Source organism: Phoenix dactylifera, chromosome 13 (assembly GCF_051530095.1).
Source record: "Phoenix dactylifera cultivar Ajwa chromosome 13, Ajwa_hap1_PhDact_Kaust_v1.1, whole genome shotgun sequence".
Classification (NCBI taxonomy): domain Eukaryota; kingdom Viridiplantae; phylum Streptophyta; class Magnoliopsida; order Arecales; family Arecaceae; genus Phoenix; species Phoenix dactylifera.
The window spans coordinates 26,672,302-26,727,529 of NC_143202.1; the positions used below are offsets into that span (position 1 = coordinate 26,672,302).

The 55,228-nt window shown below is 40.7% G+C and overlaps 6 protein-coding genes across 8 annotated transcripts; 3 read left to right on the forward strand and 3 right to left on the reverse strand.

Annotated features, from left to right (window-relative positions):
- The first annotated feature begins 5,085 nt into the window (after positions 1 to 5,085).
- On the forward strand, positions 5,086 to 9,733 carry LOC103703252 (uncharacterized). Its single transcript, XM_008786032.6, has 2 exons — positions 5,086 to 5,515; positions 6,262 to 9,733. The coding sequence occupies exons 1-2, from the start codon at positions 5,149 to 5,151 to the stop codon at positions 7,032 to 7,034; spliced, it is 1,140 nt and encodes a 379-aa protein (XP_008784254.3). The 5' UTR covers positions 5,086 to 5,148; the 3' UTR covers positions 7,035 to 9,733.
- Positions 9,734 to 13,285: 3,552 nt separating this feature from the next.
- Positions 13,286 to 21,811, forward strand: LOC103703188 (uncharacterized). The gene is made up of 13 exons (XM_008785960.6): positions 13,286 to 14,060; positions 14,283 to 14,361; positions 14,477 to 14,533; positions 15,006 to 15,073; positions 15,852 to 16,068; positions 18,238 to 18,324; positions 18,395 to 18,469; positions 18,569 to 18,652; positions 18,878 to 18,942; positions 19,028 to 19,217; positions 19,291 to 19,370; positions 20,803 to 20,917; positions 21,330 to 21,811. The coding sequence occupies exons 1-13, from the start codon at positions 13,480 to 13,482 to the stop codon at positions 21,384 to 21,386; spliced, it is 1,755 nt and encodes a 584-aa protein (XP_008784182.4). The 5' UTR covers positions 13,286 to 13,479; the 3' UTR covers positions 21,387 to 21,811.
- Positions 21,812 to 21,927: 116 nt separating this feature from the next.
- Positions 21,928 to 29,471, forward strand: LOC103703187 (COP9 signalosome complex subunit 8-like). Of its 2 annotated transcripts, XM_008785958.5 has the most exons (5): positions 21,961 to 22,520; positions 22,643 to 22,722; positions 22,824 to 23,005; positions 24,006 to 24,113; positions 28,622 to 29,471. In XM_008785958.5, the coding sequence occupies exons 1-5, from the start codon at positions 22,434 to 22,436 to the stop codon at positions 28,759 to 28,761; spliced, it is 597 nt and encodes a 198-aa protein (XP_008784180.3). In that variant the 5' UTR covers positions 21,961 to 22,433; the 3' UTR covers positions 28,762 to 29,471. The 2 variants fall into 2 exon arrangements, with proteins under 2 accessions (XP_088566020.2, XP_008784180.3); XM_088709894.2 differs by lacking the exon at positions 24,006 to 24,113 and having other exon boundaries at positions 21,928 to 22,520.
- Positions 29,472 to 29,983: 512 nt separating this feature from the next.
- On the reverse strand, positions 29,984 to 34,826 carry LOC103703186 (syntaxin-61-like). The gene is made up of 8 exons (XM_008785956.6): positions 34,675 to 34,826; positions 34,011 to 34,120; positions 32,479 to 32,592; positions 32,070 to 32,183; positions 31,773 to 31,957; positions 30,952 to 31,042; positions 30,445 to 30,510; positions 29,984 to 30,206 (listed from the first exon to the last, which is right to left on the reverse strand). The coding sequence occupies exons 2-8, from the start codon at positions 34,062 to 34,064 to the stop codon at positions 30,096 to 30,098; spliced, it is 735 nt and encodes a 244-aa protein (XP_008784178.4). The 5' UTR covers positions 34,065 to 34,120; positions 34,675 to 34,826; the 3' UTR covers positions 29,984 to 30,095.
- A 9,902-nt stretch (positions 34,827 to 44,728) lies between these two features.
- LOC103703250 (uncharacterized) lies at positions 44,729 to 46,045 on the reverse strand. 2 transcript variants are annotated; one of them, XR_005513591.3, is made up of 6 exons: positions 45,908 to 46,045; positions 45,677 to 45,780; positions 45,554 to 45,599; positions 45,227 to 45,358; positions 44,931 to 45,017; positions 44,729 to 44,834 (listed from the first exon to the last, which is right to left on the reverse strand). XR_005513591.3 is itself a non-coding variant. In XM_088709895.2 (5 exons), exons 2-5 carry the CDS (start codon positions 45,730 to 45,732, stop codon positions 44,985 to 44,987), a joined length of 267 nt encoding a protein of 88 aa, XP_088566021.2. In that variant the 5' UTR covers positions 45,733 to 45,780; positions 45,908 to 46,045; the 3' UTR covers positions 44,729 to 44,984. The 2 variants fall into 2 exon arrangements, 1 of the variants encoding a protein (XP_088566021.2); XM_088709895.2 differs by having other exon boundaries at positions 44,729 to 45,017.
- A 721-nt stretch (positions 46,046 to 46,766) lies between these two features.
- LOC148700304 (mechanosensitive ion channel protein 5-like) lies at positions 46,767 to 48,821 on the reverse strand. The gene is given in 7 exon segments (XM_088709893.2): positions 46,767 to 46,907; positions 47,491 to 47,693; positions 47,775 to 47,819; positions 47,821 to 48,022; positions 48,024 to 48,070; positions 48,170 to 48,293; positions 48,472 to 48,821. Coding segments are annotated over 7 exon segments (792 nt in total). The 5' UTR covers positions 48,597 to 48,821; the 3' UTR covers positions 46,767 to 46,861.
- Between the last annotated feature and the right edge of the window lie 6,407 nt (positions 48,822 to 55,228).

A 55,228-nucleotide genomic window follows, 5' to 3' on the forward strand; every position in this document is an offset into this window, starting at 1 on the left:
ATGTGTGGATGTAAACTGGATTGTATGAAAAGAGACTTTGGGTTTATCTTGTTATTATGGCAGGCCCCGTCACAGGCTGAAAAATGTGGTACTTTGGTAGGCCCCCTCACAGGCTAGAAATGTGGAACTATAATGTGCAGGCCCCGCCACAGGCTGAAAATGTGATACTTTGGTAGGCTCCCTCACAGGCTAGAAATGTGGAACTATAATGTGCAGGCCCCGCCACAGGCTGAAAATGTGATACTTTGGTAGGCCCCATCACAGGCTAGAAATGTGGAACTATAATGTGCAGGCCCTGCCACAGGCTGAAAATGTGATAATTTGGTTGCCCCACCACAGGCTGAGAAATGTGACTGAGATTTGACCCAAGGTCGGAAAGATAATTAATCCGGATCAAGTAAATATAGAATGAAAAGAAAAAGCATTGAAAACATTAATGAAGATTTATGAGCTATCGTATGCTATATCATTCTTGCGTGGTTGGACTTTCATTGATATTTGACGTACATACTTATATTGATTATTTGAGCCTTTTGATAGCCGGTTTATGATTTCATGAAATGTACATCGATTTGTCGTGGTTTTCGAATTCATATTATTATTGTGTTGGTATGGATGTGTAGGGATTCTTACTGGGCTGTAAAGCTCACCCCCTTTTTCTTCTTTTTCTTTATCAGAGTTGCAGGATGCATAGTTTTGGATGGGATGGGCGCAGAGTGCGAACACCAGAGTCATTAGTTAGTCAGTTTATTTGTCCTTCTTTGATGTCGATGAACATTTGAAGATCTTGTAATTGAACTAATTTGTTTATTTGGATATGTCGGACTTGTCTATTTGAATTATTAAATTAATCGTGGATTTATTGGAATTTTGTTAAACATAGGCCTTGCATGATCTTTAGGGCACTGCTCTAGGGCTCATGCGGCCGGTCGCGTGCCGGACCCGGGTGCTGGGTTCGGGGCGTGACACTCTCTCCAAGGGTTTTATTTGGGTTTTTTTTTTTTTTTTGGCTTTCTCCTATGTATTTTTTGACCCCCCCCCCCCCCCCCCCCCCCGAAATTTTCTGCTCATGTCCAATATCTTTGTCTTAAAAAGTATTGATGCCTCTTTGTTCCAGAAGCCTCAGCCACAAGCTCTGACCTCAAACCAAACTCTCAGCTCAAATCTGAACTCTGACTCTGACCTCATCCTTTCATGCTATCATTCAAATCTCTCTATCTCACTCTCCTCTGATTAAATCCATGTTGGAAGAATTTACGAAGTCTTCATTTGTTTGTTTGCTCTCCGAGTGTTTGCTTCTAGATTGAATGCCAAGAATACGTTTGACAGTATAAACTATGAAGTATAAACCAAATAAAGGCCCCCAAATTTTGTTTGTTTGCTTTGCCTCATTTCTTTATTTCTTCAGAGAAAACATCAATGGTTGCTCCTGCACGCAAGCCAATGATGCTTAGTCTCCTCAATCCCCATGCTTGAAATAATAGAAAATTAATGAACCTTGCCGACCGTCACCCAGCCTTGGTTGCTATTTTAATTTTGAGCCCTTACAGAAATGTAGTGGCAGCTTGGCACCGTGTTCATACGGAAAAAGAACTGAAAACAAAGTATCACTTCTTTTTTTTTGCCTGTTTTGTTGATAATAATTGTTTAGCATTTTAGGGGAGCTCATCAACTATAATTTATTGGTTTTTTTTTGTTCTCCATTTTTTTCGGAGTACAACCAACCATGTCTCCATACATTCTCACACCACTCCTCATAATTTATCCAGTAGGATATTGCATGTACCAGAAGCCAACGATAAGCACAGCAATTGAGCAGAAATACAAACAATAACAACAATACTAATAATAATAAAGCACCATCTTTAATTTTAAAATTAAGAACTTATTTAGTTTATGAGTAGAGAAGAAGAAAAATTGATCAACGAAAACATGAAGAAAAACCTCATATTTGATTGAAGTTTTATAATGAGAGAGATGGAAAAGTAATATTTTTATGAGAATAAGATTTTCACATGAGAAAGAAAAACTCATGTGAAATATAAAAAAATTCAATTTCTACTAACTGAAAATTAGGATAATTTTTTTCTAAATATAATCTTAAGCTTTTATAGAAAATGGGATAAGGACTTTTTTTTTTATTAAGAACATAACAGGTTTTTTATTAAAAAAATAGATACTCAACGTATATAAGCGACTTTAGAATATGTCGTTAATTAAACATACAAAATTATTTTTTTGACATTATATGTATAGATAAAATATTTTAGTAAAAAAATTCTGCGAACCAAATAAGCCCAGCTCTTAGAAGGTGACCACGTGCATTAGGTTGACCGAGGACCCTATTTATTGCCTAGTCGTGTGGGCCTCCACTAGGGGCCCGAGAAGGGCCATCTCATTTGGGTATCGTCCACAGGCTGCCTCTGTGACTCATAATGTGACGGAGGCAGGAATGATACATTCTAATGACCGTATCTCGCAATGTGATTCAGTGGTCTTTCAAAAACAAATAAATTAAGGTGTGAACTAAAATCATCTTATTAAATATATAGAATAGTATTGACTAGTGATTGAAGAGATTATGGTGAGACAAGCAAGCTTTCGACTCCATTAAACAATCCAGTCTACGTAAACTCTATTGCTTCATGTTGGACAGATGCCACGTCTATCCTACATGGAATTATTTCCGAACAATGATGGATGGATATATTGCTCGAATCTTAAAAAAAAATTATAGTGTTCACTCTCTCTACTTCTCTCTAGAACAATGCTCTATCATAGTTGAAAAATACAAAATTTAATTATGAAACAAGAAGATGCTCGACATATTACACGACAAATTGGAAAGAAAAGATGTTTCAAGAGCTGTTAACTTTAGTACTAACTGAAGTAAGCAAGCAGTATGGTTGACACAAGCCAATTTAACCTTAGATGACAAGAAAAAGGTAGGCCAAACCAAAATGAAATTGAGATCCGGGCAACGAAGCTTCTTCTAGACCTTTGAAGGTTATGATTTAATTGGACCACAATGAAGGAGGCGCCACTGTTGTCATTGTTAGTAGGGTTGCTTGCAATCAAGCCCCATATGTCCTTGTAGTTACAGTGAGCTTCCCACATCTAGGAGGTAATCACGTACAGCGGAGCCACCTCAACTGCTTCCACCGTCTCCTAATTATTCCTAAAAGTGGCCTTGCATCAAAGAATAAGACATGCTTAACATGACTACTCTGTCTTATGATGTTGTATTTGGGTAGAGCAATCCATATGTTTGTGCTTTAGGCATTCCAAAAAAAAAAAAAAAAAAACACATGGTGGGGATTAGTTGTTGAAGGTTTGTTCTTTCAACTAGAATCTTCTATAGTATGTATGGCCCGCATACCGCAGAATGTTGTATATCTCTAGATGGCCATCATCAGGAGATGGACAGTCATTAAACAACGTGCGCTATGTATGACACAGCATGTGCTCGTAGATTGTTTTATTCGATAGCTGTTTATCTCTTGATGGTGGCCATCCATGGCTGTATGACACGAGCGACACAAAGGAAGAGAATCTCGATAAGCGGGGAGTAGTTTTGTTAGGTTGAAATGCACTTCGAAAGGCCTCATGTTCCAGGTGGTTCAAATTGCGGATGATCTAAGTATGAAAAGACTGACAACTAGGGTTTCAGCATTATTGTGAGATCAGAAGAGGTCATGGTAGGTGAGGAGACCACATGTGGGCCAACTCAACGTAACTTTGTTTGATAACATGTGCTAAATTTCTTGAAGAGAGCTATGTGACCCACAAAATCATGCCAAATGTTGATTTTGGTGGGGAAGCAATTTGAGCATAAAAGCTAAGAAAAAAAGTTCGAGCCAAAATAGAGCTACTTTGATAACACAAATCCCAAGTGAACGAACTTGTGAGCCAAGTTGGCATGTTCCTCATCCACTGTATCACCACCATACAAACACATCAATTCCTCCATACGTAACAATCATGCCCATAATTCGGATCATGGCCGGTTCCTTTCTTACATCTCCATGCCCATCACCAAAGACTGGCCTTCCCCCCAACTTGCACCTGCCTCAGACTGGTAAAATTATACCACCAATTACCTCCAACGTCCGAGAGTAAGACTTCTAGAGCCCGATCTCATTCAGCTTATGCTGTCACAACCCTACGGATATGTCAACTTTTCGATGCTTGGAAGAGAACATGTCCACGACAGTATCATGTCTGACCTTGCACCACGTCTTGGACTAGAAAAGTCGTCGCACGGCCATCTTCAACTTTCAAAAATACATGTCTCGAGTGCAAAAATAGTTGAATTGGATTATAAGTCAACGATTAATCGGACCAATAACTTTTACAGTTTCAAGCACGACTCACCGATAGATCTGCATTGAACAAGTTGGCAGAATTGACAGCGAACCTTTCTCAAGCAATAGCGAATGAATCATATTGAATATGGAAAACAAGGGTCTATAAAGTTCTTATTGCTTTGAGCCTAATCCTTTGACATAATTGTTAACAAAGCAAATTTTTTACTAAAGCTCCAACGGTGGTTCAAGAACCGAACCTGAACCATTGACAATCCTAACTACAAACCTTTGAAGCTTGAAGAGTGGTCAAGCTAAGACTCTACATGAATAAATTGAGCACAAACCCTTCCACCGCCATTTTAAGATGATATCAATAGAATTCATGGTCAACTTCATGTCGGAGGCCCCCTATTAATTTCTACGTCGGCATCTAAAGCATGAAAAACCTAAGGAGCTCAAGTCCAACGAATCCTCTACTCCCCCACTCATCCTTGTCTCGGTCCATCACCGACGTGGAATCCTACCCCGACCTCTCCTCATCCACCAGCCAAAGTTGAAGGTCAAACTATGTGTCGTGTGTGAAAGCTCACACCTCTAGGTCAGCACCTTATTTTTTGAGGGAAAAGGAGTTCTCATTTGCACCCTCCAAAAAATTCTTCTTCTTATTATGTTCATTAATGATTAAAAGCAGAAAAAGCCCATGAAAGCGCCCGACGACAGCGTAGGAGGCGCGTTTCACGTTTGAATTAAGCTCTCTACTTATATAATGTATACCCCCCCTCTTCTCCATCAATCGAACGGTCGAACAGTTTTACCTGGGAGGAGCCATTCCAAGGCTTACATGTGCTTCAAGGTGGCGAGCCCGCACGAGTTCGAGGAGTCCGCGCCGGCAGAAGAAGGGCCGGCGCCGGAGATGGCGGCCAGGATGCTCTCACCTTATAGCCAAGAGAAGGAGATGTCGTTGATGGTGGCGGCCTTGACGCAAGTCGTCGCTGGGGATGGAGCAGCCGTAGTCGGTTCGCCTTCGTACACCTCCTCGTCTTCGCCTTCGCCGCCGTTGTTGGGTGCTCACGGCGGCGGCGTTGCCGGTGGGACGAAGAGGGGGGGGGAGGAGATGATACCGGAACCGGTGCTGAGGTACTACCGGGGTTCCGCTGCGGAGTTCGGGAGCTCCCCGGCCTCCGGGGAGTCATCAACGATTAGGACAGGTGATTAGTTCTGGAAAGAGATCATAGCAGTTGCACTCCTGTCATCTCCTTCAACTTTTTCATCCTATCTTATGAGTTTATCTCCGTTTCCTTTTTTTTATGTAAAAAAAATGGCCTATGATTTTCTTCTTTTGATTTTTCAGCAACCGTACTATATACGATCATAGGAATATTTTTCATCTTTATTCAAATCGGGTCTGCAGTATTTTTGTGGGAGAAAATTTAAGACCATGTGCTCTTTTTTTGGTCCTCTAAGATGTTCTTTTTATTTATTTCCTATAGGAGCAGCACAGCTCAGAATTTTAAATGTAAATTTTCTAATATTTCTTTTTGTAAAAAAAACAAAAGTTAAGATAAATAGGCATTCTTATTTGCATTACTTTTCTAAAACAAATATCAAACTGTTTTGAGTCTTTAAGTAAACAAATATCTTCTTGAACTTTTCTCATCATGCAAGCTTATACAGATGTCTATCTCAAGATTTTTCCTCTCCAACTTATCTCCAAAAGAATCGAAGTTTTGATCACAATAACCATCCAAAAGAGTTGTCTTTTCTGCTCTATTGTTCCATTTCCTGCTCTTCCTCTGTCGCATTTACTAGCCCCCACCCTTATCCCCTGATCCAGCAGCCATGGCCAACTAGCAACTCAGAATAATTTACCACTCCATGTATTACTGCTTACCCCTCTCTCTCCCACTCTCTACTTCTAACCTCTTCTATTTTCTCCTCTTTTTTATTTTTACAGCAACAGAGCATAGCCCTCACAGCCTCCCAACCACCACCCGGTCCCCTGCTCCCCCAACCCTTGCTTCGACAACAGAGGAGCCCTTCCCTTCCACCTACGCCGGGCCAGAGCGAGGGCAGAGGCGGCGGTACCGCGGAGTCCGGCAGCGCCCATGGGGCAAATGGGCAGCAGAAATCAGAGACCCACACAAGGCGGCCCGTGTATGGCTCGGCACCTTCGATACCGCAGAGGACGCTGCCCGGGCCTATGACGAAGCGGCCCTCCGTTTCAGAGGAAACAGAGCCAAGCTGAACTTCCCCGAGGATGTCCACCTTCGACCAGCGGCACCCATCTCTCCGGCAACTCAATTGCCGGTTCCCGGCCCTCAGCCAGCGACTCTCTTGGAGTCGCAGCCATTTTCTGGGCTTTCTGGGCTTCAAGCTTCCAGTGCCTCGAGCGACTACTTGGAGTACTCAAGGCTCCTACAGGGGACAGGGGAGTATCAGCGGATTCCTCCCACGGCCCTTTGGCATCAAATGATGTACTCCGGATCTTCTACGGCTCATCTTTCTTCTCTGGCTTCTCATTATTTGGCGACTTCCTCTGTTTCTCCCTCCTCGGCTTCTTCTTCCTCCTCCTCTTCTGGTTTCCCCCTGCTTTATCCTTCAGGAGAAACAGAGCAGCAGATGGGCTATCTCCCGCAGCCGGGAAGTAGGACTGGGGGGAGTGGACCGGTCTTTCCAGCGCCATATTGGACGAGTTCTAGCCGTTATCCGCCGTCTTCTTCGGGATAGCGGTGGATCGTTGGAACTGGAGCTCACCGCCCCATTGATCTTGTCTCGTTGATACCATTCCGATACTCCAGTTTTTGTTTTCTTTTTTGTTACTTGTCCACTTTATTTTGCATGCTGTCGTATTACTTTTCGAGAGATTAGGAAGAGCAGAGGAAATTAATTTCGTCCAATTCTTGCATTCCCAAGCTTGCTTTAGATTAGCTGAGAATTCAAATAAACACGCTCCTTGTTTGCACTGCATATCAGCAGGTGCGTATAAGAAGAATTTTATGGATGACCATGCATTCTGTCAAGTAATATTATTCATTGCAGAATTATTAAACTACGAGTACACTTTCTACTATAGCAATTCTCAAAATGGTTTAATATTTATATATAAGTTTCTACCTTTTCTGTATTTATATTTTAATTCTAAAATCTTATTATTTATATCTCTCTGATTAAATTAACAAGATATGAACAGAATATTTTTATATAGCAATGTTTGTTTCTTGTATTTCCTTTTGTTGTCTCTCCCCCCTTCCCGACAGGTCCAGGACTCAGACCTGCATGCCCTCCATGGACCCGGGTACGTGGAGGCAGCATGGCTCGAGGATATTTGGAAAAGAAGATATACAAGTCTTTTATATTGGAAGAGGGTAAGGTGGCGTGACCTGGAGTTGGTGGAGATACAAGGTGTTGGGGTAGATCTTCTTAAAGAAATTAGTTACATTCCATTTGGCATTTCTTGTACAACCTTCAATATGGCTGCATGTCTAGAGAGATGAAAGAAAGCTGTGGTGGAGAAACTTTGGGGTCATAGATGTAGACTGAGCGTACTTGGTCCAGAGTCCGTCACTGTCAGAGTGCATGAGGATGGATAAAAGCTCACTCACAACTCGAATCAGCCTACCGTGGATGATACGCCTCCATACAAAGGATCCAACGACCTTGAAAGGTTGATGGTGGGCATTAAATCCTCGAGAGATCGAAGAAGTCTATGGAAAGAAGAGGAAACGATGACCAAGTATATGATTGGTGGATGAGACGATTCTGCTCTGGCCCTAGAGAGCACGTCGTTACCTATAGGCTACGAACTTGCCGACGGTGGGGGTCGGAGAGGAAGGAGTCGATTTCAGGGGGAAAGAACACTGCGGTGGAGAGCGGGCGACGCCACGCGTCGGCAAAAATGGCGGGATAGGAGAAATAATTGGATCCACCGCTGGTCCAACCAAAAAGAACGTGGACAAAAAATTCAACCCCATCCTTTTTGCTTTTTCTTTTTCTTATTTTTTTTTTATTTATGTCGCTTTTTTGAATGGAGTGATCCATCACCTCAGCAGCAGACCTAGTCCAACTCATAATTTATTATAGGATAGAGATTAGAGGCAGGCAATGTGGAAGATGATGAGGGGTTCAGATTATATGTTTCAAGCACAAAAATGATTATTAACCATTAGATTGCATCTATTGATATGGGATCGTTGTCAAAGCAGCTATTGCATAATCTAATGATATGTTCCAAGGTGATAGGCAAACACTAGGTGGAATGGATACCTGATTAAGTCGAACATAGACCACTTCAATCCTTCTTTTTTTTCTTCCAATTTTTAGATTTAATGATATTAAATTATGTAAAATTGGATTGGCTTGTCAATGTTTGAGTGGGTATCCCGTTCTCTTCCGGTTAACTCTAAGCAACCCGTAAAGGATCGGTATGAATGGGCAAACATTAGGTGGATCGGACGCCTGATTTAGTCGAACATAGACCACTTCAATCCTTTTTTTTCAATTTTTAGATTTAATGATATTAAATTATGTAAAATTGGATTGGCTTGTCAATGTTTGAGCGGGTATCCCGTCTTCTTCCGGTTAACCCTAAGCAGCCAGTAAAGAATCGGTATGAATGGGCAAACATCAGGCATGGATCGGATACCTGATTAAGTCAAACATAGACCACTTCAATCCTTTTTTTTCAAATTTAGATTTAATGATATTAAATTATGTAAAATTGGATGGGCGCGTCAACGTTTGAACGGGGTATCCCGCCCTCTTCCGGTTAACCCTAAGCAGCCAGTAAAGGATCAATATGAATGGGCAGAAAAGTCTACATGAATTTGTATAAAATATAAAAAAACGTGACGACTAATAATACAAATATGATACTCTTTTTAAAAATAATTTATTAAAAAAATGAATGTAATGGGAGTGCATTTATTTACCAAAACACCTGGAAGAGGATTCAAATAACTTTACTTGAAAAAGAATTTATTTGCAATAAAAAATTATGGAACGTCAGCGCAGGACATAGGATTTATGCGTGATAGATGAAGGATGGAAGTAGTAGTTTGCATGATAATCTTGGAGATAAAGTGTCGAGGTGTACCAAAAATTTAACTATCTTCCCATGTTTGAATCAAACTCTTTTCCAAAAAGCTGGAAAAGTATTATAAAATCAGTCAATATGGACTAAAAATTATAGTCCGGTCCAAGGATGGACCGGCCGTTAATTTCTCCTTAATAATATCTTTCAATACAATGACCACTTCGACTCGTTAGAAAGAAACCTCCGCACCCATTTAGCAAAGAGAGGATTATTAAATTGCACGTTGCCAATTTTATAACTAATTGTACATATTTTATCTTATCCTGCCTCTTCTATAGACTTGCATGCATCTACTGGTCTCAAAAGATAAACCACACTTCATGCGTAAGACCATTTGTGATGAGAATTCAAGAACGTTTAGAAGGTGCTTAGGAGACACGTTGATACCACCTGGGATCACATCATGCGATTATTAATAGTTGTCCAAATTGGCACCTTGTCAAGGCCTGATGATGACCCTCTTGTCGGCTGTTGGGCCTAACAAGCAAAGAAAATATCATAAAGAATTGCACCTTTATGAACAATAAGAAGGGAGATTAACGTGGCAGATGCCTCATAGTTAACATCATTAGCAAGCTATTGCTCAACAACCAAATGCTGCATAGATCTTTAATTAGAAAAAAAGAAGCATATATGGCTTGCCTTCCTCCTTGGAGTTGGCCATGCCAAAAATGACGGCAATTCAACCAAGTGACGCCGGGTCTTATCATCATCTGATGATGACCTACCGTGAACGGGATTTTGCAATTTAAAATAGGCAAAGAATAGAGAAAATCCAAGAGATCGTGGCATCACGTTTCCATGTTCTTGTTTTAAAAAATTGGGATTTTAGAGATCGATTGGTGCGTGTAGCTAGCTTTTAGTCTAGATGTTTCACAGACAAATTTTAGCACTTAAATATGATCTTGCATGTTAGCTTTTAGGTTAGAGAATAATTAACATTAGACTTTGAATAAGTCTGGTATTTGTCAAATAACTTTTACGAATATGTATAAGTAAAGAATAACAATATCGGTCAAACATGCTCATACGAGAAATAACTATTTCAAGCAAAAAAGTTAAACATTTTTCTCGTATGGAGTTGTTGTTGAGAGGTGCCTCTTTTTTTTTCGAGTTCTTACAAGTAATACATGCATATTCACGCATGTCTCTTTATGGTTGGACTGGTTCACCGCTAAGCTGGTGGACTTGATCCAACTAATCCGTCAATTGAATATATTCCGAAATTTTTGCCAAAAAATAATTTTCAAAATTTGTAAAAAGCTCGAAGCAACTTTATTTGTTCATGGTATCTGAAAATATAGCTATTCAGATTCTTCTTTCTTGTCCCCGAGCCACACGTAGACGAGCGGTTGTCTTCATGAAAGATATGGTGAAAAGGCTGTTTTCGATCAGTCTTCCTAATAACATATTTCATTTTATAACATTTTCTTCTAGTTACTTGAGATGGTGGTTTACGTCTCTTAAGATGCATTTGGTTATTAAATTTTGCTGCTAGCACTTCTTATCAAGTATATTATGAAATAAGTACATCATAAAATGGTCGATTGAAACTTTGATTAGTTGAAACATGTCATTCTCGTTGGCTAGTGGAGCCCATCTAGTTCTCTCATTCAGAACGTAGATCTCATGCTAGCTCAGAAACATTTCCTCACCTATATTGAGTAGATAGACCATGTAGCTTCTTGTAAAATAGATACTTTGGGGTAGAAAAATACTAGATTATTGGGCTCCTTTGTCACTTCTCCAAGGCCGAAGAGGATTTGGGCCTTCGGTTGTTGATCTATGTGGGCCTTCGGTTACTTTGGACTTCACGCTTGTCGAAGCATCACTTGCCATTGCCATGACTACAAAAATGCATGTCTCTCAAATCAAGTCCTTTGCATGTACGAGTCAAAGAAATTTATTGAAGGGAATGCAATAGAAATTGGACCCAAATCTATCACCAAATCCAGCCACCAATCTTGCAGGATAACAGATCCTTGAGCATGTACTCCAGTGCTTGGCTCCAACCAAACACAGCAGGCCTGCATGAGGAGGTGTGCAGAAATCTTATGGAGCAAACATAATGACTACATAGAGTTAAATCTTGTCTTCAGATTTTTTCTCCCAATCATCCTATCAAAGGAATACTTCTCTCAACCACAACAAGGAAGAGAAGAGCTGATGAGGTGAATTTTTTTGTTGTGGAAGATCTATTTACTTTGGAGAAGCTCAGAAAGTCAAATTTGAGATAGCTCAGATGTGACACTGTATCTGATGTTCTTGCTGTTTAGTGTTTGATTGACTGGTTTCAAGGCATTTATTTTTTTATAGGGATTGTATTCATGTTATGTAGGGAAGGCAATTGTATATCTTTTCTTTGTAAGAAATTTTTGTTTCTATTTGTTTAGTGGGGAGGTATAATTATTCCAATGTTTTTTGATATGTTTTGCTTTGTGGTGTGTTGCAATAATCAGGAGAAATATAATAAATCTGTGTATTATTTTGTACATCCAGCCTAACGATTCTTCTTTCTATAAGCCTCCTTTATGTCTTGGAAGTTGTCATCCATATTTGCTATTGTGCTTAAGGAGTGCTTGCTCTGGGTACTATTCATAGTTCGGAGAATCTATTACAAAGCACACTCCTTCAACAACAGAAGAATCAGCTTCAAACAGAGAAACAAATGATCTATGACCAAATGTCTCCTGCTTGGGTTTCATTTTTCGGCCCAATCGAATCCCTTCCTAATCAGAATTGGGTCAAAAATTGAAATCCAACTCCATCAAATTGTCATTCATGTCACGTTAAGTCAGGTTTATCGATCCATCGGATATATTAAGTTGAACCAGATCATGAATAATTCGGAAAAAAAAAAAAACATATGAACCGTGCATAATTTGGTTATTCAATGACACATACAAGAAACAACAGGGTTAATTCAGTTTAGATGGAATTGCCAAACCTTCCAATAAAACCCAAGTCGGCATGGAATTGCCGACATCTGCCAATCCAAAGATGATGAACAACCTGTCTGATTATTCAAGTGTGGATTGACCAAAACCGAGTCTTGCTGTATAGAAAGAACTCTCATTGCTCATCACTTAATGATCTTTAAATATGAAAAAAATCCACACGTAGAGTTCAAACATAGAGACCTATGCATGTTATTGTTAAATTATTATAAAAATTCTGATGTTTTAGCAATCCATATCTTTAATGAAATAGAGAATCATGTCATCATCTTTAACAAGGGAAAATCATGCATGGACCCTTATTTCGAGTCCCGATGCTTCTAATATGAACTATTTCTACTGCGCTACTGGATAATCACGTCCTCTACGCATATGCATCTCTTCATGCACATCGCACATGATAAATACCAGCTCAAGTCAATTGCAAATTTGATGGTCATGGCTGAATAAACATGCTTGTTTTATTATGTAGGCCTAGTATGTCATTTGAACAATGTTGAACCTTATGTTCGTAGCTTTCATCTCGGTCGATTTTAGTTTTATCTCATATATCAAAGCAAATATAAGTTCGAAGACATCTTGTAGTAGCATATTTTGAAGACAGGCTAATATAAACTAATATACTCCAAAACAATAATCAATATGGCATCAAAGTTTTCAATCTCTTTTTTAATATCTTATTACAAGAGTTATTTTAATGATTAACCATTAAAATTATAAATGATAAAATTATTTTAAATTTTGGAATTTGGACCTCTCCGGCCGGTTTATCTCGACCAAAGTAAACATGTAACGGTTCATTTTTGGTACAAAACCTAGAACGGTTCATCTCGGTATGGGTCGCCCTTCTAGAATATTGGCTGTGATCCTAACCGTGGAAACGTTATCCATCAACTTATCATCAGACGGCAAAGCTTTTCGGATCACACGCAATCCATTTTCGAGGATTTCTCCTACATTGGTAGCATCGCGTTCTGACGGCTTCCGTCGTCCATCACCCCTGCTAATTTCCGAGCCCTCAACCCCGAACCCGAAGCCTAAGCGCTCGATTTTCCTCTCCCTTCTAGAGATCGAAGGTTCTTGGGTTTTCAAGATTCCTGGATTCGATCTTCTCCGAGGGAGAATGGAGTTTGACGAGTACGATTACCTGGAGAAATCGGTGGAGGAATCCGCTGAGATCCGGAAGGAGAAGGAGCGCCGGAGCTCCCGGCACGGCGGCGACCACGAGAAGGACGGAGGCAGCGGGGAGAGGGCGTCGAGGCGGTCGAGGGCGGAGGAGCAGCAGAACGGTGAGAAGGTGCATCGCGAGGATCGGGATCGCTCGCCGCGGCGCGAAAAGTTTCGCCACCAGAGCAGCAGGGAGGCCGGGAGGGAGCGTGACAAGGATAGAGACCACCCGAGCCGAGAGAGGGATCGGCGGGAAAGAGATAAGGGGAAGGAGAAGGAGAGGGATAGAGATAAAAAGAGGGAAAGGGAGAAGGAGAGGGACAGAGAGAAAGATAGGGAGAGGAGGGAGAGAGAAAGGGAACAGGAGAGGGAAAGGGAGAGGGAGAGAGAAGGGGAACGGGAGACGGAGAGGAGAAGCAGCAGCAGGTCGAGAAGGCATGATAGAGAGGTTGAAAGAGAGATGGAGAGGGCGAGGAGTAGAGAGAGGGCATTGAGAGAAAGAGAACTCGAGAAAGAGATGATGGAAAAAGAGAGCAGGTATTTTTTATATTTATTTTCTCACACCTTCTCTTAAGCTTATCTGTTCTTGCGCTAATTTTCTGTCTAAGTTGAGCATTATTTACTTTTCATTCGTAAATTATTTATAGTGTTTCTCCAATTATCTTGCTTTATTGTAGGATTAGGGTATTAGCTAAGCATTTATTTAAAAATTGATATGGAGCTGTCTGCTTTAATGGTGAAATCTCTTTTGTCATGTAGGAGGTTCAAGGAGAAAAAAGAAGCGGTGGAACCTGAAGTTGATCCAGAAAGGGACCAGAGGACTGTTTTTGCTTATCAGGTATATAGGTTAACTAGTATTTTGACTTTATATTTAATATGGTGCACATAATTTTGACAATTGCTGTGTTTCACACATGTAGTCTAATTTGGCTTTTATTTCATTCGTATGTTAGATGCCTTTGAAGGCGACCGAAAGAGATGCTTACGAGTTCTTCTCAAAAGCTGGAAAGGTTAGTGAAACATATTATTAGTTCTTAAATAATGTTACATCAGCAAAATGCCAGTGTTTATATCCTGCATGTTTTAACATGTCATTGCACCTGCAAGGTAAAATTTATCCTGGAACCTATATATGTTATGCAATTAAAGGTATATTAGTATATATTATATCTTTGAACATATGGTATTTAATTAACCATTCAAATCTGTTTGGTGCATACTATTTGAGAGATATTGCTTATTGCAGTAAATATGCATCTCCTTTATTGGGGTGAAATACAATACCTATTTTTTGGTGGCTCAATGCACTTGCTATTTGGTTACTGATGATGAATGGAGAAGCTAAATTAGTGATCATACTCTGTGCTTTAACGGGTGGTGTCATATGTATAAGACATATCATTGCATCTCATATATGGCAGCTTCACTGCATGTTCTTTGCTTCTCGTAAAGATTACAACTTTGAATATTCATAATTTCCAGGTGAGGGATGTCCGCTTGATTATGGATCGGAATTCGGATCGGAATTCAAGGCGTTCAAAGGGAGTAGGGTATGTGATTCCCCTGTACCTTAAGCTTCCCATTTATGACCTCTAATACTGCTATGTTTCCTTTTACTTGTACAAATCTCTTGCCTAATTTTATCATGTTTATTAACTGCATCGGGATTAATAAAAGAAAAAAAGAAGATACTTATAACAACCAATTGTGGGAATTTTATGTATATCATTTTAATTCTTATAGAGTGTCTATGGCATTAGATGAACATTCAATATTTGCCTTATATGTGAAAATATTTGTGGGTGTACATATCTTCAAAAGCAATTCTGAAGCATTTAAACAATCTCTTTCTTTGTCTGCTTTTATTGATGGTAGTACGTTATGTTCTCATATTTCTGAAACTCAAGCATAAGCTTGTGTTTATAACGAGCCTTAGAGATTGTAGAAAAATTCTAGATTGTCTACTAATTCTCTATTTGATTTTAAATCTCTACGAGACCTTTGTTTTTTTACCAGCTGCCGAAAGTGCTTCTGTCCTTGAGCCTTCATAAGACTATCTTCCCTTTCATGATGTTAAAATGTGTAACTTGTATTTCTGACTAATGTTAGTGTGATATATTGACATGAAGATTATTAATACATCATGTAAATCTTTTTCATTTTTATACACTTCAAGTTGCGTATATCTTTTCTCTTGATGACTTCTATTGAATACCATTTCTCCTTGCTTGATTGCAAGAGAACCCTTTGTCTATTTGCATTTTTTTGGTGAAATGTCTATTTGCATGGCCAAACATCTTATTGTTGTTTATATTGGGGTTGTTACAGTTACATCGAGTTTTATGATGCAATGTCAGTGCCGATGGCAATAGCTCTTTCTGGTCAACTCCTTCTTGGGCAACCAGTGATGGTCAAACCTTCAGAAGCAGAAAAGAATCTTGTTCAGTCAAATTCTACTGGGACGGGTGTTACAGGAGCAGCTGCTGCAAGAAAAATTTATGTTGGAAACCTTCCCTTAAACATTACAGAAGATCAGCTTCGTCAGGTGAATACAGCTGATGGGTAAACTGAAATATGGCTAATTTAAACATTTTTTTTATATCATAATGTGTTATTATGTGTTCTTTTGCTCATGTATGTGCAAATTTGTGGCAACTTGATTTTTCAAAGGGATAGTTTTAGGGATTTTTTTTTCTCGATGTTTTTTTAAGCTCTTGAGCACATTTTTAAACTTCAATGTTCCACGTGCTTGTTTACAGAAATTCAGGTTTTAGAAGCTGTTCCGGTGAACGGACAACCCGAGTATGGCTTTTAAGAAAAAAAAGATTCTAAATGAAAATAAAAAATATGAGGCTTGATTTTTTTTTTCTAGTTATTGGATTCGTATGTTTTATGATTTGACCAGAGAGTATGCTTCTTAGGTCACTTAAATTATATGCCTAAACCAGATAGAGAAGACCCCATCTTTGTCATACTAGGATTAAATTAATTGTAAAATACCACCCTTCCTAAACGAAAATAACTTTGTTTTCACTTTGCAATCCATGGTATAAATGGTATTCTATTTTCTCAGTTGTCAGAGGGGGAAGGATAAAGAATTAGTTTGGAAGTTTTATACACTCGGTGCTCCTAGGCTTTATGGGTTATTGACAAATTTTTATTTCTTGTAAAACCCTGTCTATTCATGATATAATCTATCTAGAAAATCAGTTTAGTTTATGTACTTTCAATAAATTAAATTGACAAAGAGCTCTGGGATGTCAGTCCCACCAGGCTCCTGGTAACTCTGACAATGTTGCAAGAAACATGTTCAGCTGAGGAATGATTAGATCCATTTTTTTAATGAGATATTTGGCTGATAAAATCAGGCTTGGCTTATGGTTTGATTCACAGGTTAAACATTATACTTGTAGTGTTGTGCTCTTGCAAGCATATTGTTGAGATTGTGAGTCTACTTGAATGACAATTGGTTGAGACTTTGGAGAATGAGCTGGCAGTTGGTGAGGTTGACATGCCATCATTTTCTTGTCTGGTTATAAAACAAGCTAGAGGAGAGGTGCATTGTGGAAATTAAGTTGACAAGGATGCAATTTAGTCTTTAGCTCATTCTGAAAATGTAGATTTTAGGACAAGTTTGTAAGATAGAAAATTGGATGATAAAGCTTTCATAATTAGAATAGAGTGTACATTTACTTCTCTTTCCTAAACTTGATTTTTATCCTACATTTTTTTTTTGCATTTCTGTATCTAGATTTTTACCTAAAGAGCTGCAAGGTTCTTTTATTTTTTGTTGACTTCCTCCTTTTCAATTTTATATCATTGGCTAATATTGTATTTGTTGCTGGGTTTGAGTTGTTGTGTCATTCGCTTTTTATGAAATATTTATATTTATTAAAGAAAAAATAATCCAGGATCAGTACTTATGTTTTAGTCAAAATTTTCTTTCGTATAACATGCATGAATTTCAATTACCATTTCATGTTTGTGGATATTAATATTTTCTATTTACATCAGTCTGGGCTCTGGAACATAAATTCGCAAGAATCATCTCAATGGATGCTGGTTGTGTTAAATTGCAGATTTTTCTTGGCCATTCATTATTTTGGTAATTCTCAATAACTTTCACTCCGCTGGCATCGATTTGCATGTTGCAGAATACTAAGCTAGTGTATGGCTATACGATAAGACTCATGTTTTTGTGGTATAGGTGCTGATCACTAAGAGTAATTTGTACTCTTCTGGTTATAGGTTATGTCCACTCAGATTCCTCATGATCATGGGGCTTAGTCATAATTGCTGAAGATATTTTGTGCTCTTTCATGTATAGGTGATATCCATTACTTCTATCCTCCATAAAAGTATATCTGAGAAGTCCAGTGGAATTTCTTAGTTCTGTTAAAATGGATCCCACAACTTGGATTATGCATCAGGTGTGCTTGTTGTTAAATAATATTTCCTCTTCAGGTAACTTTAATAGGTGAAATCTGTCATCCATTTATGAAGTTTTCATGTTCTGCTATCTTTTCTTGATTTGAATGTAGTTATAGTAGCGTGACATCTTCTTCTTCTTCTTCTTCTTCTTCTTCTTCTTCTTCTTCTTCTTCGCCTTGTTAATTTTTTTTTCAGAGTTGTGCCTATCGCCTCTTGATCATTTTATTACATTTCATGTCAGCTTCCAACATGTTTATTAGAATTGTTAAATGCATTTTTTTAGGTCTTTGAGCCTTTTGGTCCAGTGGAGCTTGTCCAACTACCGGTGGATCTAGAAACGGGGCACTGCAGAGGTTATGGATTCATCCAAGTAAGTATATATTTTCGGTAGTGACTGTTATTTCAGTTAATATTTGCTGACATACTATTTGGTCCTTCAGTTTGCTCAAGTTGAACATGCAAAGGCAGCTCAGAGTTTGAATGGAAAGGTGGAAATTGCAGGACGGGTCATCAAGGTAGGCGCTCATTTAATTGATGCTGCATGATGTTTTTCAGATATTTCCTCTTTGATTGCTTTTGTTCTGAATTAGCAGACATGCATATGGTTGAAACAGGTATCATCTGTCACAGATCATGTTGGTGGGCAGGATGCTGGAGCGAATGCTGCTGACTTTGAGGATGATGATGGTGGTTGTTTGGTGAGTAAATGTGCTTAACATTGGTCTGTGAAAGTCGTGATTAGTACTCTGACTTTTTTATGCTAATTGCTTTATGTGACATTTGGATCTTAAGACTACTGCATATTCTTCTGTTTGTTTTGATTTTAAACTTGTGAAATTATTTTCACATATTGCATCAAAATATAAATTCAATTTACATGCTTTTAATGAGTAGACAGCTGATGTCTTGTTTCTTTGATGCAGTCTTTGAATGCTCAATCTAGAGCTTTACTCATGCAGAGATTGGATAGAACTGGAACTGCCTCAAGGTTGATTTCTATGTCTAGTTTTTTTTTTTTTTTTGGGTTCCTGATATCATTTCATGTAAGCTGATTGTGTAGCCTTTTTCTGCAGTATTGCAGGGTCACTTGGAGTGCCTGTGCTTAATGGAGCTGCTCCAAATCAGCAGGCCTCAAGCTTGCCAATGAATGGGCAGGTCAGGGTGTCTGCAGTCCTTCCAACACTAGCTTCCCCTCTCACCGAGGCTATAGGGGAGCCCAGTGAGTGTGTTATATTGAAGAATATGTTTGATCCAGGCACTGAGGTTTGTAACAAACTACTGCATACATGGCAATTGTATTCTAGCTGAAATACTAAACTATGAAATTGTCCTACAGATGGATCCAGATTTTGATTTAGATGAAGTCGAAGAAGAATGTTCCAAGTTTGGCCCGGTTAAACATATATATGTGGACAAGTACGTTTTTTTAACCCATTTTTTTGATTAATGAAGCATAAAAACCATCTTACTTTATCTCAGTGGAATTTAGTTTACAAACATCACTTTGCTAGGCAATTAGACAAACAGAGGTTTATAGATGACTATGACATAGGGACTTATGGATGGCTGATTTCCTTGTCCAAGTGAGATTGTAACTGGGTGTGAAATGTGATGACAAATATAAAGGACGGGAAAAAGAAGTGCAAGACTGAGGGTTGCTGTAGTTACACAATCCTGAGTTCTTAGGGATGCCTGGTTCTTTGTGAATGTGACTGCCAGTTTCCGTGAAGGTTGAGGATAATGCATCGAATGCTTCTCTCAATCTGGTGGCTTTTATTTCTTTACAGTTCTACACTTCATCTCTACTTATCCATGCGGGAGATATCTCATGGACATGTAATGGGGGTTCCAACAGTGCCATAAACTTGTTTAGTATTGACAAATGTGATAAATGCAATTGCAATTAAAGAAAGGGAGGTCTGTGATGATATGTGAGATGAAGAAGAAACAAATGAAACATGTGATATTTATTAATTGTGAGAGAATAAGGAGTTTGGTGCGGGAATACAATATAGTTGAGAAGACTATCTTAAATATTCTCAGTTCAGAAGAGGATGGTGGCAGTTATAAGAATAACGGAGGATGCTTGTGAACACCCCCCCCCCCCCTCCCCTCCTCTCTCTCTCTCCCTTCTCTCTCAAACACACACACAAAAAGATGTTTTTGATAGTTTAGATTAGATATATGGTGTGTGCACATATAATTGGTGTCTGATTCTAGTCATTTTAGATTAGATACTTGTGTTTTTAATGCATGTTATGCATCTTTCGTTGTGGTATGTGTATGCGTGTGCGTGTTTATATCAACAAATGTTGCGGTCCAAAGATTCTGAGCCTATTTTTGCTCTAACATGGGTAACTATGACATTCTTTACATTTTAAAATTGGAGATAACAAATTTTGATGTATCAGAGGAAAGACATTTCCTAGATGTTTACTGTTCTATCGAGTCAGATTTTTGTCTGAATTTCTGAACAGAAATGAGAGATGCAAACATCCAATAATGAAAACAGTCATAGTTTTAGGTGTTATACTGAGCATTTAGATCATTAAATGTTTATGGAAATCTGATGCCAATATTATCTAAACTTGTGTCATCTAGAGCACATGACCTTTTTAGGGAAAACATTGGGCTAATTTGTGGATCGTTTTTGGGCGAACCATTTGGGGATCGCACAAATTTTTAGGTGAATTCTGTATCCAAGTCGAGTAATGGTCTTCGCTTAGACATAGCATCCCTTGTTACCAGTATCCTTTTATCGTGTTGAGCAATTACAAATCCTTCAACATGCTTTATTTTGCTTGTCATTGGCTACTAAATATTTTCTTGTTGGTTCTTATGTTTACAGGAACAGCCTTGGTCATGTGTATTTGAGGTTTGATTCTGTGGCAGCAGCTGCTAGTTGTGTGCGAGCAATGCACATGAGATGGTATGCACGGCGATCTATATCTGCGGCGTTCATGGTATGAGTCTGGCTTGTTACACAATGTTATTAAAAGAAACGTTACCATCACACAATGAAGTAATTAATATGTGGAAAGAGATCTGGAGAAACCAGAATCATATCAACAGTTCTAAGGAATTAAATTCCATCAATTTCTCTGTCAATCTGATATTCCATGCCAATGTTGAATGGCACCGGAGGTAGTATTATGTAGGTGAACTTAAGTTCAGATTGCCAGCTGGCTCTTGGTGGAGGGCCAGAATGGTTGTATGCGAGCAAAACCATATACCACAAACAGTTCACTCAAATTGCTGATATGTAGAATCTTGCCAGTGTGTGTGTGTGTGTGTTCTCCTCTTTCTATCCCAAGTTGCTTTGTTGTATCTGTGCAATTATATGCTGTCAAGCTTACGTGATTGCATTCTTTGCAGCGGCCCGAAGAGTATGAAGCCATATTCAGGAGTGTTTCTCGAACTTCTGAAGGTTAGGCAACGTCAATCTTGTGCTTGCGGTGTGCTTGATGACTCCAGTAATCTGGTGATTTTGTGGTTGGTCATGCAAAAGCACAGTACCTGATGAATTTAGAAATCGAAGCTCTTAATGGCTCCACCTTTGTTGACGAATGAGGTTGTATTTGCCATTGAGTCAATGGACCTCAGATTATTAGATTCTCTCCGGAAATATTGGGAGCAAGAAGGATCCTAGTCAAAGGTATCTCAAAAAAAAGAAAAGAAAAAAAAGGCAGTCCGGAGTTCTATTACAAGCAGCTTGTTCAAGAAATTCTATTAGATCGTCAATGAATTTGTGCTATCCGACATGTCCTTGGTGAATTATTATAGACCTTCCTTAGAATAGTGGCTTTTGGTCGCATTGTGGATATATTTGCATGGTAATGAATAAATTAATTTTCAAACGATGGAAAATCGCATTATGCCTTTTGAATGATGGTATCTCATGCATCGCTAAGAGAGTGGGGTCGTCAAGGAGGCTAGTGGTGCTAAGGTGATGCCCGCATCTTGCTTGCCTACACCGTCAAAATGCCCACGCGCTGCCTTCTCCACTCTCGGCTCCGACGAGGTTCCTGATGCCATCAAAGCCTACGTACGTCTCCTTCATCGCCAACCCTATGGCCACTATTGCTTTGACGAGGATGGTGGTCATTGTCAAGCCTCGGCCTCCTCCTCCGCTCGCACGCCCAATGGATCCTGAAGCCGGATGCTAATGCATTCGCTTCATCGTCTAATGGTGGAGATGGATGGAAGAACAGATAAAAGAGAGGAGAGTGAGAAAAATTAGAGCATTTAAGTTATTTTCTACACCTACATTAACGCTATCATTATTAGCGAGCTGGACGGGAGGGAGCGTGTACTCAAAGGGTGCAGTATTGAGGTGTAGCTGCCTCTTAACTTAAGCAAAGCCCAGCCTATTAAAAAGTCGGCAGTTTTATGAGTCGCCGCGTGCTCTGTTCTTATTATTAGCCCAAGAGGAGCGATCGCAGAAAGCGAGTTACCTCAAAAAAAAAGGGTGGGTGAGAGATGATGGATCTCTCGCAGCTCCAAAGCACCCTTGCTTCCAAATCGTACGAGAAGATTGCAGACATCTGCGACGAGGTCATGCTCCAGGTAGAAGCCCATCGATTCCCCAGGGTTTTGCTAGGGTTTTCGCTCTCTTTTTGGGTAAATATTTCGAATAGTTCTTGGCCTAGTCCTTAAATTAATGATGTTTAATGGAATTGTTGGATCAGGTTGCCTCGAGAGGAATCGCCTTCCAAGAGGAGTGGCCTTACGCGATCCATCTCCTAGGGCACATCTATGTGAACGATCTGTGAGCTGGCCCCTTTTTATTTGAATTTTCGTCTTTTTTGCCTCTTTTTTTTTTGATTCTAAGTATTGATATACTTATGATTGTATGATTGGTTTGTTCAGCAACAGCGCGAGGTTCTTGTGGAAATCGATACCCCAGAGGATCAAAGAGAGCCGGCCGGAGCTCGTGGCTGCTTGGAAGATTGGGCAATGCCTCTGGAATCGGGACTATGCCGGGGTTTATGGCGCTATCCGTGGCTTCGGGTGGAGCCCTGAAGTGATTGGTCTCGTCACCATCTTCTCAGGTGAGCATGTAGCGTATATCATTCACCAAGGTTCTAGTTCTTTTGATATCTTTATGTTAAGATGTTGATTGGTTTGCTGTTCATCGATTAAGGTTCTTTGTAGATTTTTAGATTTTTGTGTTTCTTGAGAAAAAAAGCCGTATTTTTCTTGCAAAACTGCTATCCTCTCTCTTAGAGCTATTCAACACCAATACCAACAGTAGCTCTTTTTCAAACCTGCCAATCTTTCATCTCAAGGTTGTGAGGGACTACAGCGGACTGACTATTTTGTTTCCCAATTGGAGATGCTTCCAATAAAGTTGCAGTATGATGGTTACTGCAATAGTTAGGAGATAATAGATGCTTTCTTATATTGATTACCTCTTCAAAGTAACCCAAGCTGACATTATCACCTGTTCACCTATTCATGAATTCACTTCATTGGTTTGATTTTCCTCACGAGAGATTGATCGGATGTTGGTGGACAGGTAGTTTTTGGAGGCAGGTGTAATTGGTGAAAATCTGTTTTGCTTCTCTGGATCATGTGATTATAACCTTGCAGTTGTTTACTTGTTTTCTTCCTCAGTAACTCTCTCCAGTCATGTTTTAGGAAGAGATAGAAAGAAAAGAGTTTGTCTTACTAAACAAAATGCATATATCATTTTCTGCTCCCAATCAGATTGGATTTGTCACAACAATAACGAGAACACGCCCCTGCACTACCTACAGTTGCTGGTTCTCTGCATATTTCATAGTGCTGGTCTCTCTGGCCACTTGTATCAACATGTGCATCATAAATATAATTACCTGCATGAGTGGGTTATGGGAGTACATTAGTGCACATGGTTAGTGACAGTATGAGATTCCGACATACACATATGCTCATGCTATGTTATAGGTATTTTTTTTTGAAATAATTCCTTGATTCGCTTGATGATTAATTGAACTATGTCTTGAGATATAAGTTTTAAGTTTTTTACAGAATTTTTTTTGAATGATTTCACAATATCTGATGGTGCAGAGAACTATACAAAAAAGATGTTTCAGCTTTTAACTTCTGCATATTCAACAATTACTGTTGCTGATGTAGCTCACTTTGTGGGAATGAGCGAGGATGATGCCACAAACTGTATGTTTCTAAATCCTTTTGGCCATATGAATTGACTGCATGTGTTTGATTAACATTTGGAACTTTTCTTCCTAGAAATGTAAATGAAGCAACATTGCAATCTGAGTATGGAGTGTTTTACAGCTCATTCCTATGTGCTGCTGGTCTGATTGTGTTGTGATCTTAATTGCTGCTTAATTTATCGGCCTTTCTTCCATCACTAATTGGATACTTTGTCTGATTGATTAGTGCACAGGAAAATCTTTTTGATCCATTTTTATTGAAAAATCTGGATCAAGCTTTTTTCACTAATTGCATGATTGTTATAAAGTTTTTCTTATCATTGTAACTGTTTGGTTTTGAGTTGTTTTTTCCTTTCTTTTTTTGTGTGTGTGTGAGGATAGGGGGCAAAGGAGGGGGAGGTCAAACTTTCTCAATTAATGCTGCTGAGACAAACTCTTATCCGACCTGATGTTTTGTATAACATCATTTATACTAGAACTCACATCTGCCATTTTTCCAAAATAAATGTAACCCATTCTTGAGAGCATGTTATTGTAGGTTTGGCAATTCCTTCTCTCTCATATCTTCTCTGCACAGATTTTTCCATATCAAAATTCACTCATCCATTAATTCCAAGATCCCATATAAATATCAATCACATTATTTACTTTACTAGTGGATCATGACTAATCTCATGAGAGAGTGAGCAGTTTACCAAGCATGCATGCATCACAGAGAGAGAGAGAGAGTGAGAGAACCAAACTCTATTTTTCTTCTTGTTAGTTTCGTGTGATGCTATGTTTCATAATGCTGGAATATGTACAGATAGATAGTTTGTTCTGCAATGTAATCAATATTTTATTATTGTCACTTAATGCTAACATATTTTTGTTGGGATGGAGTGGCATGCCTTTCTTTTGCTCTTTTCATTGAGATGGTTTAAGAAACTAGTAGCTATAACATTTGTTTTCTTTTTACAAGCAAGCAAGTTTATTGGAAATAATTGAGCGCTTTGAAAATCATCTTTTGTCAACCAGCCATTTGATTTCAACTTCTATTTAGCAATCAATTTTGAAATTATGAAGACAAATCATAGATATGGTGATTGCATTTTCAAGAAATGCCTTTTTAAATAAAATTTGTGCCATATTAGCTTATGAGTTAATAACCTCGAAGTTGCTAATCCATAGTTAGAACTCAACAAAGTTAAGTTCTCGGGGATACAGTTTGCTTAATATTGATGGCAGTATCTAATCAGCCAATCTCCTACTGAAGAAAAGCTACGGTGCAGTTGTTATCCTGACTTAAGATTTCTCAGCTCTACCTGCGATGTGAAGTTTAAGACTGGCTTATAAGCACCTGAATTATAAAGATAAGGCAGGTGTTTCTTCTGTTTGTGCCATCCATTTTCTATTCTTTCTCACTCCCCTTCATGATTCCACCTTGAATGCTGCCACCAGCCACTTTTCACTTCCAGATTGGATGCCTGATGCTCTGATTTGCTTTTCTTGTATAGCAAATTTTAGCAGCCGGGCATCACAAATCCTACGATATGTCATGCCAGGATCAAATAGCAAAGCATTTGATATGTAACTAGAAATGGCTGTCAGCCAGTTGAGTCAAGGTAGAATAAGTGTGGGAAGGGTCGAATGAGTAGGGGTGGCAATGGGTGGGTCAGATTCATGATGACTTGAGACATAGGTATTGTCCTAAAAAATATATGTGCGCCAATGTCCCATGTGAAAACTTTCCTATTCACAAAATATACCCTTTCCTATTCTAAAAGTACCCCTCTCCCATAATACCCTTATTAATACTTTTAAGTATTTTTAAATTTTTAAACTTTTTATCCTCAAAATACCCTTATCCCAAAGCACTAATAAATTTCTTTTGGAGATGATTGTGTGGCCATTAGATTTAATTTGTAGAAAATCAACCATCCAAACAACTTTGTCCCATGAAGACACTCATATGTTTAGTGATACCATCTAATTCTTTAACTCTAAAGTTCCCATTAACATATACCATCCTGCTATTTGCCATTGGATCTGTTGATGGATCACCATCTTCAAGCCTGGCAAGTCTAGTCTTGTTATTGGGTTTACCTCACCAAATCCTTCTTTCTCTGAGCTCTCCCATCACAATTCCAATCTGAAAGACATCCTATTTCTTTTATCTACTCCAAATCCTAATCTTGACCTATGTTCCTTCCCAACTCGTGTGACCATGTCTCTGACCATCTTTCTCTTCAATAATAAAGGAAGAGTGGGCTTCCATGCTTTTAGTCCAGAACCAGGGAACCTGGAAAAGAAATTCCAAGTTCTCATGCCTAGCTAACCTTGTCCCGGAGGTTTTGAGTATATATTTTAAGCTGCAACTTGAAAGTTAATTAAAAACAGATCATTGTTCCTATATTTTTTTGGTCTTTGTTTATGTAAATACGACCAAGCAGAAATTGATAATAAAAATTCTAAAAGAAAACAGTTTTACATAAGGCTTCTTTAATCTTGTTGAAATGCATTATAATTGCTGAGCACTAGCCATGTGCATCACAGTAAACCAGGAATAAAAATGTAGCTGCTTGATGGATCTTCTTAAACATGAAAATTAGAAGTGAAATTAGAATTTGAGAGAGAAAGCATGCAAAAGATAAGGCCATAACAAGAACATGCCTGATTAAACTAAAAGTAGATGTTCGCTGAATCTAAATGTCATTGTGAAAAAAAATGGAGTTTGGATGTTTTGGAATACTCCCAAAGAGAAGCAGGGAGAGACCTTAAAAGAGGGATTAAAGAAAGATCACCACAAACTTCATAGGCCAACCATGTGAACAGGTAGATTACCAGGCAGCTTGGAGATCACAATCACCAGCAGATACAGCAGCGACTTATAGGGAAGCATATATATCCAAACTATGACTGACACGGGGGTAGAAAATCCTGACTGCTTTTTTGTTTTTTCGAGAGTACTCTCCAACTTCTTTTATTTTTCTGTTGACTTTCCTTGAATTAGATATGAACTTTTTTGAGGTCCTACAATAGAATAGTGGTATATAAATTGTAAAACATATTTTCTTCTTCCCACAACCAAAGCTCAGTCTAGACCCCCTTCAATGTCAAAGATGTCCCACAAGCGATATATATGATATTTATGGGGTTAGTGATTCGTTTGATTTAAAGGTGTCTATGACTCATGCAGATTAGCTATCCATTATTTATGCAAGATTATTCCCACTTCTCCATAAATCTTTCTTTCTTTCTTTTTTAATTATGAGCCAATCTTTGGGTCATGTTTGTGCTTCTCTTGTTCATATTATGTCAGATTAGATTCAGCTATTCTCTGTTGGTTAGAAAATCTTAAATCTAATGTTAAATTGCGCAGCTTTTTTAGTCTTGACCCACTAAGCTAATCCAAAAATTTCTAATAGGTCTTAGATTGGATGCAATATAGCCTAAACAAGGTCCAATTTGAAAGTTGGACTTGCAATTGAAGATTTGGATATAAAATGTTCCAAAGCTTGTTGGGATTGAAAATAGCAGAGTCAAGTTCAATGTGGATGGTCATTTACAATAATGTTATGTCAAGTTACAGCTAGGTATTTTGTTAGTTGGATATAGACTTTGATTAACATTAACATAAAGGATAAGAATTTCTCTTGTATTAATATAATAATGTTGCAACTTGGCTAACTGAATATGTCATAAAATTATGCTTTTGGTTAGTTATTTATGACGTATTTATACTATTAGTTAAAAAATGTTAAATACTATTCATTTAAATAAAAATGATTAGATTATGAATTTTCAACCTTTGTGAAATTTTAGAGTTTAGTTGCAATGTTTGAAGTCCAACGTCGTCTTTAATGACAACTTGCATTATAACTTAGCTAGTTTTAAGAGAACTGTCAATTCAAACCTGAGCTGTTCAATAAATGAGTCAAATATCGATACCTAAACAAGAAACATGATCCAACCAATGTAACTTGTTTAATATAAGCAGGCCAAGTTGGGTTGGGTCTATGATGGCACAGTTAAACAGTTAAACTGACACAGATAACCTGATTTGATAGTGTAACCTCTTAAAACATAGACTCTAACAGGTTAGCTTTGGGTTAAATGGGTCTGGGTTAGGTCATAAATAATCATGTTGACCCAACCCTGTTTATGGCAAAGCCAAGCCTGGTAATTCCCAAACGGGTTTGCATTGGGTTTGCAGGTCCCAGGCAAGGACTGTCACCCCTGCCCCCTGCTAATGAGTGTTAGAGACACGACACCTCCAATCTGACAAATCTGGATACTTTGTGTATCATGCCTTATGTTTGGATCTTGGAAAGCCTTGTCTACGCAATGTAATATGAACTTCTATAGAAGACAGTTTCATGCCATCTTGATTTGCCATCCTTGTATGGCATCTCAAATCACCTCAGAACGCCTTTCTTTAAATAGCTAATTGATTCAAGTGCCCTAAGAGTTAAGGTTTTGTATTATTTCTCCTGATACCTTACTTTCTGTGGCTGGTACGTGCAGATGCGCTGCAGCAAGGTTGGACTTTGGATTCATCTTCGCAGATGCTGACTGTTAGGAAGCCAAAGATCACTATAGAGCAGAAGTTAGACCCTAGCAAACTCCAGCGTTTGACAGAATTTGTTTTCCACCTGGAGCACTGATCTCCTTTGCATTTTAAAGAGTTTTTTCCTTCACTGCTGTTAGTCAAATTGTGGATATCCATTGGATTTTTTGGGAGCAATTTAAGGAAGCATGCTCTGATTCTGCTCAGATGATGAGGGTTCGGTAATGGTTGTTGCTGCCATGTGCTACTGGGCTGCCTTATAATGGTCAAATTAAAAGCTTGTCTTAATGGCTCCGTTAGAAACTAGATATATTGCACCAACATTGCAATGCGAGCATGATGCATGTCGGACCGAAGTTATTTTGGACTTGGAAGTTGAATCTAAGATAGGCATACCCAAAATGAATGAAGGTGGATGACTGTAATCTTCCTCACATTGCAAAGTACTCCCAAAATGCTTTCTGTTTTTAGCTTGCGTGGAAACTTATTATCGGAGCATTGTTTACCGTACCCCATGAGCAAAAGGGACCGTGCAGATAAAAGAAATGCAGGGGACAATAGGAACGACAACAGAGGCAGTTCTGGCAGTCGAATATAATTTGAGACATGCATCATGATCATTTTCTCATAAATTCTTTAGATTTTGAAAGATGGAGCAGGGGAAAGGGGAGGGGTGATTCTCTGATCAGAGGGATGCTACTCGCCATCTCGAGCACGGGCTTCACCTCATTATAATACAATGTTGTAGTATGATAAATATAAATATAAGATCATACAATGTTATAATAATAAATATCATTATTAATACATCATACACAGATGTACACGTTCTACCCAAGTTCAGATCAAAGAAGGAACTGGTAATGTGAAAAAAAGAAGAAGAAAGCATTAGAATGTCGTCGAGTTATAAAACAGGGTCAAATACAAATCTAGCAAACCTTGTTGAGCCAGAACGGTTATTTTTCTTGATAAAATGATTTGTACAGACCTGGAATAGTTTGACAATGCAATTTTGAGCTGCCCGTTGACGTTTTGCAAGAATTTAGAATTTTGCGTATTATCATAAGCAAGTTATTCAAAGTTTCAAAATGATTTTGATGTGCGACCATAAAAAATCTTTGCCACATCTATAAAAATCAACCACTGACCTGAGTCAGTGATAAATAGGCTCCCTTTAAGTAAAATGAAATAAAAATTCTTAGGTGAAGAATTATAAGAGCTCGCTGATGTTTGAGCAGATGCTCCGCTTTAGGATATACAGTTGATGCTTCAGAATTCAAAAACTAAGATGCATGGGTGACCCTTCATGATTCGAGTGATATATGAATATCTATCCACTAGTGATATATTTGAAGATTTCAAATCTTTTTAAACCTTTGCTTACATCTTCCATTCGACAAAATACTCAGTCAAACAATGTTATTCTGTTTTCTATGTAAAGAAGACTAAAACAAAAAGAATAATAAAAAGAACTGTCAAGAATGCTATCATCATAAGTTGTCCCTTTGCGCCAGCCTTCTTCATAACCCTGGCCACTTTTTTCTGCACACAATAAGTGTTTTCTCAATTTAATAATGCTTTTTGGCACTTTGGAGGTGAAGAAGAAGAACAAAAGGAGAGGAAAGGAAAGGAGAAGACTAGAAAATATGATATTTGACTGGATTTACAGTTGAATCATAATTTGCTATATTAAAAGGATCAAAAGAATATAGGAATCAGAACTATATAAAGAAGGAAAGAAAATGCAGCCATCTTTTAAACAAAGAATGCAAAAACACACCTGAACAAAATCAAGCCTATTCGAAGTAGTTTCCATTTCCATGCTTAGTTCATCCAAAATTCTTTCCTGTGTCACCATGAAAAGTTATGCACACCGATAATGAATTAAAATTGCCACTACCGAGATATTGTAAAGCAGGAATTAAAACAGTCTCCTGCACTACTGCACTTGTAAATGAGCAAATATCAATCCTGCTGCATCGTAACTAAGAAACTAAACACAACCAACATATGATCTATGAATCACTGCAGGAAGCAAGGTTCATGTAACATACAAAGTGAGACAATCAAAACACCTAGCCGACCCAGCCAAGAAGCATATTTACATGTCGATGAAATAATAATGACATGCTGGATAATTCTCTGAAGAGAGATCCTATCATTGTATTATTTTATAGAAGAAAGTGAAAAACATCTTATCTGAACTATATCTACACCAATTGAACCATATCGTCAAAGCAATTTAATCTAGACATAAAATAAAAAGTTGGCACAAACACGAAAATACCTGCCCAACAAGTTCTTCATGTATGGTGAGTCCTACACCACCTATTCTCTGAATACTGTCACTTAGCTCATCCAGCTCCTCATCTTGTCGCCTGTATTATCACTGGGCATGTATAAGCGGCCAGTGAAATAAAATTGCTCATCAAGAGCCTTAACTCAAAGACTTGGCCATGCAATGAAACAAGTTAAACCAGTGCAATCAGAAGGCAATTAAAATAGTGAGTTTTCTTTTGTTAATTTGATGCATTCTTCTCCACGACGTGGATCCCCATGGATGCAGACAAGTTTCTCTAAATCAACACAGAACAAAACTATATTACATGGTCCTTTCAGTTAGTATAATGTACCTGTACATAGTACCCAGGCATGGGACTTGATATGAGGCCTATGTACAAGTCTATAAAGAAAAAAATATTAGATTCTAGAAGGGCCTGCCACATGCACCAATACCCAACACAAGTGCCTATATCCATGCCCCCATCGGAAGAAAATGACAGCAGGGCACCAACATTCTTCAATGCCTTGGAGGAATTATAGTTAAAGCCTTGGCCAGCCTGATTCTGCCTCTCCCCATGGATTGAAACCCTGACCTCACATAGATAGTGCAACACATCCTATTTTGTTCAATAAATCTAGTCAAACTATTTTTTCAAAAGAATCACTTGATGGCTGGTCCTTAACTGAATAAGTAATTTCATTTAGTTAGTGATTTCCAAAATTTGATAGCAGAAAGTGTTCAATTAATAAGATTTTAGACCATGTCCACTATATATATGGAAGGACAGGTTCAAGTAAATAATGAAGAGATAAAATCATCATTACTTTATTAGGAGCAGCTGACGATCTGATTCTGAAGAGATAAAATCATCATTGTTGGCAATGAAGTGGTTTGATCTGCCTGCCTGAGAAGCATGACCACTTGGAAGTCTTATCAGCTCTTGTTGCATACCATTGATTGAACTGCTCTTCCCCTTTCCAGCTTCTACAGCTCTCCTCACAGTACCAACCTAGAAATTTCATCAGAACATCTGATATACTTCCCTAGTTTAGGGATGATGAAACAACAAAACCCAAAAGGGTTAATGGAAAACCTAAATCTGACGATTATATGAAGTCTACCTGATTATGAGCAGTGCTAGTCCATTTTCGACGTCTTTCAAGTTCAACATCTTCAAGGCCATACCACGCTGGATCTCTTGCAGCAACTGCAATTGCCTTCTTCATTTCATCCACCTTTCAAGGAAGATAAGATTATAAATTCAACCAAAGAATTGTAGCACAACAAAAGAACATGAACAGACAAAAAGCTTAGCTAAATATCAGCTATACAGTGCCAGTAGTGGCGGAATGTCATCCAAATCAAAGGGGCAAAAACAATCTTCCATTTCATGTCCGATTTTGCTTGTTCACTACCTCACAATGTAATATGTCAGGAACTCAGTATATTGACATGTTGATAAGTAAGACACTGCTTAGAAGTAGAAGAAGTGGAAATAGACAACATGAATATTATCCATGGTCCCAATACCTGCCACTCAATGCTTTCACAGCTGGCAAGGAGCTCTTTTGTTAGATGAACATGCTCTCCAGTGTCTGAAGGGGTCTGCTTCCATTGGTGAAAAGTAGCTTGAAGTTTATCAATCTGCCACCATTTATACAAAAGATAAAGAGGAGATGGTTTGTATCTAAAACAAGCAGAAACCATTAAGTCACATATAGAAAAGGATGCCTGATATCTATCAAGATAGCTGGAATGCACAATTAACATATTTATCGAAAGATGCATTTTTCATCAATGAATGTAGAAAGAGATGCATGCTATCTAACCTTAAAGAACTCTGGTCCTCTCCTATAGAGTCTCAAACACTTATAGAATGTTTAAACTGAGAAATGGAGCCTCTATATATAACAACTGTCACTCACAATTATATATTTGCAAGTTAAAGAAAAACAGCGGAATATATGTCTATATATTACAACTATCATTCGCAATTACTTATCACGTAAACCTACCTAAAACAGGAAAAAAATAAATCACTGTTCACTATGTCTATCAACGCCTTTTTCGGCCTCATTCTCCTAATCCACTGACCCCTTAGCACGAAGATACAGCCACTCACTGTGGCATTGTTAGACCAAGTTTCTCCTGCGCATGATGAAAAGATATCTGATATTTTTTTATGACCTCCAGAACCTTAAGCTTCTCTGAAACACATACTCAGATTCAGACCTTATGGCCACCTCCCTCTTCTCTCCAGTCGTTGTTTTTTACCATTCTACTTCCATCTTCATTAACACTACTTAGGTGCCTTCTTCCTCACTCCAGTTCATGTATCCTTTCTAGATTGATAAAAAAAAAGAGGACTTGTCGTTTTCTTTTCACATTAATATATCCATCAACTGAGGGCATGGTTATATATGAATGTGAAAGAGTATTTTCTTAGGAGTATAAAAGCATGCACAATCTCATAATAAGTGTCATCGACAATGTAAAGGACCCACTTCAAGTAAGATTTTCATTTTTCAACAGCTAAACATGTGGCTCCTTTAAAGAGAATAGGTCAACGGAAGACCTTCTACCATAACTGGTTTTAGCTGTGAAAAATGGAAATAGATATGTAAAACACTCAAAAAGATTTGGAAACACAATTATGTCCCATAATTCTTCAAAGAACACGACATAAAGAAATATTATTCATTTGGGTCATCCTAGTTTGTCACCTTCTCGGATGGAAAGCAGCTTCAAAAATTTTCTCATGGTTTCCATTCACATCTTCCAAAGTTCAACCCTCCTTTCTCTGGAACCACTATGTGCATCACATGAACACTACCTCTGGCCTATGCTACACATCAGAATCATCTCAAATGGTTTTACCTCACTTTGTTCTCAACATGTTCTCTTAAGCACCCTCTAGTGCCATCATCTCCAAATCAATCCTTCATAGTCTTACTGCTACCTCTACTCGCATCATCTAATCTAGTCTCCTTATACTGTCTTCTTGTTGCCTGATATTAAAATCGAATCGTGCATATACAAAGTAGATGAACAAACTGACTCACAGAATCCTGAATTTCCTCTTTAACGATGTAAAATGGATCTTGAGGTGGCATCATTTTGTCGCATTGACCAACAAAAATTGTGAAATCTCAGTGCTTCAAGGTACAATATTCTGCAATCATGAGACAACACATATATAAATCAGCATATGAACTAAAAGTATCCATAATTAATTTAGATCCAAGACAAGAGAAGTACATCCAGTATAAGACCAATCATACTTTGTAGCAACGTTCAAATAAACCCCACCAATGTAATTGGAAATAGGAGTGGCACCGGACTTATTCATATAAAGAAACCATAAAGACCGGATCCAGGCCGTTTTGAGTGCAGTGAAAGAGAATGATAGAATTTTTAAGGAAAAATATGGCAAAAAATGTAATTGGGAATAATGTGCGTGGGATTTGGATTTGGAGAACGGAGAGGCATGGGTGGATAAGGGATCTTGAATTGGGAATGCGGTAGCGGCGCGATTGGGGTGTGGCGGCGGACTTGGGGCGGTGCGGCGAGAATGGGAGCGGCGGCGAAGGGGATGCGCGACCGGCGGCTGGAGCGAGGAAGAGGGTGGCGAAGGAATGAAGGGAGAGAGGGAAGGAGAGAGAGAGCGGCGAAGGAATGAAGGGAGAGAGGGAAGAAGAGAGAGAAAGAGGGGGATAAGGGCGGTACCTGGAGCGAATCGCCGGAGCTCGCCCTCGGTTCGGCGCCGGCGGCCGGACGCGAGGAAGAGGGTGGGGAGGGAGAGACGGAGCACAGGGTGGGTGGGCGCGGGATAATACTAATCGGGATGCACTAGAGGAGGAAAAAAGCGGGCCCGGACCGTGATGGAGTAGGTCCAGTAGGAGTTCTAAAGAGAAACTATTACTGGCACGTGTGTGAATCAAATGAATCACGAGCAACTCCAAGCACATCCAATCTATTATTTATCAAAAAATACTCAACTTAGTAATGAAGATGAAAATTCTAATTCTAAAATCAAACCAAATGAACTAACAAATTAACTTACCATAATAATGCAAAAGGAGATGTAATACGAAAACAAAACTTAAAAAATATATTTTCATATACTACATCCATCACATAGATCTTAGAGTTGTTTAATCTATTTTGACCTATTTAATAATTATATCGGATCAAAACCTAACCCATTTAATCTGTTTAAGCCATATTTAACCTATTTAAAATCTATTTAACATGTTCTGTTGTGTTTAACTCAATCTGCTTAATCTATTTAACCTATTTAAATCTATTTGATCTGTTAAAAACTTACTTAACTTGTTTAACCCGTTTAACCTGATTAGACTTATTTCATAAATGAGTTAGGTTGGACTAGCAGTTTAATAAATAGATCGGAATCAGATTTGAAGTTTTGACCTATTTAATAAATATGTAGGTCTGGGTTGATAAATTTTTGACCAATGTGAATCCAACTTAACTGGATTGCCATCCCTACTTGGAGATGCTTGTTTGCGTATTTTGTAAAGCAAACCATAGTCTTATAGTGCCAAAATCTATTTATTTGATTATTTTTATTTAAGAGAAGAGGGTGAGTGTGGAAAACAAAATGAAAGGCCAGCTAACTTTGAAATTTTTCCAGAAAAAGTGAACAAAAATCATATGGGACCGGCACCAAAGAAAAAAAATAGGCGGGCTTCCTGTTTTGTACCCATCTTAAAGAGAAAATCCAAAAGTCATAGATTCCTACTAATAGAGTCGTCAGTCTCGTGATTAAAAAAAATTAAAAAAAATGAAATTGCAGTACATACTATATGGCCAAGTAATATACACCAAGCAAATTAGTCATTTAGCAAGCCAATACACACATATAGACAAATTAATACATAGTTTCTAGAATATAGCATTCACTAGTATATAGTACACGGTCAGAAGATATACACTTAGCAAATTAGTCATCTAACAACATAATACTAGGAGTACAAATAGGTCGGGTCGGATCATAAGTGATCCCAATCCAATCTGGTTTCTTGTTCAGGTCCTAATTTTGGACCCAGACCCAACCCAATAGAAGATCGGGTCAGGTCCACCGCTACAATTTTTGACCCAACGGATTTTTGACCCACCGCTCCAGCGTCACTTATAAAGACCGGGATGCATCTAAGTGTTGCCCATTCTATTAGGGATCCAAACTCTGGATTTTTTCTGGAAGAGTATTTGAGACTGAAGTTCTTGGAAGATATCACCTCTTAAGAGAATAAACAAGCATAGGGATAAGTCTGAGCTACCCCTCAATTCTGCATGCTCCATCATTTATTTAGATAGGAAAAATGCAAGGATTCGTAGTTATAGAATATCCATTGCTAAGCCATTGATTTTTTACGAGTCCCAGACTGGGCGTCGAGTATGAGCCTCGCACTGATTTGGTGTCATGTTCCGGTTCCCGCGGCCACCGAGGGATCAATTCGAGAGAGCGAACGTACTGAAGGGGCATAGGGGAGCGGTGCTGGCCATCCAATTCGACAGGTGCATCCACTGCTGCCTGAGCTCCGGCAAGTACTGCACCACAACCCCATCCACCACAATCCTTATCAAGCCCTGCAAATCCCACAGCCGCGAAGCCTGCGACGTCCGTAAGCATATCATATTATTCCTCTTCCATTATGACCTTTCCTATGTTTAACCATGACCTGGTAAATTTCTCTTTTATAACTACCAAAATATAGATAAATTTGTATTATATATCCTAACACAGGTTAAGGCGAAGCTATGCTCGTACAGCAGAGATCGGCAGGTATTCTTTTGTGCTATCACGACTGGCCGCATCATCAAAAAATTCCATAGTCATGAAAGCGAGATTAGGTTTCTACTTTTTCTTCTTATTTTGTGAATTATACTATTTTTTCTTTCCAAAACTCGACTTAGGATATGTGAGAGATAAATACGTCATCCTAATTGATCTCATTTCATATATATTCTCCTTCGACATGGCATGGCAAAAGATTTTGTATATCTGATTAGTGCACACACAAACAGCTCGAACGATTTTGCGTTATTATAACATATGTCTAGGATATTAGAAATCTGGTCTACAAATATTAGACATATCGTACTAGATTTTCTATATTCGTGGTCTCTAGAAGTTCTTGCATTTAGATCTAGTTAAGAGCTATTTAATCTAAGTTTCATATAATCATTTTCCAATATGAGTTATTATACAATCATAGCATATATAAAATTATGAAAGATAGAAAATATAAAGATAAAGGAGAAAGAATTAAATTTAACATGGGATATATTTAATAGAGCTGAAAATATCACATCACTAACAAAAAGACAACACTAACACTATATATAACCTTGGAATCGATCAAAGATATGGCAAAGAGTAAAGAATGTGGCACAGAACATACTAAGATTTGTACAAAATGTGCGCTAGCAATTGAAGGAGAAGAGGATTAAAATTCAATTTGTTTTTCTTTTTATTATTTTAGTAAGCTATAGCTTACCCAAGAATGTCACCAATTTATGAAAAAATAGTTAAATTACATTGTAGAACATCTTATCTAAATTAAATGCTTCATAATAACCTCCATTTTGGGTCAAAATACCTTGATTTGTGGTCACAATGTAAATAAAGTCTACTAGAAAAATATTATTGTCAAATTTTTAATTTGGCCACCCCCGACTGAATTAAAGTCAACAATAGCATAATAATATTAAAGCATAAAGAATTCAAATTCAAGAAAACGTCACAATATTGAGTTGTGAAAATAAAATCAGATTTATCACTTCAATGGAAAAATGGAAGCAAGTTCCAATAGTGACATAGGCAAAGCAGCAAATTAAATAATTCGGAGACATAAAAAGTCTTATAGAAAATGAAAACAATCATAAAACCCCCAAAGAAAATTAACACGACTAGACAACCATGCTATGTTCCAAAAAAATATCAAGTATTTTAAGTAATATCAAGTGAGCTAAGCAAGATGCATGCAATAGATCTCACCAATCAAGTGCCAAATTTCCATGCATATACGTTAGACAATTCAAACTCGCTCTAAGAATCCACAAGAAGCTCTCCGTTGTTTTAAATATAGAAAGCATCCTCAATAGCCTTGGATTATGTTCAGGTTCAACTTTATCTAATTGTTTTGAGTTTCCCAGCAAGAAAAGTTCAAAGTGTAAGGGTCTATCTACCACCACATTGTTCCACCAAGGCAAAAGCATGTACACTTGGAGCCATTTTCTCCAGAAACTGCACTAGGCAACACATCCTTAAGTCATTATTTATATAAACTGACCATTTAGTTGATAGCTGGACCCACTTGGCCTTGTTTCATTTGGACAGGAATTAACTAAATCTGACACATTAAGATATATAAAAGTTAATTGAGCTGAAGCCAACTTTAATTTATCAAATAATAAACACTTCTTTCCTTTAAATTTTCTACTCTATGCTTTTGTTATTCTCTTTGACATCTGCAGGGTGAGACCCTTTAGCATTATTTCATTATGTCAATGAAATAGGTGGTTTGCCACAGTTTCTCTAATAGATATTAACAAATAATAAAATTCAAGGTCTATGGACCCTTGAATAAAATAAAAACTCATCTCTGATGTCAAGTACACTAGTCCTACCAATAAATTCCACAACTGCTAACAATTTACTTCTGATTTTTTTTTTAATATAAGTGAATTTGAATAAAGAATTAGGGAAAAGTTCTACCTTCTTCTTTGAAAGGAGTAAGAGGTTATTTTCCAACACTTGTTCTTGGAACTCATCAAGAACTGCCAATGGCACCTTACATAACCCATCGGTCTCAACTAAGGAAGCCATTTAAATTGGTCAAAAACATTGACTGTGTTTTGTAATATGTTATCATGGATGACTAAATTTTTCAATAAAGAAGGCTTTTGTTAATGAGGGAATGCGAATACTATTGATTTTCATGTTAATCATGATATGACTATGTCTTTCTGATAGATTTTTTTATTGTTGATATGCTAAAGAAAATTTTAAGCATTTCATGAATAGGGTGAGTTGATCATTGGTTAAATATGATCTAAATTTTTAAAAATCAAATAAGTCAAGTGTTAATTGTTCCCTCTTTATGAGTTATAAATTTAAGCTAAATTTAAATCCTTGTGGCATATTGAATCATGGTATCAGTACTTTGCCTTCTCGGACTTGCTCTTATGAATTGAGGCCAATAATTTTTAAAATAGACCATTGGTGTCTAATGACCATCATTACATGTTCATTTTGTGAATCACATTTCTAGCCATATAAAAATTTGATTCTAATAAGGTTGGTCTTTATCTTTTGTGGATAAGCACTCTACCATAATAACTGTATTGGATCTATTTTGTTTCAAGTTCTATCCCAAATATAATTAATTTTAGTCGATCTTGTTGTGAATTGATCCCAATCCGATATGGAGTGAACCTACATCAATCTTAGATTTTAGTTAGACACTTATCTAGTACTAATCTTGCATATTTATATAAAATTTTTGATAATTGATCTAAAGTTATCTATCACACTGATTTTGATCGAGAAGAATGAGATCTTGGATTTATGTTACTCAATGGGCTGAGCATCTCTAAATTGGAAGGCTTAGATTCTTCAAATTTTAAGGACGAAATTTTTTTAAGGAGGGGAGAATGTAAGACCAGGCCCGAAATGGTGAAGATCAAAGATAGTCAAATTTAGGTGGGGTTGAAGTAATGGGCCGGTCTATCGTTCGGGTATCGAGGCAGTGCAAGCCGTCCACCCAGGGATCAACTTGGATCTGAGCAAAAAGGAAGCTAGGACTTTGAACTAAGATCCCTAGGTCTGGTCTAATTCTGATCACGGGCCCGATCAGAGTGGTTCGGGTCGACCATTAGGAGAATTAGAAAGGTCTAAATCTACTCAATTAAGGAGAGTCGGGGGCTAGTTTTGTTTTTTCTCTTAACCCAAAATGGGGATGAACACGGTCCAAAATGAAGGGACTCGACCCACAATGGATGAACAGGGCCCAAAAGGAATGAACACGGCCCACAATGGATGAACGTGGCTCAAAATGAATGGACTCAACCCACAATAGATAAACATGGCCTAAAATGAATGGACACGACCCAAAATGAACCTGGCCCACAATGGATGAACATGGCCCAAAATGAATAGACTCAGCCCACAATAAATGAACTGGACCCAAAATGAATGGACACTGCCCAAAATGAACACGACCCACAATAGATGAGCAGGGCCAAAAATGAATGAATCCGGTCCGAATGATCACAGCCCATAATGGATGAAGAGAACCCAAAATGTATAGACTCATCCCATAATGGATACGACCTAACAGGATGAACAAGGCCCGATCTCGGCTCACAATGGATATAGCCCAACAAAATGAATAGAGCCCGAACTCGGCCAACAATGGACACGAACCAATGGGGTGAACAGGGCCTGAACTTGGCCCACAGTGGACACGACCCAACAGGATGAATATAGCCTGAACTCAGCCCACAATGGAGAGGCCCAATAAGATGAATATGGCCTAAACTCAGCCCACAATGGACACAGTCCAACAGGATCAACAGGGCCCGAACTCAGCCAATAATGGACACGACCCAACATGGTGAACAAGGCCCGAACTCGGCCCACGATGGAGACGGCCCAAAAGAGTTCTTCATCTCGATGAACTCAGAAGCAAGGAGGAAGGAGAAAGAGAAGGAAGAGGGATGAGGGAAGAGAGGAGAGGATCCGGTGGTGACCGGGCTGGGCGACTGACAACAATAGCGGCCGACGGCTGCTGCGGCGACCGGCGAGAAGAGGAAAATAGGGGGCGTCCTCAGTTTGGGGTCGAGATAGAGGAAGGAGGCTCGAATTATCTAGGAACAGAAGATCAAGGGGAAGGGGAGCTCATCGGTGTGTCGCCAAAGGGGAGGGTTCTCGGGCGAGGGTAGCTGGTCCGACGGGCTAGCAGCAGCAGCGCTAGTGCTCCCAATGAAAAAATGAGCAGCAATACTTGGGTCAAAAAAATAGAGCAGCAGAATAGGAGGGTTTTTAAGGGGTGGCGCTCGGCCAGGGCGGCACGCCGACTATCGGAGGAGGAGGGAGGAGAATGCTTGGCGGTGGATCAACCATAGGGGGATGGGATTTTATAGGAGGGTTTCCAAATGGGGTCGGTTCATTCACCACCACGATTCTCACAGCGGTTGAGTGGGATCGGCGGCTGTTCATGCGGTCGCGGGACTATCGCAGATCCTGCCCCCATTACGCTCGAGGAAGGTGGAGAAGAGGATCGCGATCACAATCTTCTATTCTTCTTCTTCTATCCAAATTGGACTGAAGTCGGTTGGGCCTGCCGACTTCAGTCCAATATGGCCCATTCCGAACTTGGTCTTACATTCTCCCCTTCTTTCTTCGCAGTCCTCTATTCTGCTTCTTCTATCCAAATTGGACTAAAGTCGGTTGGGCCTGCCGACTTCAGTCTAATATGGCCCATTTCGGATCTGGTTTTATATTCTCTCCTCCTTAAAAAAATTGTGCTCTCGATATTTGAAGAATCTAGGCCTTGCAATTTGAGGATTCTTAGCCCATTTAGTAACAAAAATCCAAGATCTCATTTTCCTTGATCAAAATCAGTGTGATAGATAGCTTTGGATCAATTATCAAAAATTTCATATAAACTAGCAAGATTAGCACTAGATAAGTGTCTAACTAAAATCTAACATTGATGCAGGGTCACTCCAAATTGGATTGGGATCAATTCACAATAAGCTCGACTAAAATTAATTATATTTGGGATAGAACTTGAAATAAAATTGATCCAATACAATTATCATGGTAGAGTGCTGATCCATAAAAGATAATGACCAACCTTATTAGAATCAAATCTTTATATGGCTAGAAATGTGATTCACAAATGAACATGTAATAATGGTCATTAGACACCAATGGTCTATTTCAAAAATGATTGGCCTCAATTCACAAGAGCAAGTCCGAGAACACAAAGTATTGATACCATGATTCAATATATCACAATGATTTAAATTTAGCTTAAATTTATAAATCATAAAGAGGGAACAATTAACACATGACTTATTTGGTTTCTAAAAAATTTAGATCAAATTTAACCAATGATCAACTCACCCTAGTCATGAAATGCTCAAAATTTTTTTTAGCATATCAACAATAGAAAAATCTATCAGAAAGATAACATAGTCATATCATGATTAACCTAAAAATCAACAAGATCCACATTTCCTTATTAACAAATGTCTTCTTTATTGAAAAATCTAGTCTTCGATCATAACATATTACAAAACACAGTCAATATTTTTGACCAGTTTAAATGGCTTCCTTAACTGAGACCGATGGGTTTCGTAAGATGTCGTTAGCAGTTCTTGATGAGTTCCAAGAACAAGTGTTGGAAATGACCTCTTGCTCCTTTCAAAGGAAAAGATAGAATTTTTCTCTACTTCTCTATGCAAATTCACTCATATTCAAAAAAAAAAGAACAATCAGAAGTAAATTGTTAGCAAATATGAAATTTATTGGTAGGACTAGTGTGCTTGACATCAGGGATGAGTTTTCTTTTTATTTAAGTGTCTATGGATCTTGAATTTTAATATTTGTTAATTTCTATTGGAGAAACTGTGGTAACCTATCTATTTCAGTGACATAATGAAATAATGCTGAAGGGTCTCGCCCGCAGATGTCAAAGAGAATAACAAAAGCATAGAGTAGAAAGTTAAAAGAAAAAAAAGTGTTTATTATCTGATAAATTAAAGTTGGCTTCAGCTCAATTAACTTTTATATATCTTAATGTGTCAGATTTAGTTGATTCCTATCCAAATAAAACAAGGTCAAGTGGGTCCAGCTATCAACTAGATGGTCAGTTTATATAAATAATGACTTAGGGATGTGTTGCATAGTGCAGTTTCTGAAGGGAATGGCTCCAAGTACGCATGCTTTTGCCTTGGTGGACAATGTGGTGATAGATAGACCCTTACACTTTGAGCTTTTCTTGCTGGGGAGTTAAAGCAATTAGATAAAGCTGAGCTTAAACACAATCCAAGGCTATTAAGGATGTTTTCTATTTTTAAAACAACGGAGAACTTCTTGTGGATTCTCAGAGTGAGTTTGAATTATTTAATGTATATGCAAGGAAACTTAGCACTTGATTGGCGAGATCTATTGCATGCATCTTACTTAGTTCACTTGATATTACTTAAAACACTTGATATTTTTCTGGAACATAGTATGGTTGTCTAGTTGTGTTAATTTTTCATGAGGGTTTTATGATTGTTTCCATTTTCTATAGAACTTTTTATATCTCCAAATTATTTAATTTGCTGCTTTGCTTGCATCACTATTGAAATTTGCTTCTATTTTTTCAGTGAAGTGATAAATCTGATTTTGTTTTCACAACTCAATATTCTGACATTTTTCTAAACTTGAATTCTTTATGCTTTAATATTATTATTCTATTGTTGACTTTAGTTCAGTTGTGGGTGGCCAAATTAAAAATTTGACAATAATAATTTTTTGGTAGAATTTAGATTTACATTGTGACCACAAAACAACGTATTTTGACCCAAAATGGAGGTTACTGTAAAGCATTTAATTTTAATAACCATGTTCTATAATGTACTTTAACTATTTTTTCATAAATTGATGGTATTCTCGGGTAAGCTATAGCTTACTAGTATAATAAAAAAAAACAAACTGAATTTCAATCCTTTTCTCCTCCATTTGCTACTTGCGCACATTTTGTATGAATCTTAGTATGTTTTGTGCCAGCTTTTTTACTCTTTGTCATATCTTTAATCGATTCCAAGGTTATATATAGTGTTACTATTGTCTTTTTGTTGGTGATGTGATATTTTCAGCTCCATTTAAATATATCCTATGTTAAAATTAATTCTTTCTCCTTTATCTTCATATTTTCTGTTTTTCATAATTCTGTATATGCTGTGATTGTATAATAATTCATATTGGAAAAATGATTATATGAAACTCAAATTAAATAGCTCGTAACTAGATCTAAGTGCAAGAACTTCTAAAGACCATGAATATAGAAAACCTAATATAGGATGTCCAATATTTGTGGACCAGATTTCTAATATCCTAGACATCTGTTATAATAATGCAAAATCGTTTGAGCTATGTATGTGTGCACTATCGGATATACATAATCTTTTGCCATGCCATGTTAAAGGAGAATATATATAAAATGAGATCAATCAAGATGATGTATTTATCTCTCACATATGCTAAGTCGAGTTCTGGAAAGAAAAAAATAGTATAAGAAGAAAAAGTAGAAACCTAACCTCGCTATCATGACTACGGAATTTTCTCAGGATGCGGCCAGTTGTGACATCTCAAATGAACACCTGCTGATCTCCACTGCATGAGCATAGCTTCGCCTTATCCTACGTTAGGATATATAATACAAATTTATCTATATTCTGATAGTTATGAAAGAGAAATTTACTAGATCTTGGTTAAACATAGGAAAGGTGATAATGGAAGAGGAACAGTATGATAGGATATAAACGTCGCAGGCATTGCGGCTGTGGGATTTGCAGGACTTGATAAGGACTTGTGGTGGGTGGGGTTGTGGTGCACCCTCCCAAACTGAAACTAAAGCAAACAATCAAAAGGCTTAAGGGACAAACTCATGAATTTTAGGATTTGAACAAATCTCAGGAAGGTGCACGGCTGGAGTTCTCACCACTGCGCAAGGCCACCTAGCCAGAATCCCACATGAAGTTAATGATGAGACTGGCTCCATTGCGTGTGCGCGTTTGGACACCTAAAATTACATGCCTCAAATGGCAGTCAGTAAATTATGCATAACTCAACACCTGAAAGACTTAAACAAAGAAGATAGATGCATGTGTCAGAATTTATATTACAAGAATAAGAAAATCCCAGAAACTTCATAGTTGATTTATGTAGCCATGCATACCAAGGCTGTGCCTTAAGCTAAATATTAGCATCTTCATAAGAAGGGCCCAGTACTTCAAGTTGTCTTATGCTGCCATGCATACAAAGACTGCATGTTTGAAGCTAAAATATTAGCATCTTCATAAGAAGGTCATTGAACGATGGAGGACAGCTGGGTAAGAAATAAAGAAGCCTGGTATAGATTGCTAGGCATAAAAACGGGAATAACGTCTTTATATAAACTACATGTCTTACCACTACTAAATATCTAAACATCAATTTCAAAATAATCAAAATGAAGTATGGAAGAAAAATTACCACGGAGGCATGTGCTCGGAATCTCGAAACCACAGATGCATCTACTAAATCCCAACAGAAAATAAACCCATCCTCAGACCCACCAGCAACATGTGCATCAGTGTTGGCCAGGTAGCAATCCATCTTGTAAGACTATGAAAAAGAAATTCACAGTAAACAGCAGTATCACACCACTGCGAAAGCAGCATAAACTTTAACAGCACCGGGCAACTGAAAAGAGAGAGAAGGGGCGCTGGAGGGAGGGGGTGGATGGAAAGTAAACACTGAAGTAACAAGATCAGTGGATGACATGACAACAAAATAAACTACAGAACGTGTCTGTCAAACCTTGCAGGTATGCCCCTTGTATTCTTGCAAAAGTTCCCCGGTGGACCTAATAATAGAAGCAAATCATAAATAAGCATGTATGAGATATATCTCAATTTTCTAGGAGATAGTGAAGGATATTACCTGTCCAGCAGACGTAGGGTAGAATCCAAGCAACTTGGTAAGACAGTTATCATCATTCGATAATGAGACAGTTCACAGACTGCCCCAAGTTGTCAACAAGTTCTCTAGTACATGGAATTGAAAGAAACCTTTAGAACAACATCCAAAGTGAAATAAACTTTATACTGGATAAACAGCCTTTTTTAAACAGAAATATATCTTATTGTAGTAGTGGGGCTTGACCATACTCACCTACCCAATCCGAATGTCAAATGTGCGAATGGTCCCATCAACGCTTACAGCAATAATTTCAGTTTTTGTCAAACAGAGAGACATTACACTGTCTTGACTCTTGAAATGGCAGTCCCAAACGATCCTACCATTTTGGCATTCCGAACGTCTCGCAACGTTAGAGACTTTTCGCTTTCCCAAACTCTTCCTCTCCGACTCCAATTACCAACACTACTCCTCCCATCTATAAATATGCCCTGCCACAACCTTCCTTACCCTCACACCATCATGCATGCCGCTCCCTTTGCTTGAAAAAGCTTTTAGGAGATCCACAAACATGTCGCCCGTTCAAAAGCTTGCCCTCTCATTCGTGATCGCATGCCTCATTGGGCTTGCTAATGCCCGCGAGCTCTCCTCCATGGAACCTGCCATTAGCCCTCTCGAGGCCCGGATTGCCTCCAACGAGGGCTAGTGGACTGCTGGAACGCACTGCTGGAGCTGAAATCATGCACCGGCGAGATCTTGCTCTTCTTCATGAACGGCGAGTCGTACCTGGGAGTCGACTGCTGCCGCGCCAGTGCTGGACCACGATGCTCCAGTCCCTCGGCTTCACTCCCTAGGAGGGCGACATTCTCAGAGGATACTGCGATGCCGAGGCCGCTCCTCCTCCTTTCGCCGTTGTGTCACTGCATCCCCACTCCACGTCGTCTCCCTCTGTGGCCGAAGCCGCACTCGCGTTTGCCGGTCCGGCGGCGGCCTAGCGCTTCACTGGGCTTCCGTTTCCACGAGCGATGGGGAGGGTCCTTCGATATCAGTCATGCTTCTTTGTTTACTCTCATCATGTCCTGATGTTAAAAAGTTCTGCATTGTCTACTGTTGTCATGGCTTCAATAATTTAATAAGATCGTCCTATTTCTCATTAAAGTCTTTTGGAGCTTGATAACACGATTAGCGTCATAGCTTGGGCTTGCTGCATCATATTTTACTAAAGCTTGTATATTTCTGCTGCTTTGAGGATATTCTTCTTATTCATGCAATTGAAGGACAATATGGAGTAATTTACTACATCAGGAATGGATGAAAAGAATTTATACGCTAGCAAGAAGGATAAAAAACAAGCTAAGAAGGAATGTTATTGGTACCATGAGTCAACTTAATCAAGTAATGCAACTGATGTGTTTAATTGCATAAGTCATGATCAGCAGTGAAAAGTTAATTTGGAAATAAGGCTACTGTTTACATAGAAGGTTGATTATGCAGTTCAGATTTCCTTAAATCAACTTCTTGTCAATGTAAGTTCTCTAACAAAATAGCAAGGATGACATTGCAAGCATCCAAAATATTATGTTATTCGGACCACAATTTCAGGGTTGAACATTCAACTAACTGGAGTTAGCATGTAGAGACAAGTGAGTTATAGAATTTCCATATTGAAATGTTATATTCACATTTTTTTCCCTTGCTTCTCACCAGTTTCTTTTTTGCTTCTACTTCTACAGGAAGAATAGAAGTGACGGGGGATATGCAAAATTTAATAAAAATTAATAACTGACAGCAGTCGCCTAAATATTTTAGGTCAGGAAAGTATTAATTCTTATTCTTACCCTATTATCCTTTCCCTCATTATAGCGAGTTTCTCCACCGGAGTTGCAACATGAACACAGAAGTCAATTGCATCCCCCATATCTGGGCTTCGATAGAAATTGCCAATGTATTTGGTAGCCAGTACACTGTTCGGATAAATTATCTTCTGGTTGTCATACCTCAGAAAAATTGTTGTCAATATATTCATCTCCTCAACAATCATCTGAAAATTAGAAAAATTAATTTCAGTAACTCATGTATAAGAATTGAAACAAAGCCACCAGACCCGTTTGGTTCCTTTTACCTGGACACAATCCACTTCACAACGATCACCCACATCAAAGGGGTGGGTGCATCACAAACAAGAAAATGATAGCTTCAAAGACTGTCTTCAAAGTGTTACCAAAAACAAATACCGCCAATAAAACCTGAGAACTAATGAGATAAAAGAAATGGGTGATTTCAAGGCCCGGAATAAGTAGCCAGAGAGCAAATATGATGATGCCCACAATTATGTTTGCCATTTGGTGGAGTTTGTTCACTGCAGTTTTTGTCATTCAGTGTCAAAGAAAGGGCTCTGCGTTCTCCGAATGCATTAATCTGCAGTCCAGGCAACAAAATGTTACACCATCTGTGCCAAGTCTTAAGAATATTTAACACACTGAGATCTTGTGAAGCGCAATAGCAAGATATCATTACCACCCAATTCTTGAGAGACTTCCTGCTAACCCTTTGTTTTTCTTGAGCTCCTTCAAAAAAGCTCATTGTCTTCTGAGCTTCATCTTCCCTCATGAATCGCATAAGGTCCTCCAAATAGATATACCTGAAAATTACACCTCAACCATGTTATTGATGAATTAACAGATGACTGCCGGATAAGACAAGGAACAAACTAAAATTTGGAAAGATACTAGCAAACTTTCTACCTGTGCTTCCTGAAAAACATTTACATTACATTTTCTTCCATGTGTAAAATTTTAGGAACCATATGGGGAACTTACAAGAATTTAACCCGTGGCTTCTTTCGACTTGACTCCATGATCGAACCGAATCCGGGATAACAGCAAGCCTGATAGATGTTGTCCATGAGGAAAAGGGGAAAAAAAACTGACCTAAAGATTGGCATCTCATCGATCAAAAGGCGTCATCGCTGGCATGCGGACGCGGGCGTGGACGGCCACGGTAGTTAACGAAGAGGCGGGACCCTTCCTCCCCCACGGACGGCGATCCATGAGCTCAGGCTTGGTTCCAAGAAACCCCGTCGCCATCGGAAACGCCGTCACCTGGATCCCTTTCGGCGGACTCCCTTCAGGAGACACGATCCCCGTAGGACTCGCCACAGGAGAACTCATCGTCGTCCCTTCTGGGGGATACCCTCCCAGATGCATGATCTCCCCGGTAATCGGAGCCTCGATCGCCGAAGATATCCCTCTGGGCGCGACTCCGGGCTCCATTGGCGGCTGAATTCCGTCCAGATTGGACGGGGGAACCACCGCCGGAAACGTGTATCTCGATCCCGGATCGGCGCCTCCGGCAACATTGGGAAGAGCTTCGCGATCGGAGACGGCGCCGGAGCTGGCGTATCCGGCGGATCAGGGACGGGTACGGAAGGAGATGGAGATCGGGCGGTCTTGGGGGAGGAACGGGTCTGCCAGAGGCCTTGTGGCGGTGGAGGGCGAGGACGACGTTCCAGACGACGGCGATGGCGAAGTCGGCGATCGGGGGCTGGCGGTGGCGGGCGAGATGTCGCGGTGGGGAACGACGGTGGGCAGGGAGGTAGGGCGGGAAGCGGGAGGCGGCGGAGGGCGATGTGGTCGTGGAGAGGGCGGACGTCGGCGGCGGCGGAGGGCGACGTGGTCGCGGAGAGAGCGGATGTCGGCGGCGGCGGAGGCGCAAAGAGGACAAAGTCGGTGCGGGCGAATAGGGTGTGGGAGGAGTTGAGGCGGAGGAGGTCAAAACGAAGGTCGGAGGCGGCGATGGCGTCGCCAAAGAACTGGTAACCGCGCGACCGGAGGGCGGAGATGGTGGCGTCGAGCTCTCGATCGGAGATTCAGTCCCCCCGGCGGGCGAATAGCGAGAGGAGCAGTACGGCGAGGAGGAGCGGGTGGTTTGTGGTCGCCGTTGGTGAGGGAGAGCGGGAGGAGAGAGAGGAGAGGAGAGTTCTTGATTTCTGGGAGAAACAGGGATGCCGAGTTTATAAGGAGTAATTTCTTGGGGCGAAGTGAAAACACCTGGTGTGGGGCTGAACAGTGTTGGGAGAGGGGTGGATGGATCCTCGGAAGGGGGCTTCGGCTCGACCGGTGGCCGGGGAAGCTGGGGGATCTGCTGCGCAGGGTGGGGGGGGGTGTGATGAAGGAGCGCTCATGGGCGGATGTTGCAAGGGGATCTGCTCGGCAGCCGGCGTGGTCCTGCCAGCAGCCTTCTCCCCGTGAGCTGGAGGTTTTGCAGGCGAGGTTTTCCGCCGAGGTGGTTGACATCTCGGAGGAGGAGTTGGAGGTCGCTCGTGCGGAATGGAGGAGCACGGCGATCATTGTAAGAAGTTTGGGGAGGTCAGTGCCAGGTGAGTGGATCGCGAGGGAGATTAAGAGGGTTTGCCAGTTGGATTATACCGTGGAGGTCTTCCCGCTGATGGATGGGGTCACAGTTCTCCGGTTTTCCAAGGAGAATGATCGCGAGGCTGCGGTGATGAACGGCCCCTGGATGGTGGCCGGGCAGTTGTTGGCGATGGAGAGGTGGCGACCGAACTTCGTGCCCGGTGCCACGGGGGTAGGCAGGGTGGTCGTCTGGCTCCGGCTGCCACGGCTTCCAGTCGACTATTGGAGGAAGGGAACCATTTACAAGATCGCTGCTAGAGCTGGGAATCCGTTGGCACTGGATGGATTCACGGAGCAGGGGCGGAGGTTTGGGTTCGCAAGAATCAAAATTGAGCTCGACTGTTCTGGCCCCCTTAAACCCGGAACGCTGGTGAGGGGAAGATCCGGCGGTGTCGATGAGGCTTTTTGGCAAAGCTTCGTCTATGAGAATTTGCCGGCGCCGTGCTCCAAGTGCGGTCGGATCGGGCACGCGGCGCCGGAGTGCGGGCGTTTCCCTCCGGTGGTAGGTCTGGGGGAGACGATGGAGACAGGGGGGAGGAAGATGACGGGTACTGGAGTGGATGACCAGGGGGCTGCTGAACCGGAGCTTGGGGTGGCGGATGCTGTGGAGGAGCCGGCGGTGTATGGGCCATGGATGGTGACGAGCCGTACCTGGCATAAGTCGGTGGCCAAGAAGCCGGTGCCGAGGAAGGAGGCAGCTGAGGAGGGCTCTCGGCCGGATCCGGTGACCACTCCCTCCCGCTCCAGTGAGATTTCTTCTGGGGTATCCTCACCGGTCGACCTTGAAGGGTGGCAGAAGCCTTCCAAGGTGGCACGGAGGAAGACGCCGGAGAAGGACGTCACGATGGCTGGTGCGGGGATGGCCACGGGTGAGCTGAGTCAACCTGAAGCAGAGACCGAGCCAGGCGCCGGGTCGGGGCGGGGTCGACTCGGTGCGGCTGTGGGTCGGGGAACTGGCCCAGGTGAGTGCGGGCTGTCTGTTGGACCGGGCCGGGTGTCTGATACACTGGATGGGTCGGATGCTGATCCGGGCTGTGGTGGGATTGGGCCGAGTCCGAGGAAGAGGTCCAGAAGCCCCTGTCGTGGGTTTGGGTCAAAAGGGCTTAGTGCGATGGGGAGCTATGCTAATGGTCGGCCGGACGCTGGGGGCCATCGGAGGAGCTGGAGTTCTCCTCCACCGCTTTCGGCGACGAGCAACCGCCCCCCGCGGGCGGAGCGCGATGGCAGGGGGGCCGGCGACACATCACGGCGGGGGATGATGGCGGCCTCTGGAAGGAAAGTGAAGAGGGCAAGCTCGGCAGCGGCGGGCCTCTCGGCAGCCGGACGGCGACCTCCGTTTTGTGCGATCGAGGAGGTGGGACGTAAGGACGGGCTGGATCGGCGTGGGACGGCTTCGGACAATGTCAGGCGAGGTAAGGCTCCTGTGCTTGACTCGTTATCTGTTTCCCTTTCGCCCGGTTCTTTGGGCCACGGCACGGCACCCATGTCAAGCCGTGGGGAGTGTGCTCTTGGGAGACAGGAGGTGAGGGATCCATGCTCTAGTGAGGACCTTAATGGCGGTGGAAGAGCTGGGGGGACCAGTGTGTTGCCGTGTGGGGGGACGGAGGGGGTTATGGGTACTGTGGCGGGATGCAATGTTGCTGGTGGCACGGCACAGCAATCGGGTACTGTGGCACGATCCGTTGATGGAGGGGATCACAACCACATTCTATTCCAATTAAAGGCAGCGGTTATGCAGGTAAGTCCAGTGGAGCCGGCTAGTGGAGGGACCTTGGAGGAGGTGGTTTTCCATGATTGCAACCCCGGGGGAGGGGGTTGTGATAAACCCATGGGTGATTTATGAAGGTTCTTCTATGGAATTGCCGTGGCGCGGGGAAGCCTTCTTTTGCCCCGGCATTTCGGAGGGTTGTGCAGCAGCACAATCCGGACATTTGTGTAATTTTGGAGACCCGGTTGTCGGGACAGAGCTTACAGAAAGCTAGGAGAGCGGTTCCGAGGTCATGGGGATTCTACTCAGTGGAGTCTCAAGGGCTATCAGGTGGTATTATTGTTACATGGGCGCAGGGGCCATGTAAGGTGGATATTTTCCATGTCTGTTCCCAGGAGGTGATTATGGTGATTTCGGAGGGTTGTATGAGGCCGTGGGTATTTGCCGCGGTGTATGCTAGTACTGATTTCAGGGTGCGACGTATACTGTGGGAGGAGATTTCTCAGCTGATCAGGGTGGGCTACCCCATGTTAGTTGCAGGTGATTTTAACTGTATTACAGATCCTTCTGAGAAGATGGGGGGTAGACAGTTTACTTTTGAGAGGAAGATTACGGAGTTTCAGGATTTTCTGACATCGACTGGTTTGATAGACCTGGGATTCGTGGGCCCTAGGTATACTTGGTGCAATAATCAGCAGGGTCGGGCTAGAGTGTGGGAGCGACTCGATAGAGCTTATGGGACCGCTGGATGGGTTCAGTGCTACCCGGATCACCGGGTGAGTCATTTACCGAGGATAGCGTCTGATCATTGTCCTCTTCTGATTAGCACAGATGTACACATTCCAGTTCGACCCCCATTCAGATTTGAGAAGATGTGGCTATGCTATCCGCGGTCGTGGGGGATGGTGAGGGAGGCCTGGAGGACACCAGTCAGGGGGGACGCGATGTACCGGGTGTCCCGGAGATTGGAGTTGACGAGGAGGCGGTTGAGGAGATGGAATCGCGAGGAGGTTGGAGATATCTTTAGGAGGATCGAGGAGTCAGAGGAGGCTATTGCCAGATTACAGGTGCAGGAGGCTCAGGGGGGGGGGCCTTTTGGAGGGGGAGATGGTAGAGCTGAGGTCGCTTCTGTCACTACATGACTGCCTTCTTAGACAGCAGGAGATTTTCTGGAGACAGAAATCGAGGGTCCAGTGGATTTTGGGGGGGGATAGAAATACCAGATTTTTCCACCAGGCGACAGTTATTAGAAGGCATCAGAACAGGGTCAGAGCTATCAGGGGTGAGGATGGGCAGTTGACAGAGGATCCGGATATGATTCAGAGGATCATGGTCAGTTTCTTCAGGGCCAGATGGACCGAGCAGACTACAGGAGGGAGTACTGTGGGCATACCACCGCCGTCGACAGGGGTATCTGAGGATGAGACTGGTGCATTGATCAGACCGGTGTCGGAGAGGGAGATCAGAGAGACGATGTGGTCCCTTGAGGGGGACAAGGCTCCGGGGCCGGATGGGTTCCCGCCGCTGTTCTTCCAGAGATATTGGATGATTGTAGGACGAGATGTGACGGCGGCCATTCAGCAGTTTTTCGACACGGCAGTGATGGCGGCAGATTGGCAGCAGACTTTTATTACCTTGATTCCGAAGCGGCAGGACGCTACGGAGCCGAGTCATTACCGGCCGATTAGTCTTTGTACGACTTTGTACAAAGCTACGGCTAAGATCATTGCCGCCAGGTTGAGAGTTGTTCTTCCTAGACTCATTGGTCCGGAGCAGGGGGCTTTCCTGGAGGGGCGGAGCATATCTGATAATGTGCTTATTGCCCAGGAGTTTATGTTTGATCTCGGTAGGGCCCCGGTGAGGGGAAGTTTGATGGGGATCAAACTTGATATGGAGCGGGCATATGATAGGATGAGATGGGATTTCCTGGAGCAGTCTTTGCAGGGGTTTGGCTTTCATGAGAGGTGGATTAGATGGGTTATGGGATGCATTCGGATCCCTTCTTTTGCCATTCTGGTGAATGGTACGCCGTCCCGGTACTTTGTGTCATCTGGAGGGTTGCGCCAGGGATGCCCCCTTTCCCCGCTATTGTTTATTATCTGTGCAGATGCCTTGTCTAGATCCCTACGCCAGGCAGTGGATTCTCAGGAGTTGGAGGCTTATAGGCCGGCGATTGGGGCCCCTGCGATATCTCACTTGCTATTCGCCGATGATTGTTTGCTTCTTGCCAGGTCGACGCGTCAGACGGCACGGGTTATAGGTCAGATTCTTCAGGTCTACTGTGCAGCATCAGGACAGAGGGTCAATTTGACCAAGTCAGCTATCATTTTCAGCCCGAAGATCAGACTGGCTATGAAGCATGTGATATTGGAGACTTTGGGGGTCGGTGAGCAGGTGGGCTTGATGACGTATTTGGGTATTCCATTGTCTGTTCGGCGGTTGCGGAGCGGGGATTGTATGCCTTGTGAGCTTGGTATTAGACGCAGATTAGCGGGATGGCGGATGCACACTCTATCTATGGCAGGGAGGATCACCTTGGTGCGTTCGGTTCTTTCATCAGTCCCCATCTATCTGCTTACCAATGCCATTGTCCCAATGAGATTCCTGCGATCCCTGGAGCGGTTGTTCAGGGACTTTATATGGGGGAGGAGTAGCGGCCGAGGTGGTGTTCACTTGATGTCGTGGGAGGTGGTATGCCAGCCTACCAGCTGTGGTGGTTTGGGGGTTCCAGCCTTGGCAGCGAGGCGTGAGGTTCTAGCAGCCAGACATGCGGCTAGATTTGTGCTTGAGCCCGAGTGTCTATGGTCCTCGTTGATGAGGGCTAAGTATGGCGCCTTGGTATCGGGTGTGCGTGTGGGACGGCGTCATTCCCCGATGTGGAGGGAGATGTGTGCCAGAGCCACGATGGTGCTTCCGGAGATTGGATGGGCTATTGGCGATGGTCAGTCTATCGATGTGATGGAGGATAGGTGGTTGTTTGCGGAGCCGCTATGCAGTATGCCGACCATGGTGGACTCGACGAGATTAGCAGGGTGGAGAGTCAGTGACTTATTGGATGCTGAGGGAGGGTGTTGGAGAGAGGAGTTGGTTCGGGAGGTCTTTGGGGAGCAGTTGGCAGAGTTGGTCCTAGCCCGAGCGACCCCGGGGGGGGGGAGGCGGATAGGCTAGTATGGATACCGACGGGACGATCTCGGGTGCGAGCTAGGGATCTTCATGCAGTGTTCAGTAGGGAGCCAGTGCGACAGATGGAGGGGCGGTGGATATGGAGGATGCGGATTCACCCGCGTGTGGCACTATTCATATGGAAGGTGGCGCGGGGCTGCCTTCCGACTAGGAGTGTGTTAGTGCGGCGTGGTATGAGGATTTCTCAGTATTGTGAGATATGTGCAGATATCGAGGAGACTATGGAGCATGTTCTGCTGCAGTGCCCTAGGGCTCGAGACATATGGAGGAGTT

Coding starts and splice junctions, on each gene's coding strand:
- LOC103703250 (XM_088709895.2), bottom strand. CDS start 45,732: ATGATGATAACTGTCTTACCAAGTTGCTTGGATTCTACCCTACGTCTG. Junction 45,359..45,553: donor ACAAGGGGCATACCTGCAAG/GTTTGACAGACA, acceptor TCTTTTTCATAG/TCTTACAAGATGGATTGCTA. Junction 45,018..45,226: donor TCCGAGCACATGCCTCCGTG/GTAATTTTTCTT, acceptor TCAAACATGCAG/TCTTTGTATGCATGGCAGCA.
- LOC103703252 (XM_008786032.6), top strand. CDS start 5,149: ATGTGCTTCAAGGTGGCGAGCCCGCACGAGTTCGAGGAGTCCGCGCCG. Junction 5,516..6,261: donor GTCATCAACGATTAGGACAG/GTGATTAGTTCT, acceptor TTATTTTTACAG/CAACAGAGCATAGCCCTCAC.
- LOC103703188 (XM_008785960.6), top strand. CDS start 13,480: ATGGAGTTTGACGAGTACGATTACCTGGAGAAATCGGTGGAGGAATCC. Junction 14,362..14,476: donor GGACTGTTTTTGCTTATCAG/GTATATAGGTTA, acceptor TTCGTATGTTAG/ATGCCTTTGAAGGCGACCGA. Junction 19,218..19,290: donor TGTTTGATCCAGGCACTGAG/GTTTGTAACAAA, acceptor ATTGTCCTACAG/ATGGATCCAGATTTTGATTT.
- LOC103703186 (XM_008785956.6), bottom strand. CDS start 34,064: ATGATGCCACCTCAAGATCCATTTTACATCGTTAAAGAGGAAATTCAG. Junction 32,593..34,010: donor AAGAGGAAATTCAGGATTCT/GTGAGTCAGTTT, acceptor AAATGGTGGCAG/ATTGATAAACTTCAAGCTAC. Junction 31,958..32,069: donor CTAGCACTGCTCATAATCAG/GTAGACTTCATA, acceptor TGAAATTTCTAG/GTTGGTACTGTGAGGAGAGC.
- LOC103703187 (XM_008785958.5), top strand. CDS start 22,434: ATGATGGATCTCTCGCAGCTCCAAAGCACCCTTGCTTCCAAATCGTAC. Junction 22,723..22,823: donor CACATCTATGTGAACGATCT/GTGAGCTGGCCC, acceptor TGGTTTGTTCAG/CAACAGCGCGAGGTTCTTGT. Junction 24,114..28,621: donor CGAGGATGATGCCACAAACT/GTATGTTTCTAA, acceptor TGGTACGTGCAG/ATGCGCTGCAGCAAGGTTGG.